The sequence below is a fragment of the Hakea prostrata genome, chromosome 10 (genome assembly GCF_041222555.1).
Source record: "Hakea prostrata isolate BN-2017 chromosome 10, UWA_Hpros_2, whole genome shotgun sequence".
Classification (NCBI taxonomy): Eukaryota; Viridiplantae; Streptophyta; class Magnoliopsida; order Proteales; family Proteaceae; genus Hakea; species Hakea prostrata.
The window spans coordinates 36,262,714-36,334,802 of NC_142609.1; positions in this window are offsets into that span (position 1 = coordinate 36,262,714).

The following is a 72,089-nucleotide window of genomic DNA, read 5'->3' on the forward strand; positions in this document are numbered from 1 at the left end:
GTGTGCATGTGGTTACAACTATTCAATATCATTTTACCATAATATTGCCATGTAAATCAATGTAAGGCACTCTTCCTCCGAACTTCTATAACTTTGGTTATTTTATATATTTTTTGGCAAATTTTGATTCAAAATTATTTTCTATGCTTGTAATGAATCATCTCAGTACTTGGACATCTTCAACAACTAGGATTTGCTTGGAACAATTAATGGAGTTTGAAGTTTGATCAAAGAAGGAGAAAGAGGGGGGGGGGGGGGGATCCTATTTAGAGTGGGAAGAGGGGAAAATCTAGTTTTGATCAAGTCCTTCATCGGATGGTTGTCCAATCTCTAATCAAACTGATATTTGGATTGGAGATTCATAACTTCTTACTCTTCAAATCCAATGGTGGCATTATGCATTTGAGATCTCAAAGTCAGTGTAATTTATACGCCACCTAGACAAGAAAATTTCTGGAGGAACTTAGAGTTTTTTTTTCAAACTTTGTAAGATTGACTCAATGAATCATATCTCATGTAATCAAGGAAATCACTCTTTAAAAAGTGTAGAAAAATCCATCCATAGGGGACAAAGTTTTTGTAGAGGAGCATTAGAGGAGTATCAGACAAAGTTTGAGAGGAGTATTAGAGGAGCTGCTTCCCAGGTTGGAGTTTTGTTTCCTCTAGAGTGATGTTCCCCAACTTCTTCATCCTCTTCTCTTCTCTCGTGATGTTTTAAACTTGTATTGCTAGAGTGTAGATGGAACCTTATATGAATTAGTTAATTTATTTTTCTTTTTCATGTCATACAATCTTGTACTCTTTGCTTTCTTCAATTTTGTTCTTAGAGTATGAATGCATGGACAACATTTATGAATTTCATGGTATGTTTTCATACATGGACAATGAAAAATGCATGCTAGACCTAGGGTTGAAGAATGATAAATTAAATCTAATGCTTAACAGGTTAGACGGTTTATTTGACATTGTTTAGGGATTTCATGTTTCATGCAATGCAATGAATTGATCTTTTGTATATAAAAGGTAGAAGGGATTTGGTGTGTGAGGGACCTTCAAGAGTAGTAGGTGGGGTGATCTAATTTAGTAATTCTATCAACAAGAGTGGAGAGTAAATTGATCGTTTGAAGGGGAGGATTGATAATATATGACATGTTTGGTGAAATGAAAATTCTAGTGTTTTCATTAATTGATTTGCTAAGTGTTTTCATTCGTGTTTTTGTTAGTACTAGTAAAAACACACGTGCAAATGCACGTGGATGTTTTGTTCTTAATGTAATTAGATTGAAGCAGAGTATATATTTTTAATGATGCATGATTCGACTTAAATAATTTTTAGCTCTACTTATGCTTTTCTTTTTAAACAAATAAAGCCAGAAGTGCTAGTAATCCAAAGAGTTGTAGCCAAAATATGTCTGCGAATTATTAAGGAAAATGTGCCGACTCACAAAATAACACAAAAGGATAAAAAGCAAATGGTTTACTAAGTCTATCCAATAGAAGTCTACTAATTGCTTTCTTCTGGAGACTGCCTTACAACATTTTTCAGTTGTTCACCAACACCAAAACTTGCTTTCCAATCTAGAAGTGGGAGAACCTTGGAATCACTAAATGGGATCAGACACAAGATTTGTTGGAATCTCATCCCTTGATTCAACCACATCCAGCTTAGCAACACATTGCTCCATTACCTGAACACAAGAAAGAGAATCAATTCAACTAAACTTCAAAGCATTACAAGAGAGGTAAATCCTTTAGATATCAAGATCAAGGTCCATATGCCTTGTCAAGGGCTTTCTTCCCTCTTCTGCTTTGAATTCACAATCATACAAAAGGGAAATTGTTTTTTGATTAAGGAGATGGGCCAAGGATCAGTGATTGACATAGTGAGATGTTATAAAGAAAGTCTTTGGAGAAGGAAGTTAGGATGTTGGGTTTTCTTATCCATAGGCAGATGTGGGAGCGGCAGAGGTCATTAGGATGAGAATCGCAGTTTCAACTTTTGTTAATTTCCACCTTCCTTCCTTCTGTCTATTTGTCTTCTTCATTTCATATATCTTCATTGAAATAAAAAACTCAACACATAAAGAGCACATATTTTCCTTGACAATTTCTTTGTGCTTGTCTCTCCTATTTGAATATTTTTTGCCTTGCTGTCTTCTTCCTGTCTTTTTATCTCTGTCTCTTTTAGGTTCTGGATTATACTTCCACATTAATTTGAATTCTTTCAATGGCTCATTTTGGAAGAAAGTGTCTTCTATCTCACCAAGCAATGAGTAAAACTCCAAATAGAAATGCTTTCATTTATTAAAAATAAAAAGTAAAACACACTTAAATCATAAATATTTTTTAATACACATTCCAATCACACTATGATGATACCATCATTAAACTTGATAGGCATTACGTATTGATATATGAAATGAAAGAGAGCAAACAAACCACCATAGATAAAGAAGATCATGAGTACAAGTATCTTTTGAACATCTAGGCCAAAAACAGAGATCAAATTTTTAAATGTCTAATTCACATATAACCTGATGCTGACTCTAAAGAAAAAGTTTTTTGATACTATTTTTAAGCAAAAACTGATGCCTTGTATAAGAAAACAATGAATGGAATTTGAACAAATGTAAGGAATAAGAAAAGCAATACTCTGGAATAATCAAAGCATTTTCTCATATCCTACTTCATAAGAACAACTGAAACTCCAAAGTCCTGAATTTTCAAAGCAACTAAAAATAGAACTCTAATCAGGTAATATCCAGTTCTATAATAGATCCTAAACAGCTCAATTTTAGATTTTTCTTTGGGGGTATTTCAATTTTTACTGGACTCCAGTAGCTAATACAAATTATTTTCTTCCAAAAAAAGCACACAGAGATCAGAAATGTTAGAACAAATATCAGTTTGAATGGACCTAATGTGCTCAAGTTTAACAGATGTGGGAGATGAACCTTAATGAAACACTGGTAAACATCTATTCTAGACGATGTGTAGCAGTGAAGATGATCAAAGGTGAGGCCCACAGCAGCTTTACACATTAAAAAGGTGGAAGTCAGGAATTCTATTACAGCAACCTAAACATATCCACACCCATTAGTAAGACCTTACGTCCAACTCCCAACCAATCATTTCAGTATTTCAGAACCTGACCAGCATACGGGCCAGAAAAAGGCATTAAATTGGTTCAACCAGTTAGAAACCTAGTTCAACAGTAGGTTAACATCAATAAAGCTATCAGCATAGTATGGACAATTAATCCATGGTTACATTGTAAGACTGGAACAACAATTAACAGTTCCGTATTTATTCTAAATACATCACCAGATGTATGATACAATAGAGAATTATTTTCACAAGAAGAAGTTGAGTTTTAGAATTTTTAAAACCACTTAATCTGTAGCTTAATCAAATTCAGAAATGCAAAACCTTAGTAAACACATGATTCAAGAATTCATCAAGGTTCTACCAAAAAAAAAAAAAAAAAGAATTCATCAAGGTCTCAATAACATCTTACCAAGAAAAGTTACAGGTCAAAACCTTAACTCAAGTGAGACCCAGATATCTGAATCATATCTCAGATATTATGGATATCTTGGTCAGATTTCAGAAAATCTCAGAATCTCAAATTGTGACGTATCTCAAATTTCATGAGTAAATAATTTCTTGTGTTAGTTTTCCAACAAAAAAATCTCTATCTCTATAATGTAAAAGCAAATTTAAGAACAAAACAAGCAAATGTCCTTTGTTTTCACAACTTATAAGGTTACATAGGATTTTGGTACTTGTTAGTCCTAGGAAAAATGAGTGGAAGGGAACCACTCTGCAATTTGGAAAAAGTCCATCATCACCTGTCAAAAACAGGGGTATATCAGAATAGGAGTTCCACGTTAGAATCTATTGGATTCTAGTCCCGTAAATTATAGAAATGTTAAGAAAACAACCTCATACATCATCAAAGACATAATACCAAGAAAACTCAACAGTTGCTCAAGTAATGGTGCCTACCATTCTTGGTGAAGGGCACTTATAGTACAAAACTTAAAGAAATATAACAGTTTTAGAAATCCTAGATGATTCAGTGAGATGGAATGGAAAAAGAGTGAGCTGGTACCTTGAAAGCATGATGTACTTTGCACCCAACTAACTATAGCAGACTAGAAATTGGTCCTTCTGGGTCAAAATGATGCATTTCAATAGGAACCCATTGATGAGGCTACCATCCCATCATTCCTAACAGTGTGCTTGAAAACAATGTTCTTGAACCGCCATCTTCATTAATTCTTCAGAATCATGTCGAAATCCAATGTACAACTTACCTACTATAATAATGAGTAAAATTGAATAATTCAAGATTTCTAAATAGAAGAAGAGGTAGAATAACAAATCCAATATGTTTAATCACAAAATTGAAGATTCTATAGGACATGCCGAAGTTATGAATAATGGTGGAAGTTGTCTTACCTCCAACAATTGACATCAACACTAAATCTTTCGCTTTAGAGTTCCTTGATTCGTACAATAAGAAGGAAAGCAAAGCCTGACAAGTGCAATCCGCTAGAAATTTAAAACGAATACGATTTTTAGTTAATCTTCGCGCAATAGGAAAAATTAAATAAATTTAAACAGATCGTTTTAACCTAAAAAAAGGAATCTTAATCTACATTGTCGAAGTTGGACTTTGAATTTCTATAGCGTTTTCTTGATCTGGTAAAAGAAGTTTGAGGATTTTTGAATTTACGGTGGGTGTGAGATCTTCGAATGCCTCTGAAATCTTTGCCAGAGGCTTGTCTTCAACAACCATCTCAGAGGTCTTTCTCCCTCTGTCTGTCTCTCCCTTGTTTAGCACAACCATCTCCAGCCATCTCCGAAGTCTTTTCCCCTCCATCTCAATCTCTCCATCGTTTTGGGATGTGGGAACTATTTAGAAGTTGCAAAATTTACTGATGGTGTTTGTTGTTGTTATAGTTGCTGCCATGGCTGATGTCATCTCAGAGGATGAGGACGCTTGGGATATTGATTGCAAGAAACTTTGGCTCCATCCAAAACCTTCATAGCGATTTGGTTCAAGCACACAGGCCCATAAAATTGGATAGGAGAGCAGCAGCAGGTTCAGCAAACGACTTTGTGTCTTCGAATACGAGCACCGTTCATCTCCTTCAGGTCGTGGTGTCTACTTTTTGGAAATATCAGTTTAGTTAACTGAATATCAGTTAACTAAACTGTTTGCATTAATTGACACTTTGTTAACTTATTCCATGTAATGTTGAAGGTTATTTGCTAAATTACATTTTTGGATATTATTTTTTATGACTTAAAGGTTTAGCAGTTTTAAAAGGTAAGGGTATTTTGGGAAGTGAAATGTAGCCATCCTCCCTTAGTTCGTGCTTTTATAATAGTAGTATGATATGATAGTCAATAGCTAAACTTAGTTATAATTAATTCTCACTTTTGATTGACCAGATAATTAAAAGTCTTATTGAAGTTAGCACTTAGTTTGACTTAACTTGATCCTTGTATGAATGATATCCCTCCTCGTAAAATTGCTATTAACTAAAACTACACTTCATTAATCTAGTTTAGTTTAGTTATTTTTTTCCTATAAAATTTTGATTTGTTCATCTACGTATGCTTCGGTTTTTGCAATCTCAATTCTGATTTTTTTCTTTCTTCTTTTTTATTTCGTTTAGAGTTTGCTCAGTTTAGGTGTTCTTCAGTTATGTTATTTTTTTATTTGTCCCCCTCTCCTTTTTTTCCCTAGTGTATTATTTTGTCAGTTTTGAATTTTTCTCTTAGAGTCTTGCTTCTTTTCAGTTCATAACTCCCCCCTCGTTTGAGTTACAGTTCGGATCGCTATTGAACATAATTTTCCACATTTTACTTAATTCTGATTTGGTTCTCTTTGATTCGTTTTACTCTAGTTTTCTCTTATTTTTCAGGTTTAGCTATTGCATGACTTGAAGCTCTTGAAGTTTTTCTTGAAGCATCTACTTTAGAAGAAGCAATGGGATATCAAAGTACCTTGAACAATGACTTCCTAGACTTTCAAAAATAATGGACTGCAAACCTAACACCAGCAGTACCTATGAGGACTTTGGGAGACTACATATGAGGACTTTGAGAGACTACATAGACCCTCCTGTTAGAGCACTAGTGTCAAATATAAGAAGGCCTGCCATTGAAGCAAACAATTTTGAACTGAAACTTGCTTTTATTTAGATTCTTCAAAATGTAGCCCAATTTTATGGGCTATCTAGCAAAAATCTTAATGCACACTTGGAGATTTTTGTAGAAATTTGTGACACTGTCAAATACAATGGCATCAGTGAGGATGCCATCCGGTTAAGACTTCTCACCTTCTCTTCGGGCGACAAAGTGAAAACATGGCTACAACCATTACCTCCAGATTCAATTAGGACTTGTGACTCTTTAATTCAAAAAATTTTAAATAAAAGTTTCCCCCTATTAAATTTGCTAAATTGTGTAATAACATTATTACTTTTGTGTAGGGAGAAGGAGAGTGTTCACATGAGGCATGGGCATGGAACAATTCAAAGAATACTTGTGGAGATGCGCACACCATGGTCTTCCCCGATAGATGACCATTCAAACCTTCTACAATGGATTGAATGCACGAGATGCGGCTGCAGTGGATCAATCCATAACAGGGAATTAAATGAGGTCTATGAATTAATGGATGAGATGGCAACTAACTCCTACCATTGGCCATCTGACAGAAAACTAAGGGGGCAGAGTTGCAGGGGTGTATGAGATTGATGCCATGGCTGCAATGGAAACCAAGCTAGATGGAAAACTAGAAACTCTGGGAAGAAAAATTGAAAATCTAATTGTTTCTAAAATTCAGGGGGTTTCTTGTGATATGAGTAGTGGTAGCCATGGTTTTGAAAAAAACTTTAATAATTATTTAGAAATTTCTAATTTTGTTTCTAATAATTTTGGTAGGAATCCTCTAGGCAACCCCTACAACGATACTTACAATCCAAGGTGAAAGAACCACCCAAATTTTGCATGGAAAGATCAAGGGCAGCTAAGACAGGAACCAGAGGCAGCACCCTCTAATAATTGTTTAGAACAGATGATAATGCAAATAACAAAGAATTCTAATGAAATGACAAGGACTTCTACTAGGTTCATGAGGAGTGTACATGTGCACTTCCAAAATTAGGAGGCATCTATACGTAATTTAGAGAAGCAAATAGGACAACTCTCTAAACAAATAACTAAATGCTCGTATGGAGGTAGACCTTGCAACACTGAGCCAAATCCAATGGAGAGAGCTCAAGCCATCACATTAGGAAGTGGTAAAGAAATAAATACTCCTAATGTAATAGTGGAGGAAGTGGAAAACAAACAGCCAAAGACACAAAATAACTCTAAACCTCTTTATTTTGATGCTTCTACCCCCAACCCCCATCTAATATTTATTTTATTCATTTTCCCTATAGGCGTGTTAAAAAGAAAGAGGACTAGCTGTTCCTCAAATTTTAGATGTCTTCCAGAAACTTAGAATTAACATTCTTTTTGCATATGCAATTTCCCAAATGCCTAGCTATGCAAAATTCTTGAAGAAGATCATTGTGAAGAAGAGGAGACTTGAAGATTATGAAATTATCAAGTTGAACAAGGAGTGCTCAGTGATCCTTCAACATAAGCTTCCACAGAAATAGAAGATCCATACACTTTTACTATACCTTGCCAGATTGATAATACTTTCATTAATACGACTTTATGTGATTTAGGAGATTTAATTAATTTAATGCCCAATTTTGTTTATGAAAAGTTAGGAATTTGAGAGATCAAATTAGCCAACAATGATATCCCTCTTATTGGCAGATAAATCCATCAAGTACACATGGGGAATTTTAGAGGATATGCTAGTAAAACTTGACAAATTTATTTTTCCCACTCATTTTGTGGTACTAGAGATGGAAAAAGCCTTTGAGGTTTCCATTATTTTAGGATGGCCATTTTTAGCCACGGGAAGAGATCTCTATTTTGAAATCCCCCATGATCCTAACCCGAAACCTATATTGTAGGTCCAATGATCACAAGTAGAATACAAGTTGTGGGCCATCCAAATTCAGACCATTGGATTGAAAGCTAAGCCAATGAAATTGGATAGTAGAGATGATGAATCTGAAGTTTTGCTAAGTTTTGAAAAAGAACTGATGCAAGCATTGATGGATTGGGAAAGTGGATTAGGAGTTCACAATCAATACTTTTGGAAGGTCCCCTAGATCATATAAGACCCTCTTGATGTGTGTGCTAAGTGTTGAAGCAGTGCCATGGAGTTACTGCCCATGAAACTCATTCCTAAAATAATTTCCAAGAGTAGGGTCGATTAGGAAGGGCAACCTCAGGCACCCAGGCGACCCTACCTAGTGCCCGCTGATGAAAATTTGGGATTTTGTGGAACAAACCCCTATTTAATGTCATTTTCGTCCTAAAACGGATTATTTTATTCCTAGCCATCAAAGAATGTTAGTCTACATCAAAGAGTCATTTCAGAGAAGGAGAAAGTTGTGGCGATCATCTAGAGAGTGATCCAAGTTCTAACCACAAAATCAAAGGTAAATTAATTCCTCCTTTCTTCTAATTCATCTCTTTTGATCTTTTGTCAAAGGAAAACCTCTGTGGGAAGATCAAAAATTTTTAGGGTACCTAAACCTTAATTAAATCATGACGCTGATTTTGTTCACGGATAGATTTCGGAGAGACCTATTTTCATGCTTTGTTTGTTTATCATTTGGATTCGAGTTTTAGATCTCTTGCTATAGTTAGACCTTGTTCATTAGAGCTTTTAGGAAGCCTTAATCGTTTTGGAAGTTGCTTGAAACCTGAAGTTGTTAGTAACCGTGTTGGTTTGCTATCTGCCCCACGCGACCCTACCTAGGCCTGTCTTGGCAACCCTACCCCCTAGGATCAGTTGGCAAGGTTCTCCTTGGGCTACCCTATCCAGACTACCCCTAGCCCTTGCTATTTTGGGTTTTGTTTTCATTTTCAGTGCTTTACTTCCTAGGTTAATTCTAACTTGATTTAGCAATGAATTAGGTTAATTTGGGAAGTGTTGGGTCGTCTTTTGATTTGCTTTGAAAATGTTACAATCTACTTGACAGGTGAGGAAATTCAACTATGTGTTTTACATTGAAACTTCATATGATGATTGATAACTTCTTACTTTGCTTTTCTTCCTCTTAACTTCTATAACTTATTATTTTATATATTTTCAAATTCTGATTCAAATTTTTATTTGTGCTTGTAGTGAACAATCTTAGTACTTGGACTCCTTCAACAACTAGGATTTGCTTGGAGCAATGAGTGGAGTTTGAAGTTTGATCAAAGAAGGAAAAAGAGGGGGGAGGGGGAATCCTATTTAGAAAGGGAAGAGGGGAAAATCCCATTTATGAGTGTGCTCTATCCAGTTTTGATCAATTACTTCATTGGATGGTCATCTGGCATCTGATCGACTTGATCTTTGCACAAGAGCTTCATAAATTATTACTCATCAAATTCAACTATGGGATTGTGCATTTGAGGTCTCGATGTTAGTGCAATTTATATGCCACCTAGACAAGCAAATTTCTTATTTGAGTTAGATTCAGATTGAGTCAAGGAATCATGTCCCATAAAATATAGGAAATCACTCTATAGAAGGGAAGAAAACTCCAACCATAAGGGATGAATTTCATAGAGGAGGAGCTGGTTGAGACATTTTGAGGACCATTTTGGGATTTATAATTTATGACATGTTTGGCAAAATTGAAATTCTGGTGTTTTCGTGAATTGATTCACTTAGTGTTTTCATTCATGTTTTTGTTAGTATATTCAATAGCTAATCTTAGTTAATTCACACTTTTGATTGACTAGATAATTAAAAGTGTATTGAAGTTAGTACGCAGTTTGACTCAACTTGATCCTCGTGGGTAAAATATCCCTCTTACTTCTATATTGCTTGGGGGACCTTGTGCAATTACTATCACATCCACCCAACCGGTACCCTACTTGGCATACTCGGGTGTGTGATCCACAGCCCTGAGGATCAAGTATCGAGGAACCAACCTCCCACATATACAATAACATAATTATAAACAAGATAAAATCAATATAATATCATGTAAACAATGATATCAAGATATGAATAAGAGAGACAATAATTAAGAGTTTGGAATTTAAATGATACTAGTTATGAAAATCATAAGTAAAGACTATGTGGAGAAAATCATTCCCCAAATTGCAGCGGAAAAGTAGTTCGAATATCATTAAGATTACAATCCAATTCTCAAAAGAGGGAAATAAAGGGATAAACATCTAAAAACTAGTGTTTCTTTGGTCTTATACAAAATATCCTCATAAACATAGACAAAAGACATGAGACACGGCCGACACCACTCCAAGGTGGGACTAGTCCTGGTATGCAGCATAATCCATCAAGGGATCTTCAGAGTAATCTTCGTGATTGCCAGCACCTTGATGGTTGTATGCTTCATCAACGGTCGTCTCATAGTAGGGGCCATCAAGCTCTTCTGTTCCTGCAAAATAGTCTAAGAAACATTTACACAAAAGGAGTGAGTTCAAAAGAACTCAACAAGGCAGTTATTCCATAATAACATTACATAACATGATACAAGACATAGCATGATGCAATATGATATGAGACAGACGATACATATATGAATCTAACTCTATGTATGCTAGTCTCTATAGGCAGACATGCTTTAAGTCATAGCACCATACTTCTTTGGGAAAAGTCCAATCACTCGGCTCTAGGTTGGTAATGGGTCCTGCATCCCTCGGGACAATCATGGCTTGGGTTTCAGTCACTGCTCTCTCACGTCACCGTTTGGTATAAGTATTGGCACATGTCAAGGTAAAGCCTTGCCCAAAGCCTTGCCCAATGCAAGTCATCTACTCAGTCATATCAAGTCAGATCCAGATACTTCCCCTATGGCACCAAAAAACTCGATTCAATATCCTTCACACTGAGTCACGCATCCTATGGCTACAACAAACTCGGACTACATAATCATCAACTCTATTGGTCATCCACAAATAATAGATGGGAAGCTCTCACGTCTTCTCACGGATATAACTCACCGGTCTCGAGCGCCAGTGAGCCCAAGTCAAGCTATTTGCAACTCTACCAATAAATGGCCTCTTACGAGTATCCACAATGTGATTCATGTCCTCCTCACGGGTTGGTTACCGATCCTCAGCGCCCACAAATCCACATTGCTACCATGGGTTGTTCGGTCTCAATAGCCTTCCGAATCGAGTCTGATACAACAAGGACATCCTAGCCAAACACCGCTAGACAAGCCCTATGCATGACATCCAATAATCTAGGAAAGCGCCCAAGGGCACCATCGGAAATATCTCATTCTATTTCCACTAATGTCCAAGGACAGAAATGTCAAAAGGACATTCCCCAATCCCAAATCATACTTAATCAATCACATTCCCGATTCAATCATATCATACACAAATGATATTTCATCATATAGAAAGATATACAATAACATGATCAATCGCACATGTAACTAACAAAATGAATATTCATGATCACAAAAGAATCCATAAGTATAACATTATTGTACTTGAGGTACTTACAACGGTCATACCAAGAATACAGTAATGAAAGTAAGTTTAAGAAGTTCCTAAATTAGAAACAAGAATCAAGTAGTCTATGTAATTATGGTAACAACCGTCCTTACCTTAACTAGAATCAATGATAGTCCAGATATCAAGGAGAATGGTCCCATGGTTAGTACTTGAACCCTAGTCAATCATAGATACAATATCAGAAGATGAATCAAGCAAATCGGAGGTCAAACGGATCAAAATGGCCAAATACACAAAGCTGTATTCAGCTGGCTGACTGGCTTGGTTGACTAATCCAGTTGACCAAGCAGTCGACTAGTTGAACAATAATGGGGTAGATTTTGGATTTTTTATCCAAAACCTAGCTTTCGGGACTCGAATCACTCCGAAATTTGAAAGGAATGTTATGAACAGTATACTAAGACTATTTTGTGAAGATTAGAAATATAACAATGATCAAATCAAGAATCCCCAATTTGAAACCCTAGCTTCTAAATGGTAAAATCATGTTCTTCAATGAAATCAATTGCCAATGCAAAGGGAAATCAAGGATTCAATCAATAAAATGATGAGCAATAGATTAGAAACAACTATTAACATGTAATCAGACTTAGTATGCTATAGAAATCAGTTTAGGAGATGAAATCTTGTTGATATGAAGAAAATCATAGAAGTGCAAGGTTAAGAATCATGTATACGGAACATAGCATTGATAGAATAGAAATGGGGGTTCATGCTATAGCAAGGAAACAATAGAAGAGGTGGTTGCAAGGTTTGCAACACCTTCTTCATAATCCCAACAGCAATAATAAGATGGGAAAAGAGTAGATTAGAGAGAGAATGAGAGATTACATACCTTGGAGATGATCTTGGGAATGAGAAACAAGGAATATTGCAAGAACACTTCATCACTACCAAGGAGAGGCCTAAGAAGAGTCTTCCCACGTTCTCAGGAGGTGCTAGCAATAGAATAGAGTCCTAACTATGAAGTCCACTTAAGTAGGGCATAACATAACCTAAAAACCAGCATTTCTCATATTTAATAATCAATTGGCTGATTGGCTTGGTCAACTGGGCCAGTCGACCAAGGCAATCGTCCAAGCTAGGACAACAACTTAGAATAGGGAAATGGAGGGCCGGATCAACTCAAATTCAAATGGGCTTGTTCCTACATCTCAAATGAATAGTCTAGGTCAGAGAATTACCTATAAATCAAGTTCGGAAGTGCATTAGGTCCATCAACTAAACTCCCCTTCTTCAAGGTGCAGTTTCTTATCAAACACTGAGAATGCTTCCAAGTATGGAGCACCATCATCAATGTCCATGGGTTCGGAGTCAAACACCATGTCTTCTACTGAGAGGGCCCACAATTGGCTTCTTCCTCCACTTTGGGTCTTTTGACCTACAAACATTAGGGTTACTCGGTCAAGGTTAGGGTTAGGCTTGTCACATCCACCTAGCCGGTACCCTATCTAGAATACCCGAGTGTGTGATCCACAGCCCCGAAGATCAGGTTTAGGAATGATCATATCCATTTAGCACAATAACATAATCAAAAACAAGAACAAATCATTGTATTCAAGTAATCTATTAATAAAAGTCAAAAAAGGATCTCAAAATGATCACTAAAGAATATCTGAGTGCGGGATAACATAATACCAAATCAAAAGATGACTGTAGAGTATAGTGGAAATATACTACACAACATATGCGGAAGGTAGATTGAAACTAAGACAAGCTCTAAGCTAATACAAATAAAATAAAAATCTAGAAGAAACAAGAGAAGTCTAATCAACATCTTCCATCGGCTCTTCTTCTTCACTTTAGGGTCATGCTCTTGAAGCTTCGGATCAGCATCTAGCGTGCGATCCCATCGGTGAATAAGACGATGCCTACTGCCATCAATAGGACCTAGCAATGCAGTCCAAATCTGAGTTTTGGTTGCCTTGCTGGTCAACACCTTGTCCAAGGACATCCGGAGCTGTACCATATATGGAAAGGTCCTCCGTGCTGGTGCACGAGTTCTCTTTGGTCCTACAATGTCAAGCTCAAAAGAACTTAGCAAGTAATCCAAACACAATAGGCATCTTCACATGCATTCACAAGCAAACATATATGCAATGATATGAAACAACATATACAAGTATGCTTCTAACTTCTATATATGTATGCTGGTCTCTAAAGGCAGACATTCTTTAAGTCATAGCGCCATACTTCTTTGGGAAGGTCATTCACTCTCCCTCAGCCATCTAGGCATCTTGGGCTCTGCTGGTGGAAGTTGGGTAAGGCATCCCTCAGGACATTCCATGGCTGAGGTTTAGGTCACTGCTCTCTCACATAACCGTTTGGTCTAAGTATTGGCGCATGTCAGGGTAAAGCCTAGCCAAATGCAAGTCATCTACTTAGTCATATCAACTCAGATCCAGATACGTCCATTCCTAGCCCCTGGTGATCCTTTCCAATATCCTTCACACTAGAGTCGGCATAGTCCCGAACTATGGACTCATCAACCCTACTGGTCATCCACAAATAATAGACGAGAAGCTCTCATTTCCTCTCACGGATTGGTTACCGGTCTTGAACGCCCATAAGCCCAAGTCTGCTATTTGCAACCCTACTAATAAATGGCCCCCACAATGTGATTCATGTCCCCTCACGGGTTGGTTACCGGTCTTGAGCGCTCATGAATCCCCATTGTTGCCACAAGTCGTTCGGTCTCAATACCCTTCCGAATCGGGTCTGATATAACAAAGGTATTCCTAGCCAAACACTGCTAGACCAATACTAGGTATGTCAACCAGTAGTTAGGGAAAGAGTCAAGGGGCACCATAGGAAAGCATCCCATACCACTTCCACTGATGTCCAAAGACAGAAACTCCAATAGGGCATTCCCCATTCCACAACTACGACCTAAGCATCCACATCACATCATGATCCATACAAGTCATATTCACATCCATATCCACATCATAGTCCATAACACATTCTCATAGTCAATAATCAATTCTAATATGAAATTAACAATGTGGACAAGCTACTATAGTTGCAGAAGTATCATGATGTAAAAAAAACTAAGTAAATCATGCATTCATGTCATAATACATAAATAGACATATTGTGAGTTGGAATACTCACCTCGTAATCCGAACTTATAGTCTTCAAATAAGATATCAGAGAATAGATACAAAACATGTATAGGTCATAAGAAGCAATTCCAAAAGATTGGAGTCGAAACGGATCAAAAACGGAGTTGCTGTCACTGCGGGTAGATTGGCTGTGTTGATTGGTCCAATCAACCCAGGCAGTCTGCCTAGTGAACAGTACGAATCCAAAATCAGAATTTTGGTCCAAAACCTATTCTACATGATCCGAAATGCTACGAAACTTGGAGGGAATCTCTAAAACAGTAATCTAAGACTATCTAGCATAGTTTAGACATCAAACATTGATCAAAACCAATACTTACTAATTTGGAATCATACTTTCTAATTTGGTAGAAAACATAGTTTTCAAAGAAAACATGCAATGAATGAAAGATATGGACTAGAGATGATGAGATTTAATTTTAGTATATGAAAATAAATCAAGTATATGAATAATCATGGAGATGCATCTATAATGCTAGAAGAAATCAAAATAAGAATATGATCATAGTTTTAAGAAGAGATCATAAGAATCATGTTGAGAATGAATATGAAGATCATAGCATAGAGAATGAAAAGAGATTGTAGAAGATATATTTGCAAAGATGCAACATCTTCTTCATAATCTCAGTCTAGAGAAGAGAATGATCATAGTAAGAATGAATCAATAACATAATAGAGTGATTACTAACGTTTGATTGAAGAACAAGAGAGAGAACTTGAATGTTGCAAGGTTTGATCTTGTTCAACACTCTTGGAGGCTTGGAGAGGAGTTCCCTTTGTTCTCTAGGTGTTTTGGAGGCTAGGGATACTAAAAATATGAAGTCCTATGGTATATATAGCAATATAACCATATTTAGAAGATTCTACCTGAATTTAGTATCCTTGGGTTGATTGGCTGGGTAGACTGACCCAGTCGACCCAAGCAATTGATCCAGGCAGTCAGCAAAGCCTAAGTGAGGGAATTGAGGTCCTTTCTCTAATCGGAATCAAAAGAGATTTTACACATACAAACTATAACTTACCTAGCATGGAGAAATGCCTTCAAATCATGTCTAACCAAGCTCTAAGGTCATCAAAGAATCTTCTCTTCATCAAGGTGCATTTCATCTCCAAATCAGACAAGGTTTTCAAATAGGGAATTCCATCATCAATTTTCTATGGGTTTGGGTTCAAACACCATGTCTTCAACTGAGATGGCTCACAAGGTCTTCTTCCTTCACTTCGGGACTTCGGATCTACACTAAGGGAGAGGTCCGACCTGACTTTCTAGGATCTTCTAAACATATCCACATTGAACTCTGGGTCCCACTTATAGATATAATATCCACAAGTCACTTCTTTATCCCAAAACAGATAGGGTGTCTAGGCTAGGATTAGGGTTGGATTTCACATTCTCCCCCGCTTAAAATAATTTCGTCCTCGAAATTGGGAGAGTACTTGGCTTCCAAAGAGATGAAGATACATCGCTTTTATCTTGACTTCCTTCTCCCAAAATCTTAGGAAAACAAATAACAATAAGTCTTTTGTAATAAAAACAAAGGAGTAAATCTAACATGCTTTGAAATCAGAAACAATTAGAAGGGAAATCATGAAGATCACACTTGATTTCTCTTCGAAATCATCATGTGGAGAATTCACAAGGTTAGTGTATGGAGATCCACTATAGAACAACAGGGATAGAAGGATCAGTCATGGGAATGATTTAAGATCACTCTCCTATCAAAGGGAATGGAAGGCATAAGAAGAAATCGTAGAGGAAATAAATCAGCATCGGGGTAAACTTCTACCAAACGAAACTAGGCAACTCATACGACAAAGAATAAATCGAACAATGCATATGGTATGTATGCATTTGGTACAACAACATGGTTAGGGTTAGGTGGGATTTCACAAGGCTAGAGCTAGATTACAGATTCTTCCCCCCTTAAAAGAAATTTCGTCCTCGAAATTGAAAGCGTACCTGAGCTTCCAAAAAGATGAGGAAACTTCTCCTTCATGTCTTCTTCCTTCTCCCATGAAGCTTCTTCGGGGGTGTGATTCTTCCACAGAATCTTTACCAAAGGAATGGTACGATTCCGTAACTGTCGTCTTTCTTGTCTAGGATTTCGGTTGGCTCTTCATCATAGGAAAGATCAGCACTAAGTCCTTCAGGTGTTTGCTGTAGTATGTGTTCCGGATTCTCTATGTACTTTCAAAGCATCGACACATGAAACACATTATGAACTCCAGCAAGAGATGGGGGTAAGGCCATATGATATGCGACGGGTCCAACCGTTTCAAGAATCTTATAAGGTCCGATGAAGCGAGAGCTAAACTTTCCTTTCACATTGAATCTCATCACCCCCTTCATAGGTGATACTTTTAAGAAAACTTTCTCTCCAATCTGAAATTCCAAATCGGTCATTCTCATATCCGCATAGGATTTCTGTCTAAACTAAGCAGACTTAATCCTTTCCCTAATCATATCAACCATCGCACTTGTAGCTTCAATCATTTCTGGACCCAAGACCTTTCTTTCACCGGTCTCAGTCCAATACAAGGGTGTTCTACAAGTGTTTCCATACAAAGCCTTGAATGGAGCCATGCCTATTGTCGCTTGATAACTGTTGTTATAGGCAAACTCAACCAAAACTAAGTGTCCATCCCAATTGCCACCCATATCCACAACACAAGATCTAAGCATGCCTTCCAAAATTTGAATTGTCCGCTCAGATTGTCCATCAAACTGTGGATGATGAGCTGTATTCAGATTCAATTCGATTCCCAAGGCTTTTTGCAAACCATTCAAAAACCTTGAGGTGAACCTAGGATCACGATCAGAAACAATACTTACTAGCATTCCGTGCAGACGCACCACATTGTCCACATAAAGCCTAGCTAGCTTATCCAAGGTATGAGTGATCTTCATAGGAATGAAATGGGCTGATTTGGTCAATCTATCAACGATTGCCCATACCGTAACATTGCCTTTACTTGTCCGGGGCAAGCTAGTCACGAAGTCCATAGAAATATCTTCCCACTTCCAACTAGGAACAGGAAGGGGCTGAAGTAATCCAGATGGAGGTTGACAAATGGCCTTCACACGTTGACAAGTCTCACACTTGGCCACAAAATCTTCCACATCGGCCTTCAAACCAATCCACAAAAAATGTACCCTTAAATCCTTGTACGTCTTGGTACTTCTACGGTGTACTGTGAAAATAGACTGGTGTGCTTCCTTTAATATTTCCTTCTTAATTTCTTCAATAGCCAGCACACAAAGTCTACCTCTAAAAACTAAAGCACCATCCATAGACATACCAAAATCAAGGTCCAACTCAAGATTCAAAGCAATCTTCTCAATCTTTTCCTTCAATTCCCGATCAGAACTTTGTAGAGCAACAATTCTGTCTCTAAGGGTGGATCTTGCCGACATGGCAGAAAGAACAAAATCTAAACCTTCAGGAACAATTTCCAAATCAAGTTCTAAAATTGTAAACAACAATGGTTGACTCAAGGCATTCAAGTCCAACACTTTCTTCTGACTTTTTCTGCTAAAAGCATCAGCAACCACATTTGCCTTACCAAGGTGATACTGAATGTCATAGTCATAATCAGAGACCAATTCTAACCATCTTCTTTGTCTCATGTTCAACTCCTTTTGGATAAAGAAGTATTTCAAACTTTTATGATCTGTGAAAACAACGATTTTCTCACCATGCAGGTAATGTCTCCAAATCTTCAAAGCAAAGACAACAGCGGCAAGTTCTAAATCATGAGTGGGGTAGTTCTGCTCATAATTCTTTAATTGCCAAGAAGCGTAGGCCACCACCTTAACATTTTGCATAAGAACGTAACCCAAACCAATCTTTGAAGCATCATTTAGACTGTCAAACCTTCGGAACTATCGGGTATAGTCAAAACCAGGGCACTTGTCAATCTAACTTTCAACTCTTGGAAATTCTTCTCACACGCTTTGGTCCACACAAACTTCTCTTCTTTTCTAGTTAGCTTAGTCATAGGGGCAGCCAACCTAGGAAAGTTCTCAATAAATCTTCTATAGTATCCCGCCAATCCTAGGAAACTTCTTATTTCCGTCACGGTCTTCGGTCTTTCCCAATCGGCAACTGCTTGTGTAACAACCCCCGTATTTCTAACCTGAGATCCGTATTGTAGGTTCGAGAACCCAAAGGTCCAGTCAGGAAAGTTTGTGAAGTGTTTGAATAGAAGTCCATGATCCATACCCTGAACCCATGGATTTGGATCCTCTGTCTAAAGAGCCTGCCTTGCTTGGTAGTTGGTCTTCTGGAAGACAAGTGTTGTTCAGGGATGTCTGGAATGAAGGTAAGATCTCCCCCATCTCTTCTTTAGGGCTAGATTGTACTTGGATATCAACCCCCTAGCAAAAGCACCCTTGTATGGTGATGAGCACATTTATGTGTGAAATCTTAGGGCATAAATCATGCATTTTTTAACACTTTGAGTGGAGCTACCTTGGGTTTTATATTGTTTTTGCAGATTTTATGAATTTTTAGGACTTAAGCGAATATCTTCAGTTTTAAGTATGAAACATGCGATTTTACACATCAAGAGGTCCGTTCAAATTCTCAAGTGCGAAAGTGGGCCTGATTTGGAGCATGATGGGCTAGAGATGTAATTATGGGCCAACTCCAGAATATCTTGTAAAATTAGATTAGGATTTTTATTTTATTTTTGTTTATTGTAATTGAGAATTGTATGGGCCCACAAGTAGTCAAAGACTAGGATTTTCTATTTTTTTAAAATATTTTATTTTGTTAGATTTTATTTATTTCTCTAATTAGTTTTTTCTCTTTCTTCCCACTTTCTATTTTATTTACTTTCTTATTTCCTTAATAACCAACCCACCTATATTTTTGTTAACAAAATATATATATTTCTTGTTTTATTTTATTTTCTTTCTCTTTCCTTCTTCCACTTTTCTTTCTTTCTTCCACCTTGTCTCCACGTGAACTTCAAAAGCAAGTTTTTATTTTATTTTATTTTATTTTATTTCTCCACTTATTCTCTCTCTCTCTCTCTCTCTCTCTCTCTCTCTCTCTCTCTCTTTCTTTCTAACAATTTTTTTGCTCCTTCTTTATTTGTTTTTTTCTTTTTCTATTTTTCTCTTATTATTATTATTATTATTATTATTTTCCTTGTTTGTAAATTATTCTCATTCTTCTATAAATATTACCTCCCTCTTAGGTCTAACACACTTGATTTTCTCTTTAGTTCTTTAGTTTTACACTTTACTTTCTCTTTAGTTTTACTTTAGTCTTGCACTTTCTATTCTCTTTAGTTTGCTCTAGTTTTCTCTAGTTCTTTGATTAATTTGTGGGCTCTAGTTCTAGTTTTTAGATTGAATGTTTAGGAAGATTGAAGTTGTGTAATTTTTCTTTTATGCAAGTGTAATTCCTTTAGTTTTATCAATGCAATTTCAAGTTCAAGTTCAAGTTTCAAGAGGATTCGCTTTCTCTCTGGGTCTAGCAATTGCAGATCTAGTTTATTCTAGATCTGGTTGTTAGGGTTGGTTGAGATTCGAATTGTTTATTCAAGTTTTGTTTAGAAGATGCAAGTAAGTAAGATTCTTCAATAGTCTTCTCTCCCCCCTCCATTCCCGCTTCTATCTACCCCTCCATATTCTTAATTTAGGATTTAAATTTCAGCATTTACTTACTGTTCTCCCTTCCCTTGGATCCTTGATCAGAGATGCCTACTGTCGTGCCTCTCTTTGGTTAAGGCTTCCTTTTCCTTTTATTGCTTTGTTATTTACTTTATGTTATTTACTTTCTGCCTATTCATTCATTATCTCGGACCACATAACCGGAGCAAGCCTACAGTCGTGCCTCTGTTTCTGGTGACGGGTGGTGTTGCATTTGCATTTTTTTCCTGTCTTTTATTTATGCATTAGTTATGTTTCCTTTATTTTTTTTGTTTCAATTCGATTGCATTAGATGTATGGATTAGGATCGTTGGTTTAGTTTAAGTAATTAGTTAACAAAAATTGAATCATTCCACTCTCGCATTACTATTAAGAAGTTGAATTCTAGGTGGCATATCTCCCTGAGATCGACCCGTTAGCTACACGATACTGTGCGCTTGCGGTTATTTTATTTTGCAAAAACAAGTTTTTGGCGCCGTTGCCGGGGAGATATTTGTTCATCTTATTTTTCTCATTCTTAGGTAAATCGAAGTGTTAAAAAAAAAAAAAAAAAAAATCAAAGATATTACTCTTAACTTGAGTAGAAACAAAAACGTATAGTAGTCCCCACTCTCTGCAGAATCCCATAGGATTCGATTGTAGGTGGCTCCGAAGACTATACGGATTCCCTTGCTGTCAAACCTATACAACGCTCAGCTATACGGCAACCTTACGGCTTTGGAATCATTGTTTCAATCTTTGTGGTGGGGAAATCCATTACTTTCCCTTTTGTTTTCTTTTCTTCTTTAGTTTCTTTATTTAAAAAAAAAAAAAAAAAAAAAAAAAAAAACGAGTGCATGCTTGTTTGGACTCGTGATTCCACCAACCGACTTGTTCGAATATCTACTTTGACCATGGGCGACATATCTCCACCTAAGAGTCTTAGGGATAGATTTTACCCAACTCGGTCTGCACAACCCTCCTGTATACGTTTACCGACGTAAGGGGTAACAACTTTGAACTTAAACCTAATTATTTGTCTATGTTACCCCAATTTCATGGGTTGCCCGATCAAGACGCATATTTGTTTCTTAGGGAGTTTGAGGAAGTTTGTGTCCTTATGAAGGTACAACAACTCATCGATGATGCCGTAAGACTACGGTTTATTACCTTTGCATTAAAGGACCAAGCAAAAAAGTGGCTTTATAGCCTACCTTTGGATAGCATTACCACATGGGAACAATTCACTGTCCTATTCTTGAAAAAATTCTTTCCTTTCTCCAAGACGAATAAGATAAGAAATGACATTCTTCAATTTCGTCAAAAACCCAATGAGTCTTTTGCTAAGGTAATGGAGAGGTTCCAAAGCCTCCTCCAAGAATGCCCTCACCATGGTTTAGAATTGTGGCATTTATGCCAAATAATTTATGAGGGTATTGATTATCAAACTAAGCAACTTTTGGAATCTATGTGCCCCACAGATTTACATCGTTCATCGATGATTCCAAAGCTTGGGAATTTCTTTTAGACCTAGCGAGATAGAACTAGAGAATGGGAGTCAACTCAAGAATCTGAAAGGACTAGTAGGGGATATTTTGTTGATAGCCAAGTTCATAAGGATGCACAAATAGATAGTCTTTTGAAAAAGCTAGAGACTTTGGTAGTAAAAGCTGCACCACCACAACCAAATCAATCACTTTTTGTTGACAAATCTGTTGCTATATGTGCATGGTGTCAGTCTCCTACACATGTAATTGAGGAATGCCCTAGCTATTCTGGAGGCCAACATGAAAATGTCAGTGCGATGTTCCCAAACCCGTACAGTAACACGTACAATCCTGGGTGGAAGAGTCATCCTAACTTTTCATGGTCTCAAGGGCAAAACCAAAATGGATTAAGCAATTATTCCACACAAAATCAATTTGGTGCTCCTCAAAAACAAAGTGCACAATTTTTTCATCATCAACATGTCCAGTTCCCTCAAGCCCCAAATTTTCAAAATGCCAATCTAGCTAGGCCTGTCAATCCACCTGTTGTGCCTCATATGCCTCTCACTGCACAAAATCAATCAACACTTGGTTTCAATAGAGGTAATAATCCACAGTTTTCTCGTCTCTCTACCTTAGAGAAAAATATGGAAGTACTTTCTAGCACCTTCATGACTTCTATGCATAATATGGAAAGACAAATTTCCACTCTTGCAAGTACTTTGTCTGAGCGAGAAAAGGGTAAAATGCCTAGCCAACCTGAGTTAAATCCTAGGATTCAGATTCAACAAAGACCATCAAATTTACCAAATCAAGTCAACCAAGTTGAATCCTCCCCTTCTTCTTTAGCTTCAATAAATTATGTGTCTGCATTGCGAAGTGGGAAAGGGTATTTAACAGGTGAGTCACATATTAATGAAAAGAGCAAGAGTAGTGACCACTGTGATGAGGAGAATGTTCAAGTACCTCCTAAAGAGGGTTTGTCTGAGAAACCCATAGAAGTTGAAGATGAGCCAACTACTGTAGCAGTACCTAAGTTTGTTGAACCATTAGTTGAAACAATGAGAAAAGAGCAAATTTCAACTGAGAGTCCTTATGTTCCTAAGGCCCCTTTTCCCAGCCGTCTAGTTAATAAGAAGAAGACTGCAACTATGGAGAAAATTTTTGATGTCTTCAAAAAGGTAGAAGTGAATATCCCTCTTTTAGATGCCATATCCCAGATCCCTGCCTATGCAAAAGTGTTGAAAGATCTATGCACTCATAAAAGAATCACTAGTGTTCCCAAAAAGGCATTCTTGGTAGGTAACATCAGTTCCATAATTACTCAACCTGTAGCAGCCAAGTATAAGGATCCAGGGAGCCCCACCATAGCTTGTGTCATAGGCAATACACACATTGAACATGCTTTACTTGATCTTGGTGCAAGTGTGAATCTTTTGCCTTACCATGTTTATAAGCAACTAGGATTGGGAGAATTAAAAGCAACTAAAACTACTCTTCAGTTGGCGGATAGGTCAATTAAGATTCCTAAAGGGATGGTTGAAGATGTTTTATTAAAGGTGGGAGAATTTATTTTTCCAGTTGATTTCATTGTGTTAGATACTAAACCTTTTTCAATCAAAGATGAAATCCCAATAATTTTAGGAAGACCGTTTTTGGCTACTAGTAATGCTTTAATCAATTGTCGAAATGGCCTCTTACGGTTGTCTTTTGGAAATCGAACTGTGGAGTTTAATATGTTCAGGATAGGGAAACAACCACAAATTGAGGAAGAAATCAATATGCTTGAGGAGTCTTTGGATTTTCCTAATGATTTGATTACCAACTTTGAGATTGATTTTGATCAGGAATTTCAAGAATGTTTGGATATGTTGGATGATGATAGTGAAACCTTCTTTTCTGAAGTCTTAAGTTTTGCCTTTGGAGCCTATTAAACCCCTATCCATCTCCATCTCCATTCCCAAACCCTCAATAATTGAACCTCCCAAGCTAGAATTGAAAGAGTTGCTTTCTAATTTGCAGTTTGCTTTCTTAGGACAAGATAATTCTCTTCCTGTCATTATTGTCTCTGATTTAACTTCTGACAAAGCAGAAGAGTTTATCACACTGTTGCATGATAATAGAGAAGCATGGGGTTGGTCTCTTACTACTATCAAAGGTGTAAGCTCTTCCGTTGTACAAGCTCATATTCATCTTATGAAGGATGCCAAATATTTTAGAAAACCTCAGCGTATCATTTTCTTTGACATTGTGAAGGTTTTTCTTAAAGTCTTTAGGGATGACTTTTCTATTCATGGTTTTTCTTATTTGGAGTGTCTTCCCCATCATACATTGATATTGAAGATAAGACTAAAGCTTCCCATGATCACGTACATCTTGATTGAAAGGTATACCCCTCTTTTGCCTTGTCATTGTCTTTCTTTTCATGCATGCATTGAGGACATTGCATTACTTAAGTGTGGGGGGAATACCTTTGGCTTCTTTGTGAATTTTAACTTTGGCTTTTGGTTAGTGTACATACTATTTCAATTGCTATGATGTGTGAAATGAGAGTGATTTTGGTACCCATTGTGAACACATAAAAACCCTGTTGAGAGGAAGGTAATTTGTATGTATGTTGAGATGAGAATTTCCTTAGAAAAATAAGAGGCCCTTAACTTAAGGCGTTGGACCATTATGGGTTTTGTGGGTCCTTGTTTCTTTGGCTAGAGGTTGAGATCAATCTTTTTTGTATGGCATGACAAAAGTTCAAAAAGAAGTGAAAAGAAAAGAAAAGAAAAGAAAGAGTAGAAAGTAAAAGTTGAATTTCTTAGAACTAGACAGGGCACTCCGACTCAGGAATCGAGGTGACTTGGTCGAAACTCTTAGGAATGATATTATTGAAAAGAACTCTCGTATCACTGTCTATGTGGGCATATACAAAGCAAAGCTACAAAGTAACTTGGGTTTCTGGTGTTTGCTCCACCATGTCATTCAAGCCAACCGTAGTGGAGTAAAGTAGAGTTCACTACTCAAAAAAAAAAAAAAAAAAAAAAAAAAGAGAAATAAATGCAAGTGTCATCAATGCCTTGGTAGCAATGTTTGGTAAAAAATACTTCAAAACCTTAGTCCTTGGTCCTCTTACTCTATTAGTGGTTTTGCTTAAAGGAGAGGTGTACTTGAAAGATATAAGGTGAGTCTTTGATTGAGATATATACTTAGTCTCAAGAATCAATATGGGGTAATAAAGTTCAAGTGTGGGAGATCTTAAATCAATGGTGAGGAAAGCTGTCATAGCTATTGATTCTGTATAAATACTTACCAATTGTTAGAGTTGAAATTTGCAATGTTTTATTTTGAGCTGAATTGGAATTTTGGATGTATATTCTCTACAAACATCCACGAGACAAAACTCGTCCTCTAGGGGTAACCTAGTGGTTTAAAGGCTTGTTACACATGCTAAGTGTAACCGTGATTCCTACGAAAGTGAGTTAGGGTTTATTTTGTTGCATTAGTTTTTTTTACCTTCATTTGTATTTTTCTTTTTGCTTGAGGACAAGCTTAGTTTAAGTGTGGGGGAATCTGATGAGCACATTTATGTGTGAAATCTTAGGGCATAAATCATGCATTTTTTAACACTTTGAGTGGAGCTACCTTGGGTTTTATATTGTTTTTGCAAATTTTATGAATTTTTAGGACTTAAGCGAATATCTGGAGTTTTGAGTATGAAACATGCGATTTTACACATCAAGAGGTCCGTTCAAATTCTCAAGTGCGAAAGTGGGCCTGATTTGGAGCATGATGGGCTAGAGATGTAATTATGGGCCAACTCCAGAATATCTTGTAAAATTAGATTAGGATTTTTATTTTATTTTTGTTTATTGTAATTGAGAATTGTATGGGCCCACAAGTAGTCAAAGACTAGGATTTTCTATTTTTTTAGAATATTTTATTTTGTTAGATTTTATTTATTTCTCTAATTAGTTTTTTCTCTTTCTTCCCACTTTCTATTTTATTTACTTTCTTATTTCCTTAATAACCAACCCACCTATATTTTTGTTAACAAAATATATATATTTTTTGTTTTATTTTATTTTCTTTCTCTTTCCTTCTTCCACTTTTCTTTCTTTCTTCCACCTTGTCTCCACGTGAACTTCAAAAGCAAGTTTTTATTTTATTTTATTTTATTTCTCCACTTATTCTCTCTCTCTCTCTCTCTCTCTCTCTCTCTCTCTCTCTCTCTCTCTCTTTCTTTCTAACGAATTTTTTTGCTCCTTCTTTATTTGTTTTTTCTCTTATTATTATTATTATCATTATTTTCCTTGTTTGTAAATTATTCTCATTCTTCTATAAATATTACCTCCCTCTTAGGTCTAACACACTTGATTTTCTCTTTAGTTTACTTTAGTTTTAGACTTTACTTTCTCTTTAGTTTTACTTTAGTCTTGCACTTTCTATTCTCTTTAGTTTGCTCTAGTTTTCTCTAGTTCTTTGATTAATTTGTGGGCTCTAGTTTATTCTAGATCTGGTTGTTAGGGTTGGTTGAGATTCGAATTGTTTATTCAAGTTTTGTTTAGAAGATGCAAGTAAGTAAGATTCTTCAATAGTCTTCTCTCCCCCCTCCATTCCCGATTCTATCTATCCCTCCATATTCTTAATTTAGGATTTAAATTTAAGCATTTACTTACTGTTCTCCCTTCTCTTGGATCCTTGATCAGAGATGCCTACAGTCGTGCCTCTCTTTGGTTAAGGCTTCCTTTTCCTTTTATTGCTTTGTTATTTACTTTCTGTTATTTACTTTCTGCCTATTCATTCATTATCTCGGACCACATAACCGGAGCAAGCCTACAGTCGTGCCTCTGTTTCTGGTGACGGGTGGTGTTGCATTTGCATTTTTTTCCTGTCTTTTATTTATTCATTAGTTATGTTTCCTTTTTTTTTTTTTCGTTTCAATTCGATTGCATTAGATGTATGGATTAGGATCGTTGGTTTAGTTTAAGTAATTAGTTAACAAAAATTGAATCATTCCACTCTCGCATTACTATTAAGAAGTTGAATTCTAGGTGGCATATCTCATTGAGATCGACCTGTTAGCTACACGATACTGTGCGCTTGCGGTTATTTTATTTAACACGGGGCCCCACCCCCCCCCCCCCCCTTTCCCCCCCCCCCCCCCCCCCCCCCCCCCCCCCCCCCCCCCCCTTTTCCCCCTGCAAAAACATATGGCAAATTACATGGGCGGGGGCCTGTGGGGGGCGCACAAACCAACGGGCCGCGCGGGGGGCCGCCCGCCCTTCGTGGGGGGCCCTTTTTTCCCCGCCCCCCCCTTACAGTAACCCCCCCCCCCCCCCCCCCTTTCTTATATTTTTTTCCTGTTGTTGGTGTGGGGGGGGGGGGGGGGGGGGGGGGGGCCCAAGTGGATGCGAAGTCTTGGCGGTGATTTGGAGATCAGTCCTTCCCTGTTTCTAGTATTCTGAACTGAGGTAATGGATTCACCCTTCATCCTTTATCTCCTTTGCCTTTTAATTTCGTGTTAACCCATCCCCTCATCATTGTGGTTACCCTTTTGATTTAATTGTGACTCTCTTTCCAATCTTCTTAAGTGATTCATCCGAAAACGAAACCCTGCTTTCGTGACAAGGATAATCCAGTCAAAGGGAGAGTTCTGGGTAATCCAATGATGGTAATTGTTAGGATTCCTTCACCCTCTGGCTTTAGGAGTGTTAGATTCGAGATTTAGGTCATGATCAGTTGAACTCCGGATTGAAAACGGGTGATCAGAAGCCTGAGTTTCGGATTGAAACTCTGTTTTTGGGGCGGTCACTAGTGGCGGTTGCTCAACCTAAGCGATCGACATTAGCGACCGGCTGGTAAAAAGTGACCAAATGACTTTTGGTTTTGATCCAATTTGATTCATTCGACTTATATATTATTGTAACCCTGTGTTTAGGTATTCTCTGTTTGGAGAGAAAGTCTTGTAATAGTTTACAGATCTCTTTTTACGGACAGTTTACTTATATGCAGGTAAGGACATTCAACCCTATCTTATGAATAGACTTGAACATGCTAGTCCGTGTCTTGTTAGCTTTATATATGCTGCTGTAGTCATGTCTTATATATTAATCTTGTTATATTACTACTATTTGTCTTGTTTACATATACTTTGTTGGTTATGATTGTAATATACTGACGATACATAGTATGAGGTCCTAATGGATGAGGTATTCCTTTGGATATCTTAGCTTGGGATATCAGAAAGTTGTGGAATGGGACACATGCCTGCTGATGTCTCCAGCACTGTCATGACTGTTTGATGACATTCTTAGGTAGAGTCTAGAATTTGCATGGCTAGGTACCCCACATGCTACTACCCTTTCGGTAGAGGAATTGAAACCGAATGACCCGTGATGACAGTGAGGTGACGTTGGTCCACTGTTAGTCATATAAATGGTAGGGTTGCATATGTTAGGGTTGAGCTCATGGACGTCCAAGGAATGGACCGGGTGTCATGAGGAGTCATGAGAGCATCCGCCCAAATAATATGTGGATGACCATAGGGTTAAGGAGTGGAGTCAACAACGGAGCGACCGTGAGGATTCTCATTCCTAGGTTGCGAAGGATACTGAACCGAGTTGGTTGGTGCCATAGGGGATGTATCTGGACTTCATGTAGATATATTACCAGTATGACCTTGCATTGGATTAGAAACCCCGACATGCACCAGTACTCATTACCAATGGTCGTAGTATGAGAGTGTTGACTTAACCCCAGCCATGGTTTGTGAGCCAGGTGTGGACTTTCCCTTTTTGCCCAGGATCCCTACAGAGGTAACCAATCCTTGCCAGATTAGAGTGACTAGACTTACCCAGAGGAGAGCTGGTCTATATCTTAAAGCATGTCAGTTGTTAGAGACCTGCACAGTTAGAAATCATAGTATCATCCATACTTTGCACTCATTCATGTCATTTATGCATTTATGCCTTGTTGGATAATTGATGGGATTTGTAATTGTTCTTACTGACTTCTCTAGAACTCACTCCTTTATTTTGTATATATTTATTAGCCTGCACAGAAGAAGGAATTGTACCGGAAGATGGACTGGTTTCCTATGAAGGAACCATCCCGTATGAAGAGGATGTGGCACCGGCAGTGGGAAATGGAGATATCCTGTGCGGGAGCTCCTGCCGGTGCATGTAGTGCGCTTATCACACCTATTGATGGTCAGAGATGAAAAGTGGTTAGACAGTTCGCTCAGCGAATGGAGAAGAATTGGAGGACACCCTATCTTGAAATTCATGAAAAACACTATTTAACCCTTTAAAAGGAAACTGGAAAGAAATTGATATAATTCTTTTGATTGCTTCCGCTAAACTCGTATTCATTTTATTCATTATTCTTTCATTTATTATTGTTATTGGAGTATTTGGACTCTTGTAATTCTTTAATTCATTTATTGAACATTTATTGCTCTTGATTGTCTATATTTGTATTTATTATTGTTGATAGATTAAAACCGTGGATCCTGTGACGGATCACTCCCACGGGATGTCGGGCTGGTAACCGAGACCGGCGGGTGGGGTATGACAGCTTGTACCTTCTCAGGATCAACATGAATACCTTCGGTAGAAACCACATGGCAGAGAAATACTATTCTTGAGAGCCAAAAGTCACACTTTCTAAACTTAGCATAGAGCTTCTTTTCTCTCAACCTTTGCAACGTGGAATTTAGATGTTTCACATGCTCTTCTTCACTCTTCGAGTAGATCAAGATGTCATCAATGAAGACGATCACAAACTTGTCAAGCACATCATTAAATACTCAGTTCATGAGATCCATGAACATAGTAGGAGCATTAGTTAAACCAAAAGCATAACTCTAAACTCAAAATGACCATATCTTGTTCTAAAAGCTGTCTTGAAAATATCACTTGACTTCACTTTCAACTGATGATATCTAGACCTTAAATCAATCTTCGAGAACACGGCTGCTGTCACATCCTCCCAGCCGGTACCCAAACTGGCATACCCGAGAGTGTGATCCACAGCCCCGAAGATCAAGTATCGAGGAAATCATCCTCCCACATATGCAATAACATAATTATGAACAGAAATAAATCAAGGTTTAATATTATAAACAAGGTTCAAAACAAGAAATGAACAATTAGAATAATCAGAGTGCGAAAAGATACCAGATATCCAATGATATCAAAAAGGAGTGAAGTGAGGCGGAAACTCACTTTACCAAAATAGCGGAACGTAGTATAAAAATCAAAAAGGGATTACAACTGAAACAAATGTGCTAATAAATAAACTAAGATCAAGCGTCTTCAAGTTTATAGATAACGTCTTCATAAGTATGGACTTCATCAATCCAATGAATCTGTTCTAACTTTATGCCGTTCTCAAAAGTAGTACGCAGCTTGATCCGCCGGGGGATCATCAAAGTAATCTTGATCGTTGCCAGCACTTTGCGTGTAATACGCTTCATCAACTTGTGCTTTGTTGTACTGCTAGTCATAGTATTCTGTACCTGCAGGATAATCTAACAAAAAGAAATATACAACAGGAATGAGTTTCGAAGAAACTCAGTAAGGTAGTTAATCCGTAACATCATAGATAACATGTGGCAAAACATAACATGATGCAATGCGGTATGAAACAAGTAATGTATGTATGCATCTAACTCTATGTATCTTTGGTCTCTATGGCGAGACATGCTTTAAGTCATAGCACCGTACTTCTTTGGGTAGGTCACGCATACGGCTCCTGTTGGTAGTGGGTCCGGGCATCCCTCTCGGACAAACCATGGTAGGGGGTTAAGTCAACACACTCTCTCACAACCATTTGGCATAAGTACCGGCGCATGTCAGGGAAAAGCCTAGCCCAATGCAAGTCATCTACTTAGTTACATCAAGTCGGTTCCGGATACTTCCATTCCTCCCCTCTCGGGATCCTTTCCGGTATCCTTCACACTAGAGTCACGGATATTACTCACCGGACTCATCAACCCTATTGGTTATCCACATATGGTAAGCGGGAAGCTCTCATGTCCTCTCACGGATATAACTCACCGGTCTCGAGCGCCCATGAGCCCAAGTCTAGCCATATGCAACCCTCCAATAAATGGCCCCCACAATGTGATTCCGTCCTCTCACGGATATAACTCACCGGTCTTGAGTGCCCGTGAATCCCCATTGCTACCACGGGTCGTTCGGTCTCAATACCCTTCCGAATCGGGTCTGATATAAAGAGGGTATATCCTAGCCAAACACTGCTAGACATCCCTAGGTATGACAACCATTGATTCGGGAAAGTGTCGATGGGCAACCCCGGAAACATCCCATACTATTTCCGATAATGTCCAAGGACAGAAGTGTCAAAAGGACACTTCCCAATCCCAAACCAAACTTAAGCAAACACATTCTCGAGATCAGTCATGACATACACAACCAGTAGTTCATCATATAAAAGAGAATGTAAAAGCAACATTAGATTAAGCGGTAATAAGTAATTCATATAACATAAACAATGAAAAGATGATATAATTAAGTGCTACCTGTTCCCACGGTAGGAGATCAGAATTAAAATACAATAACAGTAGGTAATCTCATAGTTTCATAAAGTAGAAACGGAGAGAACAAGCAATCTATGTAGTTAAGGAATCAACTGTCCTTACCTTCTAACTTGAATGGAATCTTAAAGAATCAAGTATGATCTTGACAAAACTCGAGAAGACAGTCCTAAACAAGTGCACACAACATGTTAGGAAAGATGCATAAAGGAAAAGATCATAAATCAATCGAAGCAGACCAAGATTGAGGTTCTTGTACTCATTGGTCGATTGATTGGTCTTTTGGACCGTCGACCAATGAGTCGACCAATGCGACGTGGCTGCAAGAATCGAATTTTGAGAATCTAGAACCGAATTCGATGGTTCAAAAGGGTACAATTAGAGGGGAATTATCATGGTAGTATTCTAGGGTATAGAGGATATTAAACCATAATTCAAAACAATTCTCAAGTTACAACCTAGAAATCATGAGGTTAACTGATTGGGGTTATCATAGGTTAGGAGGAAAAAAAATAGAAAGATTAAAGATAATGAACTAGGATATGAAAGAATTCAGATCTAGTAAAGGAAACATAATAATTGGGTTACCATGATTAAACTAGAGGTTCTTGATCTTACCCAAGAATTAGGGTTTTACCCTTTTGGGTCCCTCGGAAAATAATTGTGAGATACTGAATGAACAAAGACAAATCAAAGCGAGGAAAGTATAGATGATTAAATTTTAGGTTAACACAATATTACTCAAGAAGATTTTCCTTCACAAGGGAGGTTACCAAAAGTTTTCAGGACAATCACACGGGTTGGGGTTTCAAAGAATTAGGGTTAGGTTTTCAAGAATTCAATAAGTAGGGTTTAAGAACATGATGATGATCATGAGTCTTAAAGAATATGGTGAGATCGAGAGAATTGATGATTACAAGAATGCTTCATCACCTTTCGATCTCAATGAAAGCGAGAATAAAAGAAAGAAAATCGAGAGATAGAAGAGAGAGTGGTTGAGATCATACCTTTGCCGTAGAAAGATGAAGAATTCTTCAAGTCTTTGAAAGAGATCACCAAAGAATGCAAGGGAATGGGTTAGATTAGGGTTCTAACTCGTTCCGGAGGCTTAGGAGGGAGAGAGATGGCGGAGTATTCCCGAGATTAGACTTAAATAGAAGTGACAGGATTCAAATTTCAAAAGCAGAATCAATTGGTCGATTGATCCAATCGACCAATGAGTCGACCAATCAAGACAACAACTTCAAAGCGAGGGAATTGAAGGCTCGGATCAAGTCCAAACATCAAGGGGTTTTGCACACCTCTAGAGTGACATACCTAGGAGTTAGAAATGCCTTTGAATCAATACGAGAGACCACTCCAAGACCATCAACTAATCCAATCTTCATGCGGGTGCGGTTTCCACCATTGGAACACTAGCATCAACACTCATGGATTCCAATCCAGCCATCAAGTCTTCAATAGAAATGGCCCAAAGATGACTTCTTGCCTTACTTCGGGTCCTTTGGACCTACAATAAATCGAGTTTCCGGATTAGGGTCGGGGCTGGGTTTCACATTCTCCCCCCCCTTAAAAAAATTTCGTCCCGAAATTGAAAGCGTACTGTGCTTCCAAAGAGATGAGGAAACTTCTCCTTCATATCTTCTTCTTTCTCCCAAGAGGCTTCTTCGGGGTATGGTCCTTCCAACGAATCTTTACCAAAGGGATGGTGCGATTCCGCAATTGCTTGTCCTTCTTATCCAAAATTTCAGCTGGCTCTTCATCATAGGTAAGATCAGCACTCAGCCCTTCAGTGCCTCTTTGTAAGACATGTTCCGGATTTTCAACATATTTCCGGAGCATCGAAATGTGGAACACATTATGCACAGCGGCAATAGACGGAGGTAATGCCAATCGATAAGCAACGGGTCCAACCTTTTCCAAAATTTCAAAAGGTCCAATGAAGCGAGGGCTAAGCTTCCCTTTAATATTAAATCTCATCACGCCCTTCATTGGTGAAACCTTCAAGAAAACTTTCTCTCCAACTTGAAACTCGGATCAGTCCTTCTCTTGTCGGCATAGGATTTTGTCTTGGTAGGCGGACTTAATCCTTTCTCTTATCATATCCACCATTGCGCTCGTAGCTTCAATCAAATCGGGACCTAAGACTTTTCTTTCACCCGTCTCAGTCCAATACAATGGTGTTCTACAAGTGCAACCATACAAAGCCTTAAGCGGAGCCATGCCTATCGTTGCTTGATAAGCTGTATTATAGGCAAACTCAACCAAAGCTAAGTGTTCATCCCAATTTCCACCCATATCCACCACGCAAGATCTGAGCATGTCTTCCAAAGTTTGAATTGTCCGCTCGGCTGTCCATCGTTGTGGATGATGAGCTGTACTCAAGTTCAATTGGGTTCCCAAGGCTTTACGTAGACTGTTCCAAAACCTTGAGGTGAACCTAGGATCACGATCGGACACAATACTCATCGGCACACCATGTAGGCGAACCACATTATCCACATAAAGTCTAGCTAGCTTATCCAAAGTATGAGTGATCTTCATAGGAATAAAATGGGCTGATTTGGTCAACCTATCAACAATCACCCACACGGTGTCATTGCCTTTACTTGTCCTAGGCAAGCTAGTCACGAAATCCATGGAGATATCTTCCCACTTCCGGTTAGGAGCAGGGAAGGGGCTGAAGCAATCCGGATGGAGGTTGATGAGCGGCTTTCACACGCTGGCAAGTCTCACACTTGGCAACAAAGTCGTCAACATCGGCCTTCAACCCAATCCACCAAAAATGTTCCTTCAAGTCCTTGTACATCTTGGTGCTTCCAGGGTGTACTGTAAAGATTGATTGGTGTGCTTCCTTCAATATTTCCTTCTTAAGATCTTCATTTCTTGGCACACACAATCTACCTCTAAACAATAAAGCACCATCCATGGATATACCAAAGTCGGGATCCGACTCAGGATTCGAAGAAATCTTCTCAACTTTGTCCTTAAGTTCCGGATCAGAACTCTGCAAAACAACAATCTTATCTCTAAGACCAGACCTTGCCGTCATAGTAGAAAGAACAACAGCAGAATTCTCAGGAACAACTTCCAAATCAAAACTCTCAATAGAAGACAACAAGGGTAGACTCAAAGCATTCAAATCCAAAACCTTCTTCGAATCTTCCTACTAAGAGCATCAGCAACAACGTTTGCCTTACCCGGGGTGATCTTGAATATCACAATCATAATCGAGAGACTAGTTCCAACCATCTCCTTTGCCTCATGTTCAACTCTTTCTGAGTAAAGAAGTATTTCAAACTCTTATGGTCCGTGAATATGGCAATTTTCTCACCATAGAGGTAATGTCTCCAAATCTTCAAAGCAAAAACAACAGCGGCAAGCTCTAAATCATGAGTGGGGTAATTCCGCTCATAATCCTTCAATTGCCGAGAGGCATAGGCTACAACCTTACCGTGCTGCATCAGTACACAACCCAAACCAATCTTCGACGCATCAGTATAGACCGTCATACCACCAGAATTATCAGGTATAGTCAAAACCGGGGCACTTGTCGGTCTATCCTTCAATTCTTGGAAATTCTTCTCACACGCGCGGACCAAACAAACTTCTCTTCTTTCCGGGTCAACTTAGTCATAGGGGCAGCTAACCGAGAAAAGTTCTCAATAAACCTTCAGTAGTAACTGCCGGACCAAGGAAACTTCTTATTTCCGTTACGGTCTTCGGTCTTTCCCAATCAGCAAGCTGCTTGAACTTTCTCGGGATCAACACGAATACCTTCATGAGAAACCACATGGCCGAGGAATACTACACTCTTTAGCCGGAAATCACACTTGCTAAACTTAGCATAAAGTTTCTTTTCTCATGAGTCTTTGCAAAGTGAAATCTAGATGCCTTTCATGCTCTTCTTCACTTTTTGAATAGATCAGAATATCATCAATGAAGACAATAACAAACTTATCGAGCACATCATGGAAGACTCGGTTCATGAGGTCCATGAACACAGCGGGAGCATTAGTCAAACCAAAAGGCATGACTCTAAACTCATAATGGCCGTACCTTGTTCGGAAAGCTGTCTTGAAGACATCACTTGACTTCACTTTCAATTGGTGATATCCAGACCTTAAGTCAATCTTTGAGAACACAGCTGCACCCTTCAATTGATCAAAGAGATCGTCAATCCGGGGCAGCGGATATCTATTCTTGATAGTCAACTTATTCAACTCACGGTAGTCAATGCACAGACGCATACTACCATCTTTCTTCTTGACGAACAAGACCGGAGCTCCCCAAGGTGACACACTAGGTTGTATGAAACCTCTTTCAATGAGCTCATTTAACTGATTTTGCAACTCTTTTAACTCGGTAGGAGCCATCCTATACGGAGCCTTAGATATCGGAGCGGCACCGGGGACGAGATCAATAGAAAACTCAACATCCCTATCTGGAGGCACTCCCGATAGATCATCGAGGAAGACATCAACAAAGTCACGGACAACTTTGACTTCGTCAACTCTTTTCTCCACTTTTCTCTTGCCTTCGGAAGAAGCATCATCTACTATGGTGTAGATTTGCATCGGTCTGGACAATATCTTTTTACCAACCCGTCTTTTCTCACCTTGAAATTCAAAAAGCTGAACCTACGCAAGTATTGAATTGAATCTTTCTCGAGGAGCAAAGAAATACAGCTTTGTGGGCTGTTAACCGAGTCAATTCCCAAAATAACATCGAAGTCTTTCATATCAAGAAGTACCAAATTAGCTTCCAAGTTTATCTTACCAACCAACACCGGACATTTAACTAATCCTTTATCTAGTTTCACAATAGGACCAGTAGGTGTACTAATCAATAAACAACTAGACAATTTCTCGGGGATTAGGTCGGTCTTCTTAATGAATGCGAGATGATATGAACGAATGAGATGCACCCGTATCAAATAAAACAAATGCGGGAAAAGAAGCGACCGGCAATGTACCTGTGATCACATCATGGCTTCCATCTTGCTCGGTACTAGAGATGCTGAACACTCTACCGGAGGGAGGAGAGCGGGAGCACTCTTCACCACTAGGGCGGGCTCTTTGGACGGGCTTCTTCGGACAATCACGAGCAAAATGACCGGACTGCTTACGGTAGAAGCAAATAGGATTGCTTGGTCCTACCGGGACAGCTGCAACATGAGGCTTACGAACAAAAGGCTTAGGATTTCGCATTCACCGGCCTAGCACTTGCATTCACTTGGTGGTCGATTCCCGCCATACTAAGACCCGACCAGGCTGTCGGAGACTAGGGCTTTGACCTATACTCCTAGGCTGAAAAGCAGGAGTGGGATAGGGTGTAGGTCTCACAAAGCGCCGATCATTACGATCCACCAAACCAGGGTTTCTAGACTGCCAAGGCCTTTGCACGCGAGCATTCTCCTTTTCATTTTCTTCCAACTTCTTCGAGTTACGCACCACTTGGGCATAGCTCTCTATAGGCTGGACGGTGAGATAGCCTTTAATGGCGGGCGCAATCCTTTAAAGAACTTCTTCGCCTTAGCAATATCGGGCTTCGGGGAATCCGGAGCAAAGAAATGAAGTTCCTCAAACTTCTGTTGGTACTCCAACACGAGACAAGGATCCTTGTGCGAGAGCCATGAACTCGGCTTCCTTCGCATCCTTTACCGCCTCAGGGAAATAATTCATGCAAAAAGCCTCTTTGAATAAATCCCAAGTTACAACACCTGCATGCAAACCTTCCAAAACGGGCCGAGTGGAAGTCCACCAAGCATCGGCTTCATGCTGCAACTTATGCTCAGCAAACAAAATCTTTTGAGCTTTGGAGCATTGCAGATGACGAAAAGTCTTTTCTAACTCACGAATCCACTTGTTAGGGAACAAGAGATCCTTGGTAACACCAGTAAAGTTGGGCACCTGCATCTTCAGAAAACTCTCCATCAGGCGAGTATGAGGAGTTCCAGCAAGGCCACCCGCATTTGGAATTGCGGCATGAGGATTCACATTAACACCAGCACGAGTCTCATTATGCAGTGTCATGAAACCCGTCAACATCTGATTAAGCGAGAGCTGCTTGCTTGTTGCATCATATTGCCCATGATGTTGGCAATATCATGAAAGCTTCCGACATTTGGGGCACCTGGTATGTCCCGGGTACCTTGGTCATCGTCTGCTGATCATGACCGCCTTCGGGTATTTCACCACGACCACTTCCATGACCCGGATTCACCACGCCCACTTCTCGGAGTAACCATCGCAAGAACCGGAAACGTCAAAATTCCAAATTTCGAAGTTTCAATGAAATCAATATGTCCAAATGATTTTGAAAATTTAATTCATGCTTAAACACATCCATTTAGTCATCCAACAACAATTCATAGGACAAAAATCACATTTTCCAACATTTCAACCAAGATTGGAGCCTCTTTGGGTCCATTGGTCGGTTGATTGGTCGATTGACCCAATCGACCAATGAGTCGACCAATGCTCACAGAATACGAAAATTCGCATTATAAGCCTCATTTTCACATTCAAACTTCATTCTAACTTCTTCCACAAGTGAGTGAGCTCTAGGGAAACATCTTCTAAGGTTCTTTCAAGCATCTTTGGGTGATTCAAGTGTTTTAACAACAACACCACAACTCACATTCATCAAACACAAGGTAAGACTATCATTTTCTCTTTTACTTTCATCTTCTCATGCTTGCATTTCAATCAAATCCATGTTTACTTGTATCCATTGTTAGAAATCATGTTTAGGAATACTTAGAAACATATTCCCTAGGTTTTAAACACAATGCCATGAATAGACAACAAGTTCTAACACCTTCTTGCACTTCTCGCAAAGTTTTCGTACCGAAATCGTTATCTTTAGAAAAATTTTGATTTCTCACAAACCGCTTGGAGTTTTCGCATGAAATCAATTGCTACATGCTCCAAATGATACTGTAGATATGTCCATATAGTTTGATTTAACCAATTTCAACTTTTCAAAAAAATCAATTTTGACCTAGAATGCAAAATCCCCAAATTCTTTCTTGCTGAATTTTCGCTTTATGCCAAGCTTTCGATCGAATTTTATCAAATGAATTTCATAGACATGAAATTCCAAGTATTATGCACATGCTAGTATCTTCAAATCAAATATCCCCCAAATTTGAAATTTTCCGAAAATTTACGAAAATACCCTTTTGGCTTAAATCTTGAAATAGCACTTAACCAACAATGTCTTTGTCTCTACTACAGATATTCACTATGCCGAGAGGAGTACGCGGACGAGGTAGAGGTCGCATAGTAGGGGCACTCAGAGGTAGAGGTCAGGTTCCTTCAGAGCCTAGACAGCATGTCCGGAGACCAGATCGCTTCGACACTCCACAGGCCGAGTTCCTGTATGAGGCCTACTTCGGCTACTGCCAAATCGAGCTAGGACGTCTATTACACCTTCGTCAGCTCCGGGTCTTTATGATACAGCAGAGGCTCGACACCTTGCAGTGGACTCATCTCTTCACAGATGATCTGCCTGTATACCCTGAGCTAGTGAGGTTGTTCTTCAGTAACCTTACTTACACCGAGGAGGCTAGAGGTCCAGGGCATCCACTTAGACTTGTCCTCAGGAGCAGGGTCCTTCAGACTCAGATTCGCTTTTCCACCAGATCGTTAGCCGAGATCTTGCGGATCCCTCACTACCCAGATCAGTGCGTATGGATACCTGCAGGAGCAGCTATAGATAGCTACTTGATGCCATATGAGCTGCGCGAGATATGCTCTACACTGTGGGACAGCCACCGGTGCTTCACTCCGAGGAACAGCGGACAGATGACAGATGCTGCACGAGTTATCGGTCGCATCGTCGGCCGAAACATCATGCCGAAGGCTGGACATCACCATAGGGTCACAGTGATGGAGGCCCTAGTCATCTATCGGATTTACATGGGCTTCGAGATTGACCTTTCCTACATCATACAGCAGGTTATGTTGGACTTGGTTCTGCGGCCTAGCATGCGGAATCTTTGCTATGGGAGGTTATTGACTTTGATCTTCAGGCATTTCGGGGTCAGTTTCGAGGATACACCAGTGGACACTGGTCCACGAGGATATGTCATAGGGACTAGGATGATACGTCAGATGGGACTGACACAGACAGAGAGATCTCTTGGTCCAGAGGGTGAGGAGGATGATGAGACAGAGGATGAGTAGGAGTCAGAGGATGGTGGAGAGGATATCGGTCCTGACAGTGATGATGATCAGGCCGGAGATGATACTGAGATGCACGAGACAGTGCCGGAGCATCACGATTTCCCTTCCTCGCACTTCGAGACAGGTGGTCCTTCTCATGCGGTTCCAGAGACTTCGGATCTCGGTGCACGAGATGAGATCGATGACTTCCATGCTTGGAGAGGATGGAGGTCGAGAGGGAGCAGCTATATGAGAGGATGGAGTCACGACGGGATAGGATCGAGCATCGGGTGACTCGGCTTTCGAGGAGGAGTTCCGAGCTTACGAGAGATCGGAGGAGATCACCTAGATAGATTTGTACTAGGATTTTCATTTATGCTTTTCGGATGTAGTTGTAAAACTTTTCTTAAAGTTAATGAAGTTCTCCTGTTTCACTTTATTATTGTGTACTATGCACCTTTCTTTTATTGCATTAAGTGACAATTGTATAAGTATAATTATTGCGCATTATTCAGAATTATCCAGTTATGCTTCATTAATAGTTTCTAGTCCAAGTGTTCTATTATTCACTTCTAAGAGTAGATAAGTCACTTTCTGGATCTATGACTCAGGAATGTTCTGTTACTGTTTTCTGTGATTAGGATTTCCTTGATCTTTGGGCTCTGATACCATTCCGTCACATCCTCCCAGCCGGTACCCTAACTGGCATACCCGAGAGTGTGATCCACAGCCCCGAAGATCAAGTATCGAGGAAATCATCCTCCCACATATGCAATAACATAATCATGAACAGAAATAAATCAAGGTTTAATATTATAAACAAGGTTCAAAACAAGAAATGAACAATTAGAATAATCAGAGTGCGAAAAGATATCAGATACCCAATGATATCAAAAAGGAGTGAAGTGAGGCGGAAACTCACTTTACCAAAATAGCGGAACGTAGTATAAAAATCAAAAAGGGATTACAACTGAAACAAATGTGCTAATAAATAAACTAAGATCAAGCGTCTTCAAGTTTATAGATAACGTCTTCATAAGTATGGACTTCATCAATCCAATGAATCTGTTCTAACTCTATGCCGTTCTCAAAAGTAGTACGCAGCTTGATCCGTCGGGGGATCATCAAAGTAATCTTGATCGTTGCCAGCACTTTGCGTGTAATACGCTTCATCAGCTTGTGCTTCGCTGTACTGCTCGTCATAGTATTCTGTACCTGCAGGATAATCTAACAAAAAGAAATATACAACAGGAATGAGTTTCGAAGAAACTCAGTAAGGTAGTTAATCCATAACATCATAAATAACATGTGGCAAAACATAACATGATGCAATGCAGTATGAAACAAGTAATGTATGTATGCATCTAACTCTATGTATGCTGGTCTCTATGGTAGGCATGCTTTAAGTCATAGCACCGTACTTCTTTGGGTAGGTCACGCATACGGCTCCTGTTGGTAGTGGGTCCGGGCATCCCTCTCGGACAAACCATGGTAGGGGGTTAAGTCAACACACTCTCTCACAACCATTTGGCATAAGTACCGGCGCATGTCAGGGAAAAGCCTAGCCCAATGCAAGTCATCTACTTAGTTACATGAAGTCAATTCCAGATACTTCCATTCCTCCCCTCTCGGGATCCTTTCCGGTATCCTTCACACTAGAGTCACGGATATTACTCACCGGACTCATCAACCCTATTGGTTATCCACATATGGTAAACGGGAAGCTCTCATGTCCTCTCACGGATATAACTCACCGGTCTCGAGCGCCCATGAGCCCAAGTTTAGCCATATGCAACCCTCCAATAAATGGCCCCCACAATGTGATTCCCGTCCTCTCACGGATATAAATCACCGGTCTTGAGTGCCCGTGAATCCCCATTGCTACCACGGGTCGTTCGGTCTCAATACCCTTCCGAATCGGGTCTGATACAAGAGGGGTATATTCTAGCCAAACACTGCTAGACATCCCTAGCTATGACAACCATTGATTCGGGAAAGTGTCGATGGGCAACCCCGGAAACATCCCATACTATTTCCGATAATGTCCAAGGACAGAAGTGTCAAAAGGACACTTCCCAATCCCAAACCGAACTTAAGCAAACACATTCTCAGATCAATCATGGCATACACAACCAGTAGTTCATCATATAAAAGAGAATGTAAAAGCAACATCAGATTAAGCAGTAATAAGTAATTCATATAACATAAACAATGAAAAGATGATATAATTAAGTGCTACTGTTCCCACAGTAGGAGATCAGAATTAAAATACAATAACAATAGGTAATCTCATAGTTTCATAAAGTAGAAACCAGAGAACAAGCAATCTATGTAGTTAAGGAATCAACTGTCCTTACCTTCTAACTTGAATGGAATCTTAAAGAATCAAGTATGATCTTGACAAAACCTGAGAAGACAATCCTAAACAAGTGCACACAACATGTTAGGAAAGATGCATAAAGGAAAAGATCATAAATCAATCGAAACAGACCAATATTGAGGTTGCTGTACTCATTGGTCGATTGATTGGTCTGCTGGACCAGTCGACCAATGAGTCGACCAATGCAGACAGTGGCCTGCAAGAATCCGAATTTTGAGAATCTAGAACCGAATTCGATGGTTCAAAAGGGTACAATTAAGAGGGGAATTATCATGGTAGTATTCTAGGGTATAGAGGATATTAAACCATAACTCAAAACAATTCTCAAGTTACAACCTAGAAATCATGAGGTTAACCTAATCAGGGTTATCATAGGTTAGGAGGGAAAAAAAATAGAAAGATTAAAGATAATGAACTAGGATATGAAAGAATTCAGATCTAGTAAAGGAAACATAATAATTGGGTTACCATGATTAAACTAGAGGTTCTTGATCTTACCCAAGAATTAGGGTTTTACCCTTTTTGGTTCCCTCGGAAAATAATTGTGAGATCTGAATGAACAAAGACAAATCAAAACAGGAAAGTATAGATGATTGAATTTTAGGTTAACATAATATTACTCAAGAAGATTTTCATTCACAAGGGAGGTTACCAAAAGTTTTCCAGACAATCACACAGGTTGGGGTTTCAAAGAATTATGGTTAGGTTTTCAAGAATTCAATAAGTAGGGTTTAAGAACATGATGATGATCATGAGTCTTAAAGAATATGGTGAGATCAGAGAATTGATGATTACAAGAATGCTTCATCACCTTTCTGATCTCAATGAAAATAGAATAAAAGAAAGAAAATCAGAGATAGAAGAGAGAGTGGTTGAGATCATACCTTTGCCGTAGAAAGATGAAGAATTCTTCAAGTCTTTGAAAGAGATCACCAAAGAATGCAAGGGAATGGGTTAGATTAGGGTTCTAACTCGTTCCAGAGGCTTAGGAGGCAGAGGAGGCGGAGTATTCCCGAGATTAGACTTAAATAGAAGTGACAGGATTCAAATTTCAAAAACAGAATCAATTGGTCGATTGATCCAATCGACCAATGAGTCGACCAATCAAGACAGCAACTTCAAAACGGGGAATTGAAGGCTCAGATCAAGTCCAAACATCAAGGGGTTTTGCACACCTCTAGAGTGACATACCTAGGAGTTAGAAATGCCTTTGAATCAATACAGAGACCACTCCAAGACCATCAACTAATCCAATCTTCGTCCGGGTGCAGTTTCCACCATTGGAACACTAGCATCAACACTCATGGATTCCAATCCAACCGTCAAGTCTTCAACAGAAATGGCCCAAAGATGACTTCTTGCCTTACTTCGGGTCACTGGACCTACAATAAACAGAGTTTCCGGATTAGGGTCAGGGCTGGGTTTCACAGCTACACCTTTCAACTGATTGAAGAGATTATCAATCCTGGGCAACGGATATCTATTCTTGATGGTCAACTTGTTCAACTCCCAGTAATCAATGCATAGACGCATGCTACCATCCTTCTTCATCGCAAAAAAAACCGGAGTTCCCCAAGGTGATTCAGTGGGCTATATAAAACCTCTAACTAAGAGCTCATTCATCTATGCTTGTAGTTCTTCCAATTCGGTAGGTGCCATTCTATACGGAGCTTTAGATACCGGAGCAGCTCCTGGAGTCAAATCAATAGAAAACTCAACATCTCTATCAGGGGGTAGTCCTGATAGATCATCCGGGAAAACGTCCGCAAAGTCACTAACAGCTTCGACTTCTTCAACCTTCTTCTCTTCCTTAACATTGCTTCCAGGTGAAGCACCTTCCACTAATGCACAAACTTGCATTAATGCAGTCAAAGTCTTGTTACTAATTCTTCCCTTCTCACCTTGAAATTCAAAAACTGAATTCCCTCACATTTGAAACTGAATTCTTTTCAAGGAACACAAAATTACCACATTATGGGATGTCAGCCAATCAATACCCGAAATCACATCAAAGTCCTTCATGTCAAAAAGTACTAAATTTGCCTTCAGGTTCTTTTCACAAATCAAAACAAGACAATCTTCTAACACTTTATCCAGTTTCACAACAAATCCAACAAGAGTACTAATCATCAAACAACAAGATAGGTTCTTGGGTGTTAGGTTAGTCTTCTTAACAAATGCAAATGAAATGAACAAATGAGATGCACCCGTATCAAATAAAACAAATGCAGGTATAGAAGCGACTAACAATGTACCTGTTCCCACATCATGGTTCACCTTTTTTTCAATACCAAACATACTGAATTCTCTATTAGAAGGAGGGCCAGGAGCACTCTTTACTACAGGGGCGGACAGTTGAACCGGCCTCTTAGGGTAATTGCGAGCAAAGTGTCCAGTCTGCTTACAGTAAAAATAGGCAAGGTCCCTTGATCCAACTGGAGCAGCTACTACCAGAGGCTTCTGAACCACGGGTACAGGATTCACAATCCCAGACCGAGAAGATTGAACATTCATTCCAGGTCTAACTCCAGCAAACTGACTATGCTGACCCGCATGAGCAAAACTAGAACTCTGACCTGCACTCCTTGGCTGAAAGGCAGGAGTAGGGTATGGTGTAGGTCTAACAAATCGTCACTCAACACGGTCAACAAAACCAAGGTTCCTTGGCTGCCAAGGCCTTTGAACACGGGCACTCTCTTTCTCTGTTTCCTCTAGCTTCTTTGAGTTCTGAACAACTTGAGCATAGCTCTCAAGAGGGAGCACAGTAAGATATGTCTTGATTGCCGGCTGCAAGCCTTTAAAGAACTTCCTTGCCTTAACATTATCAGGCTTGATGGAATCAGGGGCAAAGAAAAAGAGTTCTTCAAATTTTTGTTGATAGTCCAGCACAGACATAGATCCCTGCACAAGAGCCATGAACTCGGCTTCCTTGGCATCCTTTACCGCTTCGGGGAAATAGTTCTTATAAAAAGCTTCCTTGAACAATTCCCAAGAGACAACGCCAGCATGCAAATCCTCAAGAATAGGCCGGGTGGAAATCCACCATGCATCGGCTTCGTGCTAAAGCTTCTGCTCGGAAAACAAAACTTTTTGGACATCAAAACATTGCAAATTTCGGAAGGCTTTCTCTAATTCTGCAACCATTTATTTGGGAATAGAGCATCCTTCGAGACACCAGAGAAAGAAGGCACTTGCAGCTTTAAGAAATTCTCCATCAGTCGGGTATGGGGAGTTCCAGCAAACCCATCTGCATTAGGGACTACGGCATTAGGGCTCCCATTCACACCAGTGCGAGTCTCATTGTGAAGGGTCATGAAACCCTTCATCATCTGGTTGAATTTGTTTGCCTGCTGCTGCATCATGTTACTCATGACGCTGGCAATGTCTCGAAAACTTCCAATGTTCAGGGCATTGGAATGTCATTGGTGGTATGACTATTCTCTTGAGTCTGCTAGTCAGAACCACTAGTGGGTACTTCTTCATTCCTAGAGCTTCCAGAACCAACGATGCGATTCCTTAAGAAAATCATTCTGCAAAACCGAAATATTAACAACACCAAAAATCGAAGATTCGTCAACAACCACTTGACCATATGATTAGAATGCTTAAATCATGCTTAGAATCATGAATATAGTAAGCCATCAATCACACATTGGTCAAAAATCCAAAATTCCAACCAAAAACCAGCCTTTAGCCTTCATCCATCAATTGTTCGATTGGTCAGTCGACCAAGCTACTGCTGCACATGAAAATTGGCTTTTAAATCACATTTCCCACTTCAAAAATCATTTCTAACTCATTTCTTTTGAGAGAGGGCTCTGGAGAACAATCTTGCTAGGGTTTTCAAAGTGATTCCAAGTTGTTTAGAGCTTCAACAACTACACAACACACATTGATCATCAACACAAGGTAGACACTATTCATCTTCTTCTCAAGTTGTGTTCTTCACTTAGATTTCTTGAAAAACCATGTTATACTTGTTGTTTTAGGTTAGAAACATGTTTATGCATGGTTAGCAACACATTTCCATAGTTCTCTTGCAAAAACAAAACTTAAACATCAAGTGCAAACACAAACAAGCTTTTGCTATTGCTAACGCAACCGAAAATCCCCAATTTAGTAAAAATTCGATTACTCTCAAACCGCTAGGAATTTTAACACCAAATTAGTTGCTACATGCTAGAAATGATATGCTAGGTGTACTCATGCAATTCGTTTCAATCAATTTCAACATTTTCAAAAATCCAATTTTGACCTAAATGCAAAAATCCCTCTTTTCTACTTTGCTGAATTTTTTACTTTAGACCGAGATTTTGATGAATTTTATTCAAATAAACTTCATAGCATGCTAGTCCAAGTATTATGCACATGCTAGTATGTTCAAATTGAAATCTTGCTGAAATCGAAAATATCCGAAAAATTACAAAAATGCCCTTCTTGCTGAATTTTTTTGTAATATCTCTGACATTCAACTTCTTTCATTTTCTCTACAGATATAGACACTATGCCACCTAGGGGACGATAGATTGGTGCGAGAGGAGGCAGAGGGCAGGGCAGAGTACCACTACAGTCACGGGCTAAGGTTATCGATCGACACTGCTTCGTTACACCATAGGCGGAGTTTTTGTATAAGGTGTACTTTGGGCACTGCCGTATCGAGTACGGGATATTACTACGACTGGGGGAGCTGAGGACATTCAGGATCAAGCAGAGGTTTGATACTATGCAATTGACACACTTGTTCATGGAGGATCTACCGGTGTACCCAGAGTTAGTGAGGTTGCTCTACAACAATCTGACATCATTTGAGGGCTTAGGAGCGGATTTTCTTCAGTTGGTTGTAGAGAATCAGGTCAGAGGGACACGGATCAGATTCACTACACATACACTTGCAGAGATCTTTGGGGTACCTTTCTACCCACATGCCTGTGTATGGATACCAAGGAGTGCGGTGCTAGACAAACATCTTATCCCATATGAGCTTCATGAGATCTGTGCTACACTTTGGGATGATGATTGCTGCTACCGTCCACGGATCAATGGTAGGATGATTCCTTCGGCTAGGGTTATCGGCCAGATCGTGGGTCGAAATATCATTCCTAAGGCATGACATCACCATAAGGTGTCAGTGATGGATGCCTTAGTCATTTTATTCAATCTACATGGGGTTGAGATAGATTTGGCTTTCATCATCCAGAACACCATGATCGAGATTGTCGAGCATCTAAGTACTAGGAATCTTTGTTTCGGGCGACTACTAATGCTCATCTTTAGGCACTTTGGGGTGAGACTGAATGACACAGAGGTGACTGCTACTAGAGATATGGGTTATCCCATCGGAGCTAGGACCATCGGACTGATGCAGCTAGATGATGCTGTGAGACCACCGGGTCCAGAGGATGAGGATGAGTCAAAGTACGAGGATGAGGATGTCCTAGTGGATGAGGGATATGCTGGTCCAAATATAGATGATCATACTGGGGATGAGATGGAGATGCACGAGGCTGGTCCAAATGATCATGGGATTCCTGCATCGTCAGAATTTGAGGTCGGAGGTCTGTCACATGTAGCTCCTGAGACACCACATTTGTATGCTCATATGCTTTCCATGACTTTCATGCTGGAGAGGATGGAGGTTAGGCAAGAGCAGATGTTTGGTATGCATGAGAGGATGGAATTGAGACGGGTACAGATGGAGTCGAGACAAGAGCAGATGTAGTCTCAACTTACTTAGATTTCAGATGATGTTAGGGCACTCAAAGATTAGAGACGGTCTCCTAGATAGATAGATTGTACTAGGATTTCATTTTATGCTTTTCAAATGTAACTTGTTGTAAAACTTTCTTAATCTTAATGAAGTTCACTTTTGTTTCACTTTATTATTGTGTTTTATACACTTTCCTTTTATTGTATTAAGTGATGATTGTTAAGTCATAATTACTGTGTATTATCCAACAAACATATTATACTTCATTAATTTAGTTTCTAGTCTAAGTGTCCTATTATTTACATGTAAGAATACTTGAGTCACCTTTGGATCTATGACTCAGGAATGTTCCATTATTGTTTTCTGTATTCAGGGTTCCCTTGAACTTGGGGCTCTGATACCACTCTGTCACATCCACCCAGCCGATACCTTACCTGGCATACCCAGGTGTGTGATCCATAACCCCGAGGATTAAGTATCGAGGAACCAACCTCCCACATATACAATAACATAATCATGAACAAGATAAACACAATATAATATCATGTAACTAATGAGATCAAGATATGAATAAGAGAGACAATATAATCAGAGTGCGGAATTTTAATGATACTAGCTATGAAAATCATAAGTTAAGAGTACGTGGAGAAAATCATTCCCCAAATCACAGCAGAAAAGTAGTTCAAATATATTAAGACTACAATCCAATTCTCAAAAGAGGGAAATAAAGGGATAAACATCTAAAAACTAGTGTTTCTTCGGTCTTATACAAAATACCAGGGTGGGACTAGTCCTGGTATGCAGCATAATCCATCGAGGGATCTTCAGAGTAATCTTCGTGATCGTCAGCACCTTGATGGTAGTATTATTCATCAACAATCATCTCATAGTAGGGGCCACCAAGCTCTTCTATTCCGGCAGGATAGTCTAACAAACATTTGCACAAAAAGAGTGACTTCAAAAGAACTCAACAAGGCGGTTATTCCATAATACCATACATAACATTATACAAGACATAGCATAATGCAATATGATATGAGACAGACGACGCATGTATGAATCTAACTCTATGTATGTTTGTCTCTATAGGCAGACATGCTTTAAGTCATAGCACCATACTTCTTTAGGTAAAGTCCAATCACTCGGCTCCGGTTGGTAATGGGTCCTGCATTTGTCGGGACAATCCATGGCTGGGGTTTCAGTCATCGCTCTCTCACATCACCCTTTGGTATAAGTATTGGCGCATATCAAGGTAAAGCCTAGTCCAATGCAAGTCATCTACTCAATTATATCAAGTCAGATCTAGATACTTCCCCTATGGCACCAACCAACTCCGTTCAATATCCTTCACACTAAAGTAATGCATCCTATGGCTACAACAAACTCGAACTACAGACTCATCAACCCTATTGGTCATCCACAAATAATAGACGGGAAGCTCTCACATCCTCTCATGGATATAGCTCACCGGTCTCAAGCGCTTGTGAGCCTAAGTCTAGCTATTTACAACTCTACCAATAAATGGCATCTTACAAGTATCGACAATGTGATTCATGTCCCCTCACGGGTTGGTTACCGATCTTTAACACCCACAAATCCACATTGTTACCACGGGTCGTTCGGTCTCAATAACCTTCCGAATCAGGTCTAATACAACTAGGACATCCTAGCCAAACACCGCTAGACAAGCCCTATGCATGACATCCAATAATCTAGGAAAGCGCCCAAGGGCACCATAGGAAATATCCCATTCTATTCCCACTGATGTCCAAGGATAGAAATGTCAAAAGGACATTCCCCAATCCCAAATCATACTTAATCAATCACATTCCCGATTCAATCATATCGTACACAAATGATATTTCATCATATAGAAAGATATGCAATTACATGATCAATCGCACATGTAACTAACAAAATGAATATTCATGATCACAAAAGAATACATAAGTATAACATTATTGTACTTGAGGTACTTACAGCGGTCATACCATGTTAAGAATACAATAATGAAAGTAAGTCTAAGAAGTTCCCAAATTAGAAACAAGATTCAAGTAGTGTATGTAATTATGGTAACAACCGTCCTTACCTTAACTCGAATCGAAGATAGTCCGGATATCAAGGAGAATGGTCCCATGGTTAGTACTTGAACCCTAGTCAATCATAGATGCAATATCGGAAGAAGAATCAAGCAAATCGGAGGTCAAACAGATCAAAATGGCCGAATACACAAAGCTGTATTCAGCTGGCTGACTGGCTTGGTGGACTAACCCAGTCAACCAAGCACTCGATCAGATGAACAATAACGGGGTAGATTTTGGATTTTGATCCGAAACCTAGCTTTCGGGACTTGGATCACTCCGAAATTTGAAAGGAATGTTAGGAACAGTATTATAAGACTATTTAGTAAAGATTAGACATATAACAATGATGAAATCAAAAATCCCCAATTTGAAACCCTAGCTTCTAAATGCTAAAATCGTGTTCTTCAATGAAATCAATTTGCCAATGCAAAGGGAAATCAATGATTCAATCAATAGAATGATGAGCAATAGATTAGAAACAACTACTAAAATGTAATCAGACTTAGTATGCTATAGAAATCAGTTTAGGAGATGATATCATGTTGATATGAAGAAAATCATAGAAGTGCAAGGTTATGAATCATGTATAGGGAATATAGCATTGATAGAATAGAAATGGGGGTTCATGCTATTGCAAGGAAAAAATAGAAGAGGTGGTTGCAAGGTTGGAGCACCTTCTTCATAGTCCCAACAGCAATAATAAGATGGGATAAGAGTAGATTAGAGAGAGAATGAGAGATTACGTACATTGGAGATGATCTTGGGAATGAGAAACAAGGAATATTGCAAGAACACTTCATCACTACCAAGGAGAGACCTAAGAGGAGTCTTCCCACGTCTCAGGAGGTGCTAGCAATAGAATAGGGTCCTAACTACGAAGTCCACTTAAGTAGGGCATAATATAACCTAAAAATCAGCATTTCCCGTATTTAATAATTAGTTGGCAGACTAGCTTGGTCGACTAGGCCAGTCGACCAAGGCAGTCGACCAAGCTAGGACAACAACTTAGAATAGGGAAATGGAGGGCCAGATCAACTCAAATTCAAATGGGCTTCTTCATACATCTCAAATGAATAGTCTAGGTCAGAGAATTACCTTCAAATCAAGTCCGGAAGTGCATTAGGTCCATCAACTAAACTCCCCTTCTTCAAGGTGCAGTTTATTATCAAACACTGACAATACTTCCAAGTATTGAGCACCATCATCAATGTCCATGGGTTCGGAGTCAAACACCATGTCTTCTACTGAGAGGGCCTACAGTTGGCTTCTTCCTCCACTTCGGGTCTTCGGACCTACAAACATCAGGTTACCAGGTCAAGGTTAGGGTTAGGCTAGAGCTGGATTTCACAATTACGAGTACAAATGCAACACCAATGGCTTAATATCCTCAGCTGATATCTTAGTCCCTAATTGTGAGACCAAGGTTGAATAGAGTTTGCACCCATCCATCCTTGTAAGGGCTACAATAGGGTCAGGTTAAGCTGAGATTTTTAACTAAAACACCCTGACCCTACTTCAAAAACTCTAGCCTGACCTTGACTTAGACCTTAACCCTGTAGGTTCAGGCTACACTAGGTCAAATTAACACTTACCACAACCTTATCTTGGCTCTAACCATTATATTTACCCTAACCATAAAACAATAAAACGATGTGTAAGTTAATACTATTCCCATACTTTTACCAAAAATAACCAAAAAAGTGGTATGATCAGGCTAGGCCAGGCTGGACTAGCCCTAGCCAGTACTCAACCATGAGCTAGCTGTAGTCCTAATATGGCCAACCTTATCCCGCTCTAGCCATTCTCAAGGCCAAAATTTTGAGCCTAGGTTTTGTTTGGGCATAAGACAAGTGAGAGCAAGTTCAGAACATTGGAGCCAAACTTATATTTCTAATTCTTGGATATAGATATATATATATATATATATATATATATATATATATATATATATATATATATGTCTTCAAACTTAGTAGATCGAAGACAGAATATTTAGTTTGTAACTTTAGTCATGATCGGGCAGATGATGAGATGGTGATACTTAACGATAAAGAGATTCCTCAGAGTGATTGTTTTAGGTACCTAAGTTCAATCATAAGTAAAAGAGGTGATTTAGAAGATGAGGTTTCCCAAAGAATTAAAATAGGGTGGATGAAGTGGAGAGGTGTGTCCGGGGTCTTATGTGATCGGCGTATTCCATTAAAGCTTAAAGGAAAATTTTATAGGACCGTTGTTCGACCAGCTATGATGTATGGTGCAGAGTGTTGGGCTGTTAAAAGAATCATATAGATAAACTCAGTGTAGCAGAAATGAGGATGCTAAGATGGATGAGTGGCAAAACTAGGATGGATAAGATAAGAAACGACCATATTAGAGTTGGTCTGGGAGTTGCTCCCATAAGTGATAAGCTTAGAGAAAGTCGTTTGAGGTGGCACGGCCACGTACAACGGAGACCTATAAATGCTCTTGTACGGAGAAGTGATATAATCCATATTGAAGGAACTAGAAGAGCTAGGGGTAGACCTAAGATAACCTTAGGAGAAGTGGTGAGAAAGGATATGTATAGCTTAGGCCTTGTATCTAGCATGGCCTTGAACAGAAATGATTGGAGGGCAAGATTCCATGTAGCCAACCCCATTTAGTTGGGACAAGGCTTATTGTTGTTGTTGTTGTTGTTGTATATGTGGAAGACCTAGGACATATTTATTTTGAATGAAGACTGTGCCATGCCATCAGAATCAAGTTTTACCTCAGTAACCAGGAAGTTTTGATGATTATTGGATTGTATGTGGCAGAATGCTGGTGCCACATCCCCCCAGCCGGTACCTCAACTGCAATACCCAAAGGTGTGATTCACATCCCGAAGATCAATTCTCAACAATCATCCTCCCACATAGCACAATAGTATAATCAAGAGCAAAGAATAATCATTGTATAAATTTCATTTAATAAACAATCAAGGAATGGATCTCAAAAGGATCACACAAGAATATCAGAGTGCGGAATAAATGATACCAACATAAGTTGTATTAATGACTTTATCTAAAAGACCTAGCTGCATTTGGTTTGCTTTTGTTTAATTAGTGACTTGGGTTCATCCTTTAGTGAAAATTAGGTAAGGTCATTGTAGGAAGGTTAGTAGTCTAATTTCGTAAGAAAAGTTGTTTGTAGCCAAAAGGTTTAGGGCTTCGCACTTTACATTGGTTGAATGGGAACTTCGTCTAGAGGTCTCGAATATTACAATAATGCCACTAGGTATTTAATGTCCTTATGACTTAGAAGAATTTATTGTCACCTTACAAAATTAGGAAAGCAAAGAATAGAGGAGAGGCAAGTTGGTAGGTTTTCGAAGAAACTATTCTAGATCTTGAAGATTCAGGCAAGCTTTTTATGGATCCTTATTATGTGATGAAGATCAAGGTTATGTATGGGAGTTTTTGAGTTCAACACTATCAACTAGAGGTATTACAAGTTCAATCTATTTGATTTTGATTTGGTTTTCAGATGGATCATTAGATTATTTGTTTTGATGATCTTTGATTGCTATTTATGTTAGGTTTTGTTCATCACAAACATTCGATTTAAAGTTCAGCAAGTGTTTGGGGTGGTTTCATTGATCTGGTTTAATATTAGGTAAGAGTTCTTGATTCTCATTCGTTTTTGCATTCGTATTCAAACATTACTGTGGTGTGCGATTTTCAATTTTAGGGATTCAAATCATCACTTTCATAAGAATTTGAAAGTTTGGACTGTAGACCAAACCCTAAATTGATCTACTTTTCTTTAGAAATATTTCATGGAAATGGCATTTGGGATTTTGGTGTCCATCTTGTGATCAACTAGGCACTGATCGTGAAAAAATGTGATTGTCGATTAGTGCTCTAGTCGATTAGTAGCCCAAATACTCTAATTTTTTAAAAAGTAAAGTCATGGTTTAATAGGCCACTTCTGTCAATCTTGGCACATAATTAATGGCTTGAAAATATAGAAAAACTTCTCTTATTGTGTTTTCAGACTATTGTATCACATCATTTTGGAATGTATTTTAGAGACTTCAACTAAGGAAAGAATTAAACTTGAGGTAGGGCTTATTCTAAAATAATGAGTATATTTATTATTAATGAGGGAACAAAATTAAGTTCAAGTTAAGTTCCTATAAAAAATACTATAGATATATGAATTGTTAAATAATCGGATCTTGAATGACTAAAGTCATGCTTAAAATGATTGCAGGGTATAATGAATTAATATTTTGAATATAGTTTGATGATATGTTGAGTTAATTCTTATATTGAATGATGATATGACATAAAATGTCATGTATACATATTGTAAAGCATGATGAATGGTTGACGTTATGATGCTTGTTGGGACCTTGCTTGCACTAAGGTGGCCGAAGGTCTGGCCCAAAATCCTAGCCCAAACCGTGATGTGTACTGGCTAGCGTGTAAGAAGATAGAGTTGGAGCTTCTCAACAAGTCTAGGCTTTTGGATTACTGATGTGCACTTGATCCTACAACTGTTATAAGAGTAAGGTGGTCACTGTTCTCCCTGATGCTGTGACTTTGGGGGATTATTGGGACCTCAGCTGTACTAAGATGCATTAAGGTCTCACCCCAGATCTCGACTTGAACCGTGAACTACAATAAATGGAGTCAGAAAATAGATCCACACCTTCTACACAACTCTGGACTTTTGGATAACTAGTAAACCCTTGTTCCTGCAGTGTTTTATACAAGTTGATCTTGCATGCCCAAGTGAATTTTATGATTGATGTTTATAAGATAATTCAAAGGAAAATAGGCATGCCCTATGGTCTTAGGTCTTTATAATAAGTGTTTAAGAGTATCAAACTAAGGGCACATTAGTGTTGGGTCTTCCAAATAAATGTTTAAGACGGAAATGAGTGTAGCATCTTCCGGCCTGATAAATGCGTGTTTTTTTTTTTGAGAAATAGTCTATCTATTAGAGTGAGACCAGTGCAAGACACCCGAGCTACTAATATAAGGTAGCCAAAGAGAAGAAGTAAACCAAGATATCAGGGACCATGAACTTAGCTCTTCTAGACAAAGGAGTTAGCCACTATTGTTTGACACTCTTACTCTCTGAAAACATTGCTTGGCAGTGATATACATTCAATAATTTGGATGATCTCCATAGGAGGTGAAATGCTTTGGTTCTGAATGCATTGAATCCACTCTAAATCATCATTTTTCAATTCTGGAGAACTGATGTTATTTTCCCAATAGTGAAGTAAAATAGGATGTATTGCACAAGCTTCAAAGAGTGAATCGAATATACTAGGTTTCAACATTGCGACTACTGGATTCCCTTCTGAGTTGCAAAATATCAAACCACTACCTCCTTTTCGTTCATTTAGGGTAGCATCAACATTCAACTTGAGGAAACCATCTCTAGGGGAGCTCCATAAGAGGAGTCAAGTGTTAGTAGCTTTGGTTTACATGCAATTCTATTGAAATATTGTGTATTAGTGAGCTCCCTTTTAGCCACACAACAAATCTCAATTGGGTTCCCTTATTTATTGTCAAAACATGTCACTTCTAGCCTTCTGTATGTTCCAACAGAGAAAAACACAAGTCTTCAAACTTCTTGTGTAGCTTATTGTCTGCTAGTGCCAAATTACACAATTCTTTAATCACTTTTGAGGTTTCAGGGTATGGAGGAGGGATAAAATCAATCGGAACCCAAAATAAACAGATCTAGCAAAGGGGCAATTAGATATAATATGCTCATCCATTTCATTTGTGTTCCCACCACTTGTAGCTTGGGTCAATGAGGAGCTCTTGAAGAGGTTCTCTGTTACTGGTATGCTATTGGAGCATGCTCTCCACATGAAATTTCTGATTTTTGGCATTATATTGTTGTTTGATATCTTCTTCCAGACCCCTTGGAGATGCCTTGGGTGCTTATGGAGGTTGAGGTGGATGGTGACAGAGTCTACTCCATCTCTCTAATGTTGTTAAGGTGATGGTAGGCAATTTTCACCGAGTAGCTACCATTTCTAACTAGGCCCCATCTTAAGAATCTGTTTCTAATGTCTCTTGTTGCTGCTGCATCCTCTAGATGAAAGTTAATCAGCATGACTTCCTATTTCCATGTTATGTTGATTGGATCCAAAAAGGTCCGAGGCCCTTTTCCAGTTGTGACTCCCCCACTTGGGCATGAGATATTTTGAAACTCTTGCTATTTGGATTCTAGTTATTTGTCCATATCCTAAGAATTTTCTCATTGCCTACACCCCATATGAATCCCGATTGAACCACATCTCTTACTTCCAAGACACTTCTCCAAGCCAAAGATGGATTCTTGCCCTATGTGCATCTAAGAAGTTTGATTCAAAGTAGTAGCTCATCTTCATATGTTGAGCCCCAAGGGATAGGCTCACTCCACAATGTCTAGGATAGTTTTCCAAAAAGAGCTTTTTATGAGTGAGAGAATCCCAAAACCCTATGCCTCCTCTCTCCTTTGATTTCCTTAGTTTATCTTAAGTGATGCAATGCATGTTTATGTCTGAATGCCTCACAAATATTTTCATGATGGTCTTTAGGTAATTTGAAGTCACTAGTTGTAAAGTTCCTCATTGAGAGTGCCATGGAGTTTAAGAGAGTTTCCTTACCAGGTTAGGAGAGAAAATTCTCTTTCCATCCTTGAATTTTGTTTCAGGTTTTCTAATTGATCTCTCCAAACTAGTTTAGCTTTAAGGCTCCAAACTGAATTGGAAGCCCAAGGTGCCTTTTAGGAATGTCATCCCAAGAGATCCTTAGAATCTAAGAGCATCTTCTCTTTAGCCTACTAGGTGTGTTTGGCCTTAAAATGAGGAAGGACTTTGCGAGTTTGATACAATAGATTTCAAGCCAATCCTGTAGACATTGTGTTTCTTGTACAGAAACTTTACTGAACAGTGAAGTGTCATCAACAATTAAGAGATGAGATAGCAAAGGGGCTCTATTTTTTATTTTAATGCTTGGATTTCACCTTAATACTCCTTGGGAATGAGTGTATTCAGAGCTTCCAAGTAGATGACAAATATGGCTAGTGATAAAGGCCGCTTGCCTTATCCATCGTGAGGGAGACATGCTACCTCTTGCTGCTGCATCAATTAGGATGTTATATGATACTAAGGAGATGCATAACATCACCAGATGAACCCACTTTTTACTGAAACCCAGTTTAGCTAACAGTCCCCCAATAAATCACCACTACAACCCAGCATATGCTTTATTCATGTCTAACTTCAAAGCCATAAGCTTCTTTTTGCTTTTCTTCCCATTCTTTATATAATGGCAAGTCTCATGAGCTACTTAAATATCATCCCAAAATGAAGGCTGATTGGATTTTTTATGACTCCTTCCAACATAAGTTTCAGCCTACTGGCTTCAAATTTAGTGGCAATTTTAAAGGCTGGTTGGCCTAAAGTGGTCCACTTGTTCTACTTGCTCTACTTTGGGAATCAAATAGATAAAAGTAGTACTGCAGTTTTGAGGCAACCTCCTCCTTGGAAAGAAATCCTTCTCAAATTTGCATGTCTTCACCTACAAAGTCCCAATATTTTGGTAGATAGCTAGAGGCAATCTATCTGGTCCTAGAGAATAGAGAGGATACATTACCTGATGTGCATTTTTTTTTTATTTCCACCTCCTTTAGAATCATGCATAGAATTTCATTATCCTCCTCCATCACTTTTGGTTTCATAGCTTGTAAAACCCCTTCCAATGATGATTCTTGTATTCCGTCACTATTGAAGATGGTGATGTGCAACTGTTTGATAAGTTGATATATCCCTGACTTCTTCTCAATCAGCCTCCCCTTCTGGTAATCTCGTTTTGCTAGTTCTATTTTTACTTCTTTTCTAGAAAGTGGTAGAATGGAAATACTTTTGTGTTTCTTTCTCCTTCCTTCAATCATTGAACCATTGATTATTGCTTCCGTAGGATATCTTCTTTTTCCGACTCAGCCTCTAGATATCTTCTTACCTCCTCTTCCCTACCCTCTGATTCTGGAAAATAATTTTCTATAAGTTCAGCAAGTCCTATAAAGTAGTTGTGGTATGTTGAATATTTCACCAAATACACTTCTACTCCAGGCTTGAAATGCTTGCTTACAGATTTTAATCTTCTTGGATAGCACCACATTGGGTTGGGTTCTTACCTTGATAGCCCAAGCTTTCTCTACTGCGATACATAGTCATCATTAGTGAGCAACCTAAACTCTTTTCTTTTTTTTTTTTTTTTTTTTTTTTTTTTTTTTTTGGGGGGGGGGGGGGGAGAGGGTTCCTAAAGGCTTTCTTCCATTGGTATCTATGATTAGAGAAAGGCGGTCAAATCCAGTTGTGGCTTTGACATGGAATGTCACCTGATCATACATTGCTCTCCTTTCATGATTTGCCACCATTCTATCTGACCTGATTTATTTCACTTCTTATGGTTATTTCAAGCGAAACTATGTCCTTTGGCACCCAAATCAATCATGTGGCAGTAATCCAACATACTTCAAATTTTTTTTACCTCATCTGTACCATTGCAAGTTCATCCTAATTTCTTTTGCTAACCAATGTAAGAATTACAGTCTCCCTCTAAAATCCATTCTCCAATCCTTGTGTCATTGATGGATTCGATCTTATTCCACACCTAGTATCTCCTTTCCTTGACAAGAACCCCATAAACAAAAGTTCAGTTGGTGGGAGGGGGGCTTAGAGTTTGTAGCTATTACCTCTATGCTGATAATCAAATTGTTTTGAGTATAGAAATCTGCATCACTCTTTGGATTATGATTCCACATTATAGTCAGCCCCTTAGATGTCCCTTTGGTTCCATTGTGAAAGTTGAAACAATTTGGTCTTTCTTGGTCTTTGTCTCCATAATAAAAATCAAGTCAGGGTGAACCAAGTGGGAGAAATTTTTGCAACAATCGGATCACCAAGACCTCCCAATATCTTGGACATTCCAGATGATGAGTCTCATTGGGGGGGGGGGGCTTAATTTCGAACCAAGATCCAAGGGGTCATCTTCTGGAAAATGAATGAAAGTTTTTGTTATCTGTTTTTGGTGGGTATTACTTTTCTTCCGTCTATTTTTTTTCTCTTCTTCTTATATGCTGATCTGAGGGAAAATGACAAAGGTGGATTGTTACCCTGTAGCTTGTCTCTCAACATTGTTCTGTCCCGCTTGGGTTAGGATGGATGCCTCTAAGGTCATGATTTTAGGGTTAAAGGTGGAGCTGGTAATGGTGTGTCTAAGAGTGGTATTGTTGTATATGAAGTGGGAGTGGTATATGACCATGAGGTTTGAAGACAAGGGCAGTGTGGTGGACTTGGGTCAAGAGGTTTCGGAGATGGTGGGATTGGATCTGTGGGTTGGGCCAAATGGGATATTACCTATGGATGTTAGGAGCTAGTCGGCTGATCTATGATTGAGTTAGGTTAGCATAGAGTCAGTTAGCTTAAGGTGAGTTGGATGGTTGGGAGGTTAAGACTAGAAATGGAAATCTTAGATGAAAGAGGTAGCAAGACTAGGAGAATATTTGGGTCTTCTAAGATTTGTTATATTTGATTCTAAGGAGAGGTGATGAGTTAGGGGGACAAATTGTCTAGGCCATGGTGGGAATGATGTTGGGGAAGAAGGTTTTGGGAAATTAGAGGTTGATTTGATTTAGAGAGGAGGTGGCGTGAGGCATACCCATTGGGAAAGTTAGACTTTGGTTTGAGAGAGAATTCTTCCCCACACAAATTTGTGAGTGGGGAGATGTGTATTAATATTATTTGAATTACAACTTGTTTACAATTAGAACTGAATGACGTTGGGGAAGAAGGTTTAGGGAAATCAGAGGTTGATTTGATGTAGAGAGAAGGCGGTGAGAGGCATACCCATTGAGAGAGTTAGAGTTTGATTTGGGAGAGAATTCTACCACACACAAATTCAAGAGTGGGAGATGTATATTAATATTATTTGAATTACAATTTGAATATTTGAATTACAACTTGTTTACAATTAGAGCTATACAACTTCCTGACACTTTAACCATAACTCAAACTCTTCTTGATCGGTTGGAAATAAGATCAATTGAGGATAGAGTTAGTTATGGCAAATTTGAATTCATAGGCTTATCCTTGGTCTCCTGTGGGAACGAATTTAGAGAACTTGAATTTGAGCTTGGATTTTAATCTTTTGAACCTTGTAGCGGATAAGCTTTTGGTGAGAATGTTTGTGACTTAGTCTCCTGTGGGAACGAATCGAATTGACTGATTTATAACGACTTGTTTGCAAAGAAAATGATAGTCAATCTTGATATGTTTGGCTCATGCATGGAAGGCTGGATTAGTAGCAAGGTAAGTAGCTCTAATATTATTGCAATATAAAGTTGGTGCAGATATAACAACCCCAAATTCATGCAGTAGCTGACGTAGCCATATCAACTCAATGGTAGCACTAGCAACCCCTTTGTATTCAGACTTTGTAGAGGAGCAGGCCATAGCGGGTTGTTTCTTGGAACTCCAAGAGATCAAGTTAGGGCCTAAGTAGACACAATAGCCACTTGTAGGTCGTTGATCAGTAGTTGAACCAGCCCAGTCTGCATCACTAAAGGTAGTGAGAGAGAGATTAGTTGTGGGCTGAAATAGAATCCCATGGGATGGGGTCTCTTCTGGATAACAAAGAATTTGTTTAACTGCAACCTAGTCATTAGTTGTAGGTCAGTGCATATATTGACAAACCCTATTGGTAGCAAATACTATATCAAGGCATGTGAGAGTCAAATACTGAAGGGCACCCACTATACTTTTATACTGGGATGAATCATCATAGAGGGGAGGTTCCTCAGAGGTTTCTTTGGTGATGGAGGTTGGGGTTGCTATTGATTTGGCTTCATGCATATTGGTCCTTTGCAAAAGATCTGAAGAATATTTTGATTGGCAAAGATGTAAACTATGAGGTGAGTGACTAATTTCAATGCCTAAAAAGTAGTTCAAGTCACCGAGATCTTTGATGGCAAGTTCGTTGCCAATGGCTGTAATGACAAAATTAACCTCGAAAGAACTAGATCCAATTAGGATAATGTCATTCACATATACAAGAAGAAAGATAATTTGATGTGTTGAAGTACAAAAATATATTTTCATGCTAGATGAGAACTATGAGAATCCCAAAGTGAGTAAATAATTATCAAGCCAATGACACGCCCTAGGGGCTTGTTTTAAACCATACAAAAATTTCCGAAGGTTGCATACATAAGTAGGTCTCTCTAGATCGATGAAATCCCATGGTTGAACCGTATAAACCTTTTCAGATAATTCACCATTTAAAAATGCAATTTGAACATCCAATTGGTGAAGAGTCCATACTTGGAAGTGCTAGAGATAGAATCATGCCGATGGTAGTAGGTTACAACGTCACTAAAAGTGTCAAAATAACTAATTCCTTCACGCTAATAAAATCCCTTGGTGACCAAACGAGCCTTATAACGTGAAATAGAGCCATCACTATTTTGTTTAATTTTGTAAACCTATTATTTCCAATCAAATTCTGTGGGGGGTGAGGAACTAGACTCGAAGTACCATTACGTAGGAGAGCATCTAACTCTTCACTCATAGCAAGCCTCCATTTAGGGTCTTTACTGGAAATGGTATATGAAGTGGGTTTAGTTTCAGAATTATCTTCATGAGAAGTGGCTAGGAGATTTAGTTTATAGATGGATATGAGATGACCTATTTTGGATCAAGTTTGCATATGGTAAGGTTCAGGTTGAGTTGGTTGGGATGGTGGAGGTAGGTTATGGGCTAGGGTTTCGGGTGCAGTGGGAGGTTGAGATGGAGATTAAAATTTTCAAATTTTGAATTCTTATTTGAGTGGGAAATGAGAGTTCAGAATTTGAATTTGTATTAGAAGTTCAAGTGGGGTAGGAAATTTCAAATTTTGAATTTGAATTGGAATTTCGAATGGGTTGAGAGATCTCAAAATTTACATTTGAATCTGAAATGAGATTATCAACTGTAACTATGGTGGGAATGGAGTGAGAGGGGGGACAATGATTGGGAGGTTGAGTTGTAAAAGGAAACTTGGTTTCATAAAAAATTACATGGCTAGAGATGTAGGATCGGCCAAAAGGTGGATCATAACATACATACCCCTTGTGTGAGCTGTTGTATCCAAGAAAAATACATTGTCTGGAGCTATATTGGAGCTTGTTTTTGTTATAAGGTCGTAATCAAGGAAAACGTGCACATCCAAAGATTCAAAGAAATGGAAGATCTTGATCTCTATCATATAACACCTAAAAGGGAGATTTATTCCCAAGTACCGGTGTGGGCATCCTATTGATTAAGAAAATAGCAGTTTCAAAGGCGATTGGCCAAAAAATAAGAGGGACTGAAGCATCAGCCATAAGAGTGAGGCATGTTTCTACTATATGTCAATGTTTTCAGTCCACTCTCCCATTCTGTTCAAAAGCGTGTGGGCATGAATACTGATGAGATATACCACTCTCTTTGAAAAATGATCAAAATATTCTTATTCCTTTGCACCATCAGACTGAAAAACTTGAATCTTGGAATTAGATACATTAGCTACATAATAAGAGAATTGCTTGAACATTGGAATTGCATCAAAATGACATACGTACAAGTGGAAAAAAACCATGTAAATCTACTATAATCTTCCGAGAAAGAAAATATAATAACTATAACCCTGTGGAGATGGTGACCAGGGTGGAAATATCAGAGTGCAATAACTAGAATGGAGATACATCCCTTGATTTATTCAACTTGAAAGGTAATTTTTAAAATTTTCCCATTTGGCATGGGACACACAAAAGTGGTGAAGTGGATGAAGGGTGGTGTAGGTCAAATCTGCAAAAGAGAGAGTCCAGAATTCTCTTCGACGGATGCCCTAATCAGTCATGCCAGACATCTTGAGACATATTCATTGAGATGAACAGAGGGAGGTGCGGATGGTGGATGGAAGCAACAGAGGCCAACTTCAGTTGGTCCTTGAAGTAGAACAGGCCCTATGTTGAGATCATTCGCCAAAAAAAAAAAAAAAAAAAAATTTAGTAATAGAAGGAACATGTAGCACCTTATATAAAGTACGAATTTTTGAAGGGGTTGATAGAGAAGCACTTCCAATAATCTTAATATACAAACCTGCGCCATTACCAATGTGAAGTTGATCAGTACCATGGCAAGACATTGTTGTATCCATGCGTGTTACATTGGATGTAACATGCTGAGTGGCACCTGAGTCAAGGTACCAAAAGGGATTAAATGAAGCTGTCAGTGCTGCCAAAAAAGCTTATGGGGTTAGACTCAACATGGAGGCATTGGTTGTTGGTGCATAGCAAAAATAGCGTTGCACCATTGTATGATTAGTTTTGTTGCAAATCTGACAAGCAATCGTAGGGGTAGGGAGGAGAGAGGGAAGATTCATTACATGTTGACCATGATTGGAATAACCTCAAGCTCGTCCTCTGCCATAGCAGTGAGAGGAGCCACGGTTTCGGTTAGAGGATGGGGTGTTTGATCTGGTGGATAAATTAACTTCTGATGAAGGCAAGTCAAGTTATTGTCTTGTTTGATCTTTGAAGATCTCTTAATTTAGTAAGAGACCTATGGAATCAAGGGGAAGAGGGTCAAGATGGAAGGTAATAGAAATGGAAAAGGATTCATATTCATGGCCTAGACCACGAAGTATTGTGGGGATAATATCTACAGTAGAAACTGAGTGACAACAGCGGCAAGATGGTTAATAATAGATTTAATCTTCTAGACATATTCGACCATAGAAGAGTGGCCTTTGCGAATTTGTAGGAGTAGATATTTCAGTGCATTATGTGAGCTTGGGATTGGGAGGCATAAGTTCATTGAAGGGAACTCTAAGCAATGTGGGAACTGGTATGACAAAGATTTGGAAAAGAGAATTTGGAAAGGGAGGAGATGATCCAAGATAAGATCATCTTGTCTTGCTTGCGCTATTGAGAATATGCAGGGTTAGGAATGGAGGTTGGTGTGGCTGATGTGGTGGAGGGATTGGGTATGGTTTGATTAGGAGCTGGAATGGTTCCATCGACATAGCCATGAAGGTCATGTGCATGAAATAAATGGAGAAATTGTGATTTCCATTGAAGATAGTTGCTTCGAACAAGCTTTACAAGTAGGAGAGAAATGATGTTGGTAGGTGAAATTAGAGGGGAAGCCAAGGTAGTGGCGGAGTTGGAGGAAGTAGGTAAGCTCATTGTGGCGAGAAGAGAAGGTTCTGAGGATCGTGCGAACTATGGTCCGAGGCTAAGAAATTGATACCAAGTAAGAGTTTCATTTGAGAGAGTTCTTCTACACACAAATTCATGAGTGGGAGATGTATATTAATATTATTTTAATTACAATTTGAATATTTGAATGAATTATAACATGTTTACAATTAGAACTCTACAACTTGTTGAAATTTTAACCATAACTCAAATTCTTCTTGATTGGTTGGAAATAAGATCAGTTGAGGACAGAGTTAGTTTTGGTGGATTTGAATTTGAAGTTTAATTCAGAGGCTTATCCTTTACAAGGAGCAACCAACAGTTGATGAGATAGCAAGGTGTATTGTTGCAAAGAATGTGGAGCATCACCTGTCTGCCTACATCTACTTGGGGATAATGAACTCACCCTATTGCATCAAACATTGCCTAAGTTCTGGCCTTCTTCTCCTTTTGCGATAGTTTTGATGTTTGTATTAATTGTGAACCTTGCATATTTTTCTGCTCAGTCTTCAACTACTCACATTCTCAATTATTTGTGGGTCTTGTGGAATAGCTATAAGCAAGTGTTGGAACTGGTCTTTTTGCATTGCGAAGCAATCACAGGTATTTGGCATCCATGTGTATTTTGATGATTCATTTTAGCTTCATAACAAGAGTTCCATCCATGCCCTATATTCCACCCTAGTAGCAGTATAAAGGTAATCTCCCATAGGAGATAGAGATGAAAATAGTGCTAGCAAGGCTGTACTTGGTGAACAATGGCTTGTATATGTTGAGCTTGATTCTACATCACAGGAAAGGTGGTCTGCTTCCACCCATGAGCCTTGAACAATGGTTGTTAGCAGAGGTTGCCCCACTTTCAGAGCAAAGTGGTTTCCCTAAAGACACAGTCATATCTCTTATGGGATCCCTATCATCTAGAAACAAAATGCCTATAGAGTCATTTTCACTTCTTCATTACTGTATTCTAGGTAGAGTTGATTACCATCACTGACCACTGACTTTCATCAAACACATTAGCTACATCTAATGGGGGATTAAATTGAAAAGCTAGTTAGTGAGATGACACTTGCATGATCCTCAATCCCTGAAGTAGATTCTAGGAGTTTACTAAGGCATCATGAACTACTTGTTGTCTGAAGAGTTTGCCGTGTAGATTTTCCCTACAAGAGTAATTCTAATTTGTTGTCAAGTTCATATTCTAGCTCCTCATCCAAGACTAGGAAGTCACTTTCCTCTTCTATTGGTGTGTTGGGAGTGAAGGTGCTGCTATTGGCTTCTATTGCTAATAAGAGCAAGGGAAGGGAGGTTTTATATGACTGTAGTGAGAGAGAGTTACAAAGGTTTGTCCAGCAAGATTTTGGGTAGAAGGGAGTTTCACGAATCAACCGGAGGGGTTTTCACATGTAGAGGTGAACTTTGTGGGTCTTACCTTGAGGACGTGAAATGGAAAACTAGTCATTATTCAGGAGGATTCTTAGTAAATGTGTAAGTGTAGGGAATTGAGTCTACTTACTGGTAGTGACTCTTTGTAGTAAATGTGTACATATAAAGGACTGAGCATACCTTGGGTTAAGTGTGGGGTCATCTTGATGAAATTGTGAGTGCAAAGAATTGAATGCACCTAGCAATGTTGGATCTCACCAGTGAGTCCGGATCTTCTACCCATAAGGGTAGAGAACGCACTTCGACCAGCTACTGCCATGTCATTTTTCTATTGTGTTACTCTTGTTTGTGTAAATAACCTTTCTAGCTCTATGGTTGTAATAAATGTAACCTAAAGAGGGGTGAATAGGTTAGTGGATTAGGCTAATTTTTCAGTTTATTGCAAGTTCAAGTTTAAATTGGCAAATACAAGTAAATTAAACAATTCACAATCAACCACAACACAAGAATTATATAGTGGTTGGAATTGAAAAGTCTATGTCTACTCCTCTCTTGGTCTAAGAGAGAATTCCACTAGCGATCTCTTTCAATACAATGGAGAGGATCAAACCCTTACAATTTTTGTTTCTCTAAGGGCAAAATCACATTATTACAATCTTTGTTCAATTTAGGGATAGCACCCTTCACAATCTTTATTCTCCTAGGGCAAGAGCATCATCTACAATTCTAATCAATACACCACAAATTACAAGATATAAGGAAAGATATTCCCAATCAAATAGTGAGACATTTTTCCCCTTGAGTGAATGTGACACAAATGAAATGATTGCACCACATTTGTATGACCCAAAATTCTTTCTATCACCTTAAACTTGCTTCTGTCAGCTTGTTTTTATTCCCTAAAATGAGTTTCAAATAGTTGGTATAGGTGAGAGGCAACAACACAAGTAGCTTTTGAGAAATTTGAGATCTTGGGAGAGTATATGGAGTGTTTATCTAGTGCACTTCATATATATACACACATGTGTATATATATACACACTCTTGAGTCCTAGGTGCATCCTACCTTCTTCTTGAGTTTGATCCTTCCTCTCGAACCTTCAAGTCTTCATTTTGTCTTCAAACTTCAAGTCTTCATGCTCAGTTTAGGTAGTCCATTGCTTGGGTCTTCGTCATCTATTTTGGGGTTGAGTCTTCATTTATGTCTTGGTCATTATTGCCTTGGTTCCACATGTTCTTGATTTGATACTTGGGCTAATCTAAATAGACAGCTCTCAACTTAAGCATTAGCTTGTGTTTTTTATCACCGAAAGAAATAAAGGTTCATGTGGCATTTCCCCAACAATTGTCATATCTGACAAAATTATAACATCATCAGTTGATGAGCCAGGAACTATCATCAAGTCTTTAAACACCACAAACACTTATCAATAGTGTCATTAGTCACCGGTGCAATCCCTAAACATCAAATCCAAATTAAACTTTATTTAAACACTAGTATTATCCCTTGTGGAAAATGGTAAAAATAGGAAGAAAAAAAAAATTCTATGGGTCTACTCTCCAATGCAAAACTAGTCATATTCTTTAGAAAAATATAAACTTAATTATCGTCAAAACACCAAGCTAAGGTTGGTGTAGACACTAACTTGACCACCCTCCGGCAATGATGAAAACAAGAACAGAGGGAACACTAAGGGCCTGTTTGGTTGTGTGAATCCAGCCATTTGAAATGAAATGAGATTTCAAATCTATGGAATTCAAATCTATGGACTCATGAATGAAAAAATTAACCGTTTGGTTACTTGAATCTGATGAAGTGAAATCTGTGGATTCATCCTGAAAACTGTTTGGTTACTTAAATCTGTGGAATGAAATCTATGGATTCATCCTGAAAAACTGTTTGGTTATCCTAAATCTGTGGATTTGAAATCTATAGATTCACCTTGAAAAATTGTTTGGTTATCTGGAGTCCGATTTAAGGCCTATTTGGTTGTGTGTATCACGTTTTGCTTTTCCAACTAAAGGAATTAAGAAGTCTACCTTTAACACCGCCCATATAATATTTTCTTCAAAAGGTGTCATTAAAATGGTAGAGAGAACTGAAGTCCAAAATGATGATTCCATGTGAACGGTATTGTTCTGTGCACTACCATTGATATGATTCCCTCAAACGATTTCTTGAAAATAAAGGAAAAGAGAACTTCATATTGTGAAATCTGAAGTTACAGACTTTGAAACTAATAGAGCTTCACAAAGGGTATTCATCGTTAATTTGAAACAAGATGTACACTTAATTAAACCATATTGGCACCAAATCCACTAAAAAAGATCTCAAAGTTGAATGAGGATATCCAAAATAAAACTCAAAATTAAGCCATATGGCTGAATTGCGAGTGGAACGTCAAGGCCTATTTGGACTCTTACAATCACCCTGAAACCAAGATATGACCATGATGGATCAAAACTAAATCATGTTGTGAACTAATTAATCAAAAAAACCAGTTGATACCATTGGAAGAACCGTAACTTCTTGAATTAGTGAAAACTACCCAAATGGGTTGCTTGAAATGGTTTACGGCTCTGCATAAACCATATTAGTTAATTTGATTAAGATAAATTTTAAATATCACCCACCACAAAATCAACAAGGTGCTCAAAAAAAAAATCTAAACACAAAGTACTAACCAAACAGTTTTTCAAAATGAATCTGTTTCTTAGTCTGAATTGAGATTCAACCATGTAAATGCCAAGAGCTTCTGGGTTTGAGTTCCCAGAATCCATATATATTCAGCATAAGTTGAGAGCCTAATACCAACTTTATCAGCTCCAATCTCATTGACAACAACCTCAACAACTTCAAGTGGGAAGCGGTCATTAACTTGGTCTTTCATCTGTTCGGTCATTAACTTGGTCTTCCATGAACTGCTCTAGCAAGTAGCCATGAGCCCCATGGATTTCAACTCCATCAAAACCTGCAATCCAAGGAAATTTTAATCAAAATCAACACCATCATAGCTTTTTCATGGACAACATCAGATGCATTACATATCAGATTTGGAGGTTTTGAATTGACACATTAATATTTCCTAACACAAAGAATTGGACTGTTTCCTCCATTGCATTGCAGTATAAAAAATCAGGAAGACACCATCCAAGTGCTTTAATCTAATCTGCAAGAGTGTACAGAATACAGATCCAACGGCATACTAGTTACATCTATCCCTTGCTTTGGGTGGGATTTGATGGCTGCCTCTCTCGGAAGCTACTTTGCTATGACCGCACCTATGCAAAGAATGAGAAGACCATGGAGAAACAGCAAACCCACATATATATTCCTTGTAGAGGAAGTTACTTCGCTATGACCTGCACCTATGCAAAGAAGCTATAGAATGAGACACAAATCTGACATAAAATAAAACAAGCTACTCAAGGAAATTATACACCCAATAAATGACAAGTATGATACACATCTACTACAATATATGTTAGCAAATTATACAAATTGTCCAAAAAATTCATGCAACAGAGAAGTTAAGCACTTCTTATGACAGAAGCCAAAAGAAAAAGTTATGGACAAAAGAAAACAAATACATCATAAAGCATCAAGTTAAAACTTAAACATACCAGTTTATCCAAACAAATTTCTGGGTACATTTGATCCAAGTGGCAACAGAGGAACAGCTCATCCAACATTATCAACTTCTCTTCATCATCATAGTCCAAGAAAACTTGGGCTTCAGCTTTGTGGTTGATGAAGTAAGTCTTGGCTGCCATTCTTCGACGAACATCGAGGCTAGGAATTGCTTTGAGTGCTTCTGTAAGCTTTTTTGACATAGCTGGGAGATAATCCGACTCCACAAACATGTCAAAGGCATTAGCCAACTGCTTGAAGGGACTTACTATCTTATCAACCGCAGTCTTGGCCTTCTTCTTCTTACTTGAAGATTCCTCAGCAGCCCCTGATGTTGGCCTACCTCGAGGTGTCGACCTTCGACCACTCGGGGTTGGTTGAGCACTTCCCTCTCCATCGGTCTCTAGTGTCATGTCAGCCAAGTCCACATCATCAATGCCTATAGTAGTTGGGTGACCCGCATCTTGACTCCGTGGCAATTTCATTGCCAAACCACGTAAGCACCTCATAGTGGATGGGTAGGACTTGCGTGTCCTTCCAAAACCTTTCTTCAGTTTTCTACAAGAAATGTAATACAAACATGTTGATATGTAAATGTATTTCAAAAAATAAGTGTTTCCAATGAAACATATTGACTAAAAATCAGATTTGTTCATACCTGAAAGGAAGCCCACATGTGCTCAGGTCCATCGAACCTTGATTCTTCGCCATTCCACCCAAGGCCGCTGCATTTGATGAGGTCCATTAGGGCCTTGATTCTTGCCCTCCACACTCTATAATGGTTTTTGATTTGATCAGCCACATATGAAGTTTGGAGTGTTACATTAATCGTGTTTGCAATTTCTGCAAACTGAGCTGGCCTAAGACCATTATCTCCTCCTTTCCCAGACTTATGGTGGGTGACCAAAGTCTGCAAAAACAAATTCGAGTGTGCCTTGGACCACTTGGCTGTATCCCTTCTTCTTGGTTGAGTTGATTGGGATTGTGATTGTGATTCTGCCATCTAACAAACAAAAAAAGAAGCATCATTATGGTAGATTAATAGATCAGTTGTAACAAAACAAATCTGAAAATAATAATAATATAATCACATGGTGATTTTAACTATGTCCTCAAAATGATGCCAAGGACAACAAAGACAACAACAACCAACCAAATGATGCTGAGGACAACAAAACATCAAAGTACTGTTTTACTCTCATTAAAAAGAAACAAAACAAGTGCATATTTAAGTTATATGTAGCTATTTATCCAGTATGAACAATATTAAACAGCAAAGTACTGTTTTACTCTCATTAAAAAGAAAGGAACACAATTCACCACACAGTTACCACATATGAGATTGATTAAGAAACTATAATGGATGCATAAGACTACTAATTACAGTCATGTGCTAGTCACATGCAGACTTAAATTGAAGGGACTTACAATGCATGCTGTTCAAATTGAAAAGTGTACTAAATCATATATACTAAACAAGTCGTATGAGAAAAAACAGAAGATACAAACTAAGGAGAAAAAACCAAAATACCTTCTAATCTCTATCTTCCATCTCTCACTTAAAATCACCCTTTAACCTTATGCAGATGTTCAGTATGCCAGGGAGATTACCAAGCTAAGGACAACCTCCAAACCCAAAAAGAAAAAAGAAAAGAAAACACCAGTAATAATATCATATTGTTCAAAATTCAAATTTTACTCACAATGGTTGCTCTCTTTTAATGGCAGCAGTTTTGAATGGGTAATAACTTCAAACAACAGGCTAATTCTAAACCAAAACAACTTAAACTATACTAGTTAAATATGTTAAGCTGATTAGCATCAGGTTATATCTTGGTTCATCTTAAGCTTGGTTAGCCACAAACAACCAAGCTGCCATAGGAATCACTAGCAGGGTATGTGCAATCAAGCTCGTGATCAGCAAGGCAATATGTTGCTCTGTTTTGGGGAGGATGTAATTCACAAGGGAAAAAAACACAATGTGGAGGACATGCAATCAATAGTAAAGAAATAGTTAGGGCAAACAACAACTTTCTTTCTTCGTGAAGTTACAGCCAATACAATCTTCCAAAATGTGCCAGCAAAGATAGAGGGGAGGGGATACAAAAGGATGACATAAAAATAAAAAAAAAAAAGCAAACTGAATGCTTATCAAAATAGTCTAAGATACGCCATCAGTAGTAATTCAAAACAAGACACATCATTTAAGAAAGTTCATTCAAATCAACTCCTCCATCTCAATCATCCCACATTGTTTGAGCAAACTGATGACGAAAATGTTCTGGATCAAAGGCAATGTCATCGTGAACTTCATGACTGGTAATGGGAGGGTCTTCATCAGATTCTTCATCGGTTTCTGGATCCTCACTTGAATTTGATTCTTCATCGTCCTCATCAGATAGTTCTTCATCAGATAATTCTTCATCCTCTTCTTCAAAAGTGTTTTGGCTAAGTATAAAATTATGTAGAAGAACGCAAGCTAAAACAATCTTCACTTGTGCTTTGAAAGGATATTCTGCTTGAACCCTCAAATCTTGAAACGCCTCTTCAACAAACCAAAGGTTCGTTCAATGACATTTCGCACAGAAGAATGTCTCAGGTTAAACAGTTCTTTCAAATTTTTGGGTGATTCACGAGAGTTCCTCCATTCTTTCAAATGATACCGAGTACATCGATACGGTCTTAAGAAGCCCTTTTGATTAGGGAAGCCAGCATCAACAAGAAAGAACTTCCCTTCAGGTACCGTTAGTTGACTTGGTCCTTGTCTATTTACGCAGTCGTCCAAAACTCTTGAATCCGAGGCTGAACCTTCCCAACCAGCTAGGATATAGGTGAACTTGTGATTGTGATCGCATGCAGCCAAGATATTTTGAGTAACATTTCCCTTCCTATCCCGATACCTTTTCTGCTCGCCCACCGCTATCATTGCAGGGACAAGGGATCCATCTATGGCACCAATGCAATCCTTGAAGAAAGGAAAATATTTAGCTCTATATTCCCTCGTGCATGGAGGCTTCAATAGTTCCGGATGCAA